Genomic DNA, 72089 nt, shown 5'->3' with positions numbered 1-72089 from the left:
AATCTACCTCCAAAAGATTACATTACATTTTTTAAAAGGATATCATTATCATTATGATTTTCTGAAGAGTTGGATATATCTGAGTGATAGATTAGTTTTTCAAGGCCGATAGACAAATAACATTAGGATGAGCTGACTTCACCCTCTCATTGTGAAGATCTATCTTCTTCAATTATCCTCTGTGTGAGAAACACATCAGTCAGCCGTGAAGTCCTCATGGATTAATTCTTTACATTCTAAATGGCCTTGCCTTTGTATAAACCACTAACTACTGATGCTTAACTGAATGTGCTAAACTCCAGTCTAACTAAAAACTATTAATCCAAGGCTCTTTATGAGCAGATTGTGAGATCCAAAAAATTTAAAGGAGGACTACAGAAATTAAGATTTCTTTTTCACTCATTTTTGAGTATTGATGAATGGTTCCCAGCATTTTAGTCATGCCTTAAGTACAAACATGCTGACTGGTCCAGGGATGGTGTTAGAGTGTCTCTACAAGTTGCTTGACTGTTTTTGTGCCTCTCATAGGATTTCACCCGTGAAAGGTCCTCTCACATCCTCTGTAAGGCCCCAGTACATGAGGGCTGGTGAGGGGCTGGGTGCAGTCTTGTGGCTTCCAATGTATATAGGCCCTTCACTGGAAGAGGCATGACAGCAAAGACCACAGCATGGACAGCTGAGGAATGAATGGGATGAAGAATTTTTTGCATTGGTTAGGAGCATGAACAAGATAATCTCCACAGTACTTTCCAGCTCTTAAGATTCTGTTATTCTAAAACTAAGTAAATGTTGGATTAACGAAGTGATGTCCCTACGCTCAAGAATGAGATCACTAAACAGGCTTTTCCAACACTGGCACAATGAATACAGCCTGGATAATGATTTCAGCTTCTTCATTTTCTGCAAAATAGCTCAGGACATTTGTGGATGGACTCACCTCTCAGTCCTTTAGTTTCCCTGACACCAAGCCCTCCACTTCTGGCCAGGAGGAAGGTGTTGTAAAACTGCCACATGCCACAGTGGACTTTCCTGTTAGATCCCTGAAGTCCATTTTGCCTCTGAGCTGCTTTTCAACAACTAGAATCTGGTCTTTTCTTATGTCAGTCCTTGGGAATATTGCAACTTGAACTAACATCTCGATGTTCATTTGTTGAGTTATTTTAGAACTCCAGGCTTTGTGCTCAGTCAATGCAGTATACAAAGGTGAGTACATCAGGGTCTACCCTGAAATCATTGTGATTGTGGAAAAAGTATGAGATGTTGTAATCATGGCAAAACTAGGTGTCATAGGAAAATAAATTATTATGAGATTTATGTTGACTAAAGTGAGTTGGGACAGTTTTATAAAGTAGATGGTCTTTGAAAAATGGTTAGAATTTCAACAATTGGTAAAAGGAGAGAGATAATAGAAATAACTAGAAAGAAATTTATAGGCTGAAAGAATGAAGTCAGCAATGGAGAAGAGGTGAGGAAGTGCACGCCATGCTCTGAGCACCGCAAAGAGTAGGCTGGAACCCAGGTATACTGGGGGACAAGGAGCACAGTTAGCTGTAGTTTGTAAAACCAGAGTGAAGGCCGATTGTGGACACCTTGACTTCCAAGCTAATGATTTTGGACTTTGTTCTGCCAGCAGTGGCTAGTCACTGAAGAAGTCTGAGCGAGGGAGTGAGATGCTTAAGTTAATTCTAGAACCTGTATGGAAGCTATATTTGGCAGAGGGGGTGGGTGGACAGGAGTCACTGGGATCTGCAATATTTTGCCACTGGGCTTTTCCACCTCAACTTTCAACTCACTTGTTCCCATACCCTTGCATTCACTTCAGCCTTCCCCACTCTAACCCACACAACCCTCCCTGAACTATGGTATTAATCCTTTTTAAAGATGCTCACTTTAAATTAAACACTCTTAAAACTAACAAAATCCTCAACTCCCAAGAGAACGCTGCTGCAGTGGGAGGAAAGATGAGTGGGGCATCTAAGACAGTGTTCGCTGTGGCTGAGAATGCTGCAGAAAGAAACTGCACAGGAGGTCTGCCTCCCTCCTGGTGTGGATTCATCGACTTGGAGGAGAAAGCAAAGAATAGGAACAGGAAAATTCTTCCTTTTCAGCACTGACTCCTCCCAGGAAAACCCCAAAGCACTTGAATTAGCCTAAAAAAAAAAAAAAAAAAAAACAAGGTACAGGCACCAGCTTTTAAATCCAATAGTTAGTCATATCTTTTTCTCAGGCTTGAGGTTCCAGTTTTGCTGCTCCCAGCAAGCCTCCCACTTCTGGAAGGCTTGCTGCAAGAGTGGAACCATAGAGGTCCCTTTCCCCAAGCCAGGATCAGCAGTGGGGATGACTAAGGACCCTCTTCCCTCACCTTCTCACACCACCCTCAAGTCTTCTTCCTTCTGAGAGACAGAAATACAGGAAAGGTCTATGTGTTTCCAGTCCGTTGCTCACATTCTTGTCTATAATTGCATTGTATAAATAGTAATTTTATTTTTGACCAGTATCCATAGGTTAAAATCTGAAAGAAGAGAGAGAATGAATAGGGAAACTGGAAACAACAAAAACTCAAAGCCAAATTCTTGGTAAGCACATACTGTGTTTTCCCCGAAAATAAGACCTAGCCGGACAATCAACTCTAAAGCGTCTTTTGGAGCAAACATTAATATAAGACCCGGTCTTATATTATGTTAGATAATGCCTGGTCTTATATTATAGTAAAATAAGACTGGGTCTTATATTAATGTTTGCTCCAAAAGATGCTTTAGAGCTGATTGATCGGCTAGGTCTTATTTTCAGGGAAACAGGGTACTTTCTAAAACTATGAGAAAACAGAAAAGCTTTTCAGAAATTTCTGTGGTCAAATCCAGTGACTAGTGATTTTAAGTACATCTTTTGATGATTACAGAGCCCAAAGCCAAGGACCCAAGGCTCACAGTGACACTAAAATCTCTCCTTTCATGAAAGCTTCTGATTTTTTAACTCAAGAGAAAAACCCAAATGGAAAAAGTATGCACCCATTAGCAAATGGACTTGTTGGGCCTTTCATTTCCCATGCACTGCTTCTAGGCCCCAGGACCAGGACACATCTCAGCTGACAACCCCTGTACCTACATGGAGTCGCATTACATAGAGACAGGTTATTCTGCCTACCTTTGCCCACTGAGGCAGAGATTGCGTACTGAGGAGGTTTCTTGCTGAAATACTCTCTCCAGAGAGAAAATTAACCTCCTCCACTTGGGCCACAGAGCCTGCAAGTATAAAAGGCTGAAAAAGGAAGACAGAGTATGATTCATTCTGAGCTAAAAAGTGACCCCCCCAAAAATTGTCTGGTGTGTTGGGATGACACAGTTCATTGCAACCTGCTGTGACCAGGCCTGTCTGTCATGCAGCTGCCTACCTTTGCCTTGGAAATCAATCAGGTGAACACATGAGACACACTTCAGGCTTAATCCACCACACAGTGACTAAGAGACTTTTCCTGGCTGAGCGTCTTACTTCTGACCACTTCCAGCCTCCATGCCATGGCAATCATTGAGACTCAAGAAAATAAGTTAGAAATAGAATAGAAGCAGGGGGGCTCTAGAAGAAGGTAAACGGGGTCTAATATGAGGTGATGGAAAGAGAACTGACTCTGGGTGGTGAACACACAATGTGAGATATAGACAATGTATTATAGAATTGTACACCTGAAATCTATGTAACTTTACTAGCAATTGTCACCCCAACAAACTTTAATTAAAAAAAAAGAAGAAGCATTTTTGATATAAAGATAGGACCTGCTAGAGGGCCAGGAAGAAAAGCAAGAACAAGGTAAGGAGATCCCCATGCTCTCGGAATTCTTAGAGTCTGTATTTTAACATAGACATCATTAGACAATAATGTTTCCTATCTTATGCTTATAACTCTTTCCTGATCATAGGCAAAAAAAAAAAAAAAAGGAAAAAATATCTCCCTTTTTGGTTTTCCAATTTTCCTTCCTTCCTTCCTTCCTTCCTTCCTTCCTTCCTTCCTTCCTTCCTTCCTTCCTTCCTTCCTTCCTTCTGTCCTTTCTTCCTTCCTTTCTAAGGTAAAGGAACTTATACTACTTAAATCTTACAACAGAGTAGGTACTCCCTGAGCTGTTTTAACCCTGAAAAATAAAAATTAGGGTGAACTATATGAAATTACTATGTATTTTGGTTAGTCAAAAATGGGCAAATATCCTCATTTTATGTGGTTCAATCTAATGAATTACATGAAAGAGTCATCAAAGCTTCAAAAACTGCTATTATTATTATTTTTTTTTTCGAAAGGCTTCACTGGCATCTCATAAGATGTTAAGCTTAGCTTGATACCAAATGCCTGCTAACGTCTTCTCACTTATTCAGTCCTCACCAACTTTTGCACCCTTTTGCAACTGCTCCCTATGCTGCCTAGAAGGTGGCTGGTGGTCAGCACTGATTTTCTCTCCATGCATGGGATGCTATGCTGATTCCAAAGCTACACACACTGTTGTCATTTACTTCTGGGCAAATTTCACACCATATCAGGCTTATAGGCTTACCATAGAATCTGTCTCCAGAGGAGCTCTGGAATTGTATTATACCTCGTAAGAATGGCCAAAGCCCTGTCAGACCTACTGGTGTGCTTCAGGTGAAAAAGACTACCCTCTTGCCAAGCCCCAGCTCAGTCAATTCCCAAGTTCCCTGAACTAGGCAGAGTGAACTAGCCTCACAGAGAGGACACCACGCCTTTCTCCCAAGTAAAAGTGATGTGCGTTGCTGAATCCCTGTCCTCTCAAAAGTATAAAATGCTATCTCTAAAGGGTGCAAAAGAGGGACAACTGCTCCCTGCAAAACACACTTTTTATATAAAGTGAGATACCAGAACGTTTCTAAAAGTCACTGTTATTGGCTTCTAGTAAGTACAGTTTTCCTTCTTTTCTTTTTTCTTTGCTTCAGTGAAAATTTGTTGAGTGTTTACACTATGCCAGGCATTGTACTTTTCCAACAAAAAATAATCAAGTCTCAGACTACTCTTAGAAAGCTTAGATTCTACAAAGGGGGATGCATACATATGGGTAATCAAGTAATGACTGTGCTATGTGAGGGAGGAACAATTAACTCTGTCTGGGAAGTTAGGTCCATGTGGGTATAGATGGTATGTTTTGATATGTCTCAACCTAGAGTATGCAATAAAGACTTTTTAGTGAATGAATAAATGAGTGAGTGAATGCATGAATAAATGTTTCATTTGTCAATAGTTTGCTTCTTTTTATTTCTAAGTAACAGTTCATTATATGACTATACAAATTGTTTATCCAATTCTAATTACTGAATATCCTTGCCAACATTTGCTGTGGCCAGTCTTTCCAATTTGAAGTATGCTAACAGGTATAAAAGTATATCTCATTGTGGTTTTAATTTGTATTTCTCTATGATCCTAAACATTTTTTTCATGTCCTTCTTGGTCATTCCTATCTACTTTAGTGAAGAATCTGTTCAAGATTTTTGCCAATTTTTAATTAATTATTTGTCATTTTGACATATAACCACACACAGACCAGACACACATATACAAACACATGCATACATGAGTGCGTGTGTATATATATAAATATATAATATATAATATATAAGAATATAATATATAATTTGTAATACATAATATAATATAAATATAAATATATAATATATAATATATAATACGTCAAATCATTATGCTATACACCTTAAACCTATACAGTGTTATATATCAATGAAACTGGAAAATTAAAATTAAGAAAAACAAGACTACACTAAAAAAATTGTGAAGAGAAAAGAAAAGGTGGGAGGGAGTATTCTTGATAAGATATCCATTTACTCAATTTTTTAAATACATGTGTGAGGAAAATTTTTAAAATAAATTTAATATTTGCAAAGCAAAAAATAAATTGGCAATATATGAGTGAGTCTATTTCTGAACTCTATTCTTTTCCATTAATCTGTTTATCTATTCTTAAATCGATATCATAGTATTATAACTAATGTAGATCTATAGAAAAAATATCAAACTCAAAATATAAAATAAATATCCATGAGTGCATATTGACATACATAAATAAATGAGCAAATAAATAAAATAAATGATACAGGTGCAGGGAGGAGGAGTATAAACAAGTCTACCATGCATAAGATTTCCTAATAATTTTTGTAGATCATCAGCTCTCAATTAAGGGGGGCATGCCTCCCACTCCTTAAGTGTAGGCTGTGTGTAGTGATTTCTTCTCAAAAAGTACAGTTTGGAAAGGGGGGAAGAGTAACTTTGTAGTGAAAAAAACTAACAAATGCTACCTTAACTAGGGAATTAAGGTTAACATTAACAGTGATAAGTCATGTTGATAACATGGACCCTTGATATAATGTGATGAAAATAGAACTTTACCTCTGTGGTCTTTCTTCTGTCCCCAATATCCATAATCCCAATCTAATCATGAGGAAAGCAACAGACACATCCCAATTGAGAGACATCCCAGAAAATATTTGACCACTATTACCCAAAACTGTCAAAAAATAAATCACATCAAATAGTTGAAGTCTTCCAACGATTTTTCAGCATTGTATTGGTTTTCTTTGGTGCTTTGCTTTCTCAAACATTTATTTTAGAATCAGCTAGTATATTTCTTTTAAAAAGTACACACTGGGATTTTCATTGGGATTGTGTTAAATCAATAGATCAATCATAAAAGTCAACATATTAGCAATAGTGTTTCCTCCAATCCTTGAACATGGTTATTATTCCCCATTTATTTAGGGTTTCTGAAATTTCTCTCATCTGTGTTTTGTAGCTTTCAGTGCTGTGGTCTTGCATATCTTTTCCTAAAGTTATTCTGTTTTTAAAAAAATAAAGTTTATTGGGGTGACAATGGTTAGTAAAGTTACATATGTTTCAAGTGTACAATTCTGTAATACATAATCTATATATCACATTGTGTATTCACCTAGAACACACAACCCCACCCAGAGTCAGTTCTCCTTCCTTCCATCACCATATATTTGATCCCTTTTACTCTCATCTACCACTTCTCTTTCCCCTTACCTTCTGGTAACCGCTAAACAATTGTTTATGTCTATCAGGTTTTGTTTCTTTGTTTGTTTGTCTTGTTCCTTTGTTGCTTTCAGTTTTATATCCCACATATCAGTGAAATCATATGGTTCTTGACTTTTTCTGTCTAGCTTATTTCACTTAGCATAATAATCTCAAGATCCATCCATGTCGTCTCAAATGGCACTATTTCATCTTTTCTTACGGCAGAACTTCAGTTTGTACTACAGAGTAACAATAATCAAAACAGTATGGTATTGGCAGAAAAACAGACACGCAGACCAATGGAATAGAATTGAAAACCCAGAAATAAACCCACATAAATATGGACAGATAATCTTAGACAAAGGAGCCCAAATTTATTCTTAAGTATTTTATTTTGTGTGAGTGATTGCATATTTTTGTTTTGTTTTCAAATTCTTTGCTAACAATATATAGAAATATAACAATTTTTTAAAATATCAACCATGTATCTTATGACCTTGCTGAACTTACTATGGAGTCTAACAATTGCTTTGGAGATGTCTTAGCATATCTATGTAAACCCTCACATCATCTGCAAAGGAAATATTTTTTCTTTATTTCCAGTCAGTATGCCTTTTATGTATATCTGTTATTGCATTGGCTAGAACCTACAGTTATATATTGGGAAGGTGTTTATTATTTCACCATTAAGTATGGTGTTAGCTGTAGTTTTCTTTTTTAATCCATATTCTTTACAGATTAAGAAAGTTCTTTTTTATTTCTAGTATATCACATGTTTTTATAATGAATGGTTTTACATTTTAACAAATATATTTTTCTATATGTACAGGCATGAAAATATTTTCCTCATTTATTCTATTAATATGGTAAATTACATGATTAACATTTAAATATTAATCCAACTTTGCATTTCTTGGATAAACCGTGCTTGGCCATAATGTACTAAATTCTTGTATATTTTTATTTTTGGTTAAAATTATTGCATCTATGTCCCAGAGGGACATGGATTTGTAATTTTCTTTTCTCTACCACTAGCAGAAATAGAATACTCAATTGTAGACTATTCGTGATATTTCTTAAAATTACCACTTATGAAATTTTAGTAAAAATTACTCCAATTGAATAATTTTGAAATTCCAAGTGCTGGCATTGTTCACTTTTCTCATGAAAGATAAATGTTACACTCCTAAATCCTCAGATTCTCAAAAAGTGAGAGCATCAGATTAACTTTCATGAAATCAACAAATTTCCCTGTGAATCATAGGAACAGTTTCCAAAAGATAAGCTATGAGCATTCATTTGCACACAGTTTTTAAAAGCGAAGTAAGTTCAGATCTCCATAAACTACTGATAAATGCCTATTTGCCCTCTAGAATAAACCAATCTTTTAAATAACTCTATGTGTCCTCTTCTATCCAAGCACCATGTCATGCTGTCTTCTCATCTCAGCAGCCCCTATGCTATGGAATGGTGGAAATTGGCCAACATGGAAAAAACGCTTTAGAAAAAAACGCTTTTTCCAAAATTTCTGGGTTTTCTCCTCAGGTCTGCCCTGATGTGAACTGGTTTATGGGATATGATGGAACAGCTAATTGCCATCCTCGGATAACCCACTTACACTGACTTTGAGAAGTCCTGAATTCTAAAAACAAACTGAATTTTGAACATCTTATATATTATTCACCTGATATTGTGCATACCTATTGCATGTATATTCAACAGCATGGCATATGGAGGTACACAACTCAGAACTCCCAGAAAGTAGATTTTTCTCTCATTCAACAAATAATGTTTCCTAATTTGACTTAGGAATTGAAGAATGATATTTAAGGTGGTAATATGAATAAAATAGAAAAGGAAGATGGCTGATCACTGATCATCATGGATCACTGAGGTCCTACTATGTGCCATGTGTTTTACCTGTGCAACCAAATTGAATCCTCACAATAACTAAGCATGATGGTTAACTTCACCATTTAGGAGGGCAATGCGCTCTAAGTAGCATTTCCAAGGTGTCAATAGTAGAAGGTAATGGAATCAAGATTGCAGTAGAAGCAAGTTCAACCTTAATGTTTTTTTCTCTACTGCATTGTTTTTACAAGGAATTCTCAGGAGCAAGCTGGAAATACGTCACAATTCATAGACAGTGGAATTAAATTAATACTGTTCACCATATAATAAATAGGGAACTATGCAGAGTTTCTTCAGCCAAGGCTTGGCTTCAATGGCATCATTCAGTACTTGTTGGAGAAAGAGGAAGTAGGGTTAACATTGAAAACTATGGGAGGATTTTTCATATGTTACTTACTGTGTGCTGCAGCTGAGCCTATACAGAGATTCAGCAGGAGACTGTCATTTATAGGATTGTTTAAAGAACTGGAGTGAATGAAAAACAGGCTCTCTGGGATCTGCTTATATGCACTGAAATAAAGGTGGGATTTTTTTGTCGTAGTAGAAGGAGAACATTTTTGCTATTATAATTTTGTTCTAATAATAGAAAAATAAAGGGGGATGAGAATGACTGTGGGATTGGGTTGACATCTAACCAGTGAAGAAATTGTTTGCAAGGAGACTTGTTTCTGAGCACAAGGAGGTACAGTCTGTGAACAGAGTGGAGAGAGGGAGTCCTTCCTAAGTACCTGAACATTCAGGAACATCAGGAAGCACTGTCCTTGGCACCAGGCTTGTCTTTTCACCATGGGTCCTGCAAACACAGAAAGGCTGAAGTGTTCTCCTACAGCCATGATGAGAAGACAAGAATGGTGTGGTTTCTATAAGAGGCTTGAGGAGGCAGGAGCCAAGAGTCACTATAATTTGACTATTAATGTTACAGTGATCTTAATTCATTCACTCATTTTAAAATATGTATTTGAAATATGTATTTTAAAATATGTATTTAGTACAATATACATGCTAGTCCTATCCTAAGTGCTAGAGATGCAATAGTGAGCAAGTCACCCTTGCCTTTGTTAACCTAAAAACAAAAGTGAAAGGCAACCAGCATTTATTGAGATCAATAAGAATAGCTTTTCAGGAATCATTAATTCAGGCATAAGCCCAAATAATGTTCCAACTAGGAGACAAAGGCAATGGGTATTTATGAGAAAAGAAAGGGTAACAATTACATCAATAGAAGGAAGGCATTTCTATTAGCTCAGATAACATAATTTTAAATAATGTTTTTAATCTTCAGTCTGGTTGGTAGTCATCAGTCCAGTAGTCATAATAATTGCTATCTTGTTATCCTTGCAATCAGTTCTTTGGGGGCACAATGTTGCGTTAAGTCCAGCACAAAGGTTATTTTGGGCTGGACCTAATATTTCAAAGATTTGAGGCATAAGATGAGCAAGGTAGTTCTGGTATGAAAACTCCAGTTCCATTTTAAAGTGGCTCTATTTCTTCTTCTTCTTTCTCTTTTTCTTCCTCTTCTTCCTCTTCTTCTCCTTCTTCTTCCTCTTCTTCTTCTCCTTCTCCTTCTTCTTCTTCTTCTTCTTCTTCTTCTTCTTCTTCTTCTTCTTCTTCTTCTTCTTCTTCTTCTTCTTCTTCTTCTTCTTCTTCCTCCTCCTCTTCTTCCTCCTCTTCTTCCTCCTCTTCTTCTCCTTCTTCTTCTCCTTCTCCTTCTCCTTCTCCTTCTCCTTCTCCTTCTCCTTCTCCTTCTTCTTCTTCCCCTCTTTCTCCTCCTCCTCTTCTTCCTCCTCCTCCTCTTTTTCCTCCTTCTCCTCCTTCTACTCCTTCTCCTCTTTCTCCTCCTCTTCCTTCTTTTTCTTCTTCTTATTTTTAACATCTTCATGGAACTTGTACTGTACTAAAATGCCATTATCCAAATAACATGAAAATCAGTATATCGTTACACAATGTGATTTGTGCTACAAAGGAAAAGCAAAGTGTTCCATGAAAGCAAAATAGAAGCTCCTGACTATGTGATCTGAGGAGAGGAAGATGCTGGAAGATTTTACAAAGCATCATGTTAGGTAGAGAGTATGAAGATGCAGAAGGTGTCAAAAATGACTGCTAAGTTTTGGAAGTGTACTGTGGGTAGATGGCATACCACATACTAAGATGCAATGGCCTGGCAACAGCCAGTCATGGAGTTTACGAATGAAATAAAAGCAGAGCAATGTGGCCAGTCCTTCATTCAATGGGGAAATATTAAATTCATGCTTGAAGGCACTAAGCACTTTGTTAGACTTGCCTGCAAAATCAAACCTTTTATTTCACATTTCAGATTCTTTTTTATGCAAAATCTTTAGATTCCAATAAAAATAGCACATTTGTAAAAATTACACCAGAAAGGCAGTTAAATTGCTTCTTTCTAATTTTTGTTATATGCAGTCAAATTTTTGTGGAAGTACTCTAAAATGAATGAATGCACAGAAATAGTTTTTTATAATAGACTAATTTTTTTTGTTCTCTGCTTGATTTACAGCTTTCTTTTGTTAGAAGTGTTTTTTGTTTGTTTTGTTTTAACATCAAAAAGAAGTTGTTCAGCAAATGTATAGCTTAGAGAGTGTTGGGCATATCTGTTGAGTAATCAATTGTCTCTGTTTTTCTTTTCTTTTTTTTTTTTTTTTTTTTTTGTCTTATGAGGTACTGTGAAATTCCAGATCCTTGAAAATCATTTTAATGAGTAGGATGTTTTCTTCTTTCTGCAAATATACCTCTTAAATGTTTATTCTAGTATAAAAGCTTTCCTATGTTATCAAATAAACACCATAAAACCATTTCAATTGAGAACAGAAATGCTTATATTTCCACCAATGATTATATTCATTCATTCAATAAATACTTCTTAAGTGGTCTCTATTTTGTAAGCCAGATGCTCTTTAATAACTTAGCTAAGTGACTTTCTTTTATTGCCTTCAATTTAGAAATGTGCTTAGAAAGTTTTTCTTTTTTGAAATTATATATATATTCATATGTTAACTTCATATGCATATATACACATATATAAAACTATATAGATACATTGGTTGAAAATTCTTAAAAATTAATTATTATACTGCATAGGGTTTTCAATGAAAGGCTAGATGAAATATGCAAGCACTTTAAACAAAACAAAAAAAGAATGTGTGCTTTATTGGCCTATTATATAATAAATTACCTCATAAAATTTTTACATATACTTCCCCTGAATTAAATACACAATGCTAAAAGAAAAGGAATAAAGGAAAATAAATGTTGACTGCACTTTTCTCTTAGCCTGTATTCAGTTTTTCTGTGGATAGAAACAGTGGCCAGCCTAACAGTCAACTCAGAGTTCTATTTCTGCTGTGGATGCTGATAGATGCCAGGGGTGGGTCTCAGTTTCCATTTATCATCACTAGCTTCAATATGTTTGTGTCCTTTGTGACTTCAGCCAAGAGTCCTGTCCTACAGGGACCAAGAAGTGCTATTTGGTGTAACTGGGTGTGAGCAGCCAGCTTGTTGGGATCATCTGCACCTGCTTTACCACAATGGTTCTTAAGTCCTCCTCAGTACTTGCTGGAACCAAGTGGAGTAATGAAAAATAGTATTATCGAACAAACAAAATAGTACAAACATATAGATGAATGATAGATAGATAGTCAAAGTGACCACACAGGTTAAATAAGTATTTCCTGCTGTATTCCACCATACAACCAGAACCCTAGATCTATGCCAAATCAGACCCTTTACTGATGCTCTCCAAATCAGAGTCCTTTGTGTGAGCTTCCCTCCATAGCTATTAAAGTGATTGTCTTGTCCAGAAAAGTTATGAGGAGCTTTGAACAAAATTGGCCTTAGTGACTTAAAGAAATGATTCTTTCAATAAGGTATAAAGGGCCAGCCAGATGGCTCAGTTGCTTAGAGCGCAAGCTCTGAACAACAGGGTTGCCAGTTCGATTACCACATGGGCCAGTGAGCTGCGCCCTCCACAACTAGATTGAAGACAACAAGCTGCTGCTGAGCTGCCAGAGGGTCGGCCAGATGACTCAGTTGTTTAGAGCGTGAGCTCTTATCAACAGGGTTGCCGGGTTCAATTCCCCCATGGGACGGTGGGCTGCGCCCCCTGCAACTAAAGATTGAAAATGGCGACTGGACTTGGAGCTGAGCTAGGCCCTCCACAACTAGATTGAAGGACGACTTGTAATTGATGGGCCCTGGAGAAACACATTGTTCCTCAATAAAAAATAAGGCATAAAGAGCTTTGAGAGGCTCTTTAAAAAATTTTTACTGCAGACTCTTACTTAAATGTTTAGCCCTAGGTTTCCTAACATATTTGATTCACACCTATAAGTTTTTAGGTTTTCTCTCCAAAGAAAGAAAACATGTTCCAATGGATAAGAACCCCATTTGGAGTAGAAACATAACACCATGTTTTAAATGAGATAAATTTACATGCATGCTTTTTTAAAAAGAATGTTCATTTGAGAAATGCTAGAAATATCAGAGAAACAACAGAGTAAGACTGCAAAAATTCCATAAGATTTGAATTAAGGGGATATTACAATGTATTGCATTTGAAAGTAAGTTATAATGCACCACGGGGCTACAGAGATGAAAGAAAGACTGCATGTGATGTAGGAAAATGCAAAATCTTTGCATGGGTCACTCTGAAGTCACCTTTGAAAGGAAAAAAACTCCTGGAAATGAGATAACTAAGGAAATAATATGATGCATTATTTGTTTTCTTACAATACCATAAACCCTATAATTTATTAAGCTGTGAAATTAGTGGATTATGGTTAATAATTTTAAGAAGAAAAGTATTTGTTTAATTACTCAGGTGTTATAAAGGCTAGAAAACCTTTCAGTTCCATTCATTTTTACCTCTGGTCATTATAGACCCCAAAAGTCACATTGGCAGTATTTTTCTGTGATAAGGAGAGAAACTTTGACTCTTTTATTTTTAAATCTCCATCAAGAATAAAACTCATTTCTTAGTTTCTGCAAATGGGAAGAATGCATACACGTGGAATTGTTGGCCCATTAGACAAGAGTATAAATTCAGATTTTATACATATACGTATGCATATATATATATATATTTTTCCCCAAATTTATTTTTATATTCAGCAATATCACTAAATTCTCTGAGTAATTCCAATTCTTTATTTTTAGGTTCATTAGGGTTTTCTAAGAAAAGACAAACAAACCCTAGTTGTGCGTATCTGCTGTTAAATATAGCTTTATTTCTTCCTGTGTAATACTTGTATATGTTTAGTTTATTTTTCTTGTCTTGTTGGTTGGGAACTCCTTTACAATACTGAATATGAGTGGTGATAGAGGGCACCCTTGTCTTGTTCACTGTCTTTAAGATAATGTTTACATATATTCTCCATCAAGTCTGATGTTTGCTGAAGGTAATTTATAGATGACTTTTATCAGGATAAAGAAGTTTTCCTGTAGTTCTGGTTGACTAAGACTGGGTGTGCAGACATCAAAGTTGGCTCAGGTGTTTAGCAGATTCAAAGTGCACCAACTTTGTCAATGTGTGATGGTTTGCAGAATTCCAGGACAATATCTCACTCCCTATATAGGGAGAGCAAGTTACAAGAGTCTCTTATTTATCCTTTGGTAGAGGGCCTCACATTCCAGATATATGAAGAAACAAAAACTCATAGATACAGACAATAGTTTAGTGGCTATCAGTGGGTAAGTAGGGAGGAGGGTGGTAGATGAGGGTAAACAGAATCAAATATATGGTGATGGAAAGAGAACTGACTCTGGCTGGTGAATACACAATGTGATATATAGATGATGTATAACAGAATTGTACATCTGAAACCTATGTAACTTTACTAACAATTGTCACCCCAATAAACTTTAATTATATAAAAAAAAGAATAATCATTAGAAATAACTTTCCAATATAAAACGTGGAAAGACCATGAAAAAAGATAGGAGGAAAAGAAACATATATGCTAATGTTGCTTTGGGGCCTAAGAGGCAAAAATGAATTGTAATAATATATCAGATTATATTTTTACTATTAAATTCAGAATATGCAGTTTATATTTTTAATATAGGGCTCACAGTCTTTGTACATCTCATGATTACATGTATATTCTCATCAACGAAGTATGCTGTTTTACTTAGGACAATTCAAATCAACTGCTTTCTCCTGCACATTTCCTTTGACTTTTAACTTTTCAAGTGCATATTTTTAAAGAAGATGTTGTTTTAAAATTAGCAGAGCAATTATGAAGCAGGATAGATGGTCAATAGTAACATTGACAGTGAAAGAGCTGTGGCATAAAAATCAGTGCAGGATTTATGCAGGCTGAAGATACAAACATAGCAGTCAAAACTTTAAATTGTTGAATACTGCTAAGTCCTAAATATGTTGTCTGTATGTAGTAAATAAGACTTTATTAATGCGTTTCATCTTCCTAAAGACCAATTGCCTCTGATTAAGGCAGAAAACATGGTATTTCAGAAATTATCTGGCTCTTTTGGCAACAGTATAGTCTTTTTTATAAGTGGATATTTGTCAAATGAGAAATCTGGAGTTAACTGAATAAATCAATGTATAATACTATGTGCAGTTTCACTCCAGGCACCGATATGGTAGGAAAACATTACTAAGATTACATAGTATCACAGTGTCCGGAATGGATGGACAGTAAAATGAGAAATGAGTGTGAAATAAATGTGCTTCTAACAGAACTCAATAGGCAAATCTTTAATTGTACTTTTAGTTAAAATATTCCCCATCCCCCAGGTTGGCAAATCCTTTCGATTCCACAGTCTCTGTGAAGCAGTGCTGCATGCTATTCATGCCACAGGTTCTTTGCTGTTCAGTTTTTAAAGGACAAAAATGATTTAGGAAAGGCTTAAATTCAATTTCGTCCACAAATGCAAACATTTATGGAATTCTTACTATAGCTCATGAATTTTACCCGGCAGCAGGGGAGGTGGATCAACGTCGAGATAAAGCACAAAGACCTGAGAACTGTCACCATGAGACCTAGAGAAATATCACAGTTATCCCATTTATCATTTTTTTTTTTTTTTAGTTTCAGGTGTACAAGACAAGGTAATACTTAGACGCCCACCATCTACATCCCTCACACTGTGAACCCCCCTCCCCCCACCCACCATCCCTCCGACCTCACACCCAGCATCACATCACACACATAAAATAGTAGTTGGCATTCATTAATGTTTAGCCTCTGGTGCACAACGCCACGATCAGGCATCCACACCATCCCTGAGGTGGTCTCCCAAATAGGACGCATGCCCATTTATCTTTAGAACAGTCTCCTTCGACCTTCTGCCCTTTTTTCCATTCTTCAGAGAAAAGGCAGCTTTCTTCTACTGTCAGGAAGTTAGAGACCAACCCTTAGGGCTTCCAGCACGTGGAACAGTCCTCTCCCAAACTGCTCAGACTCTACAACTCCTTTCTCTCCTCATCAACCCACCCTTGAAAATCAAAACTCTATACTAAGAGCCGTCCATCACCTTACTGCATCTAATCCCAGCAAGAAAGCAAGCTATCTGAATATTCCAAATGTGTCTTTTCATTGTAAGAAAAGAGATGAATAGATCAAATATCCAGTTCTCTGGCTTATCAGATGGCCAGGGCAATGCTCCCTGCATTCTTCAGGTGAGCACCTTTCCATGGGATACCACTTTCACAAAGATTTCTGCTTCACAACGCACATGCTCAGGATGATGAGCCCGCCCAGCACACTGCCAATTAGAGTGTGTCCAGGGGAGGCTGCCCAATTCACAGTTCAGCTAGGGGCCTGCAGGATAGCAGAGACTAGGCGGGGCATAAGAGCTTCCCAAGAGGAATGTAAGGTGGTAGTACCAAATTTAGGGTGTGGAGAGCATTACTGATTTGGAGTGGGCAAGCAACTGTGAGGATAGCACGTTTACAAAGCCCCTGGATTCTTTATAGGATTAAGGAAAGAAAACTCCTTTCTGATGCAGGAGAAACTGTTCTGGAGGTGGTGGTGGAGATTGAAAAGAATATGACATTCCCACTACTGCAGGGACGGAGTCTGGAGACCCTCCTTGCCTTCTGGCAACAGATATATACTGATTAGGTACAGGAAGGGTGCACAAATACTTGAACAAATTAGTAAAGGTCTGAGTGACTTAGGAGAACTTTCCAAAGAAATATGTGACTACTCACCAAAGTCTTTAAGTATATCAAACAAAGAAGCAGAGCCCCTAAAGTTAAGACTTGGAGTAGAAGTAACTAATGGCCACATTTCACAAAATGTCTCAAAATTCTTGTTGAACTGATTATATTACACAAAAATAAACCCGTCAACTCTATGGTTATGCATGATGGCTTTTGTTTCCCTTACCAGAGACTGGATTGTGGACTAAACAAATAGACCGTTATGAAATAGTGATCCACACCCTTTGTGGTTGAATAACAGGGATAGTTATATGTAATTTCCATTCTGTAGCTTCCCCCACAAACTAAATGTGAATTTTCCTGTATTTCTTCTGCTGCAGAGTAGAAAACATATATTGGAGTACACAGGCATTTAAACACCGCCAAAGGATTTTATGCTTGGTGGCAATTACTTAGCTGTTACTAAAAGAACACTACATAGTATTTTAAGGATAAACTGTGACTATTTTCTTGTGCAATCTCCCATAACCACATATGCCATCAAGAGAGACTGAAACTTTTCAAATAACAAACATAAATTAATTAAAATTATATAAATTAAATTATATTAACTGCATCATAAACAAACTTTCAAAGTAACAATAGAAAAGACTGTCTTGAGAGTTTTTTTTAAATAAAAGATGGCAAAATAATTTATCTGTGCTCTTTCTGCTATTTTCTATACTCTTGTTACTGAGTCCAAGAGACAAAGTCTAATAGAGAAAGAAGTGCAGAAAGTAATGTGGACCCTGATAAATAAGATACTTAATAAAAAGGTGCCTGGTAGGCTTAAATTTAAAAAAAAAACAAACAAACATACAAACACAAAAACACAGAGCCTAGCAGCCATTTCCACACTGAAGATGAAACACCAGAGCAGAGCAGAGCAAACTGGAGCAGACAGCACAGGGCTGAATGGAGTGGACTAGACAGGAGCAGGTGGAGTAGAGCAGACCTGTCTAGCTGGAGAGGGGCCTGGCCCCAGGACCGCCTCACAGCAACACTGCTTCTTAATTGAGCTGTAACACTGTTGAGCTGTTTCACAGCCATGCTATTCGCACAGCCATGCTGTATCACAATTGAGCTATGATTATTTGCACTGAATAAAGTTTCCTTCCTCACTGCATTGCAAATTGGGGATTCTTGTTAGACACCAACAACCATCAGTTGACAGTAACAAATAGTAACAAATTTGAAGAAGAAAGAACATAGGATTAAAAGTAACATAAAACTTGACACCAGAAGCTAAACATTAATGAATGCCAACTATAATTTTATATATATAAAATGTGATGGCTCGGTGCGAGGTCGGAGGGATAGTGGATAGGGGGAGGAGGGTTCACAGTGTGAGGGATATAAATGATGAACGTCTAAGTATTACCTTATCTTTTACACCTGAAACTAATAAATTAAAATAAAAAAATAAAAAATAAAAGTAACATAAAACTTGAAAATAGAGAGAGAATGGAAGAAGTGGCAAAGGAACAGAAGTTCTCTGTCAATGTTAGGACTGAGTGATGGTCTAGGAAAGGCCTTCTCTGGCCAGGGTTCCCAATGCTGGTCTGTTTCCTAGTGCTTGTTATTTTGGCTCTGTCCACAGAAGACAAACTTTCTTTTGAAGTTTATCAAAAGAAAGAGAAAATATAATTTTTAGAATAATTAAGAGATGCCTCATACTTTGGCTGATGTTTATAAGCCATCTGTAAAGTGGTGATTTCATTTAGAATACAGATTCTTTGAAGGATTTTCAATATTGCTCATATCTCTTTTCATGTTTAAATGACTTTTAAAAAAATTCAGCTTTATTGAGGCATAATTGACAAATAAAATTGTAAGATATTTAAAGTGTACATCGTGGTGATTTAATATACATTGTGAAAGGATTCCCCCACTTTAACACACCTATCACTTCACATTTTTATCTTTTTGTGTGTGTGTATGAGAATACTTAAGTTCTACTGTCTTAGCAAATTTCAATTATACAATGCAGTGTTATCAACTGTAGTCCCCATATTACACATTAGATCCCCAGGCCTTATTCATCTTATAGCTGAAAGTTTATATCCTTTTAGCAACCAACCTCTCCCCAATTTCCCTACTTTCCCACTTCCTGCAACCACTTTTTTTACTGTTTCTATGATAGACTCAAGTCTTAAAATGGAAAGAAAACAATCCATGAAATGTAAACAACTTAAATGCTTGTTTTAAGACAAAGTATCTACAGGCAACAATTATGTTTAGAGACTATATTATTAATAAAATAGAAAGTTCTGTTTACCAATAATAAACCATTCCAACTTTATATATATACAACTGTGTGGGGAATCTCCCTACACAATTCCCTGATATGGATGCTCCTGCTATAAATATATATATTTAATAGTCAGCCTTAATTTGATAGCCCAAGCCCTATACATTTGGTAAATGCAATTCACCAACTAAAATTGCATTATAATAATGTAAACATTACATTGTATTTAAAAGTGATAAAGCCAGGATTTGAATCTGGATCTGATTCCCCAGCCCTTGCTTATTCCAATAGAATCAGTTGTCTTTCTCAGTTGACATGATACAACAAATTGATCTACTCAAGTCAAGTTACAGTTTTCAAACTCAATATTTTCTCTGGTAGATTATCCTAGAGACCCTGGTTGACTCTCAATATTCTGCCCACCTCAGTTCCCTGACACCACTTGCCCATCAAAAAGAACATCCAGGCATTAAGAGCTTGTGTCCCCACACTGCTGCACTTGGGTGTGAAATATTTATTTTCTGTCAACATTTACTTGTAACATTTATTCTATTTGGATTTTTTCTCCCCTTTGTATAAAATGTGTCTAAAGTTGACATTTTTAATGCTTAATGTAAGCTTTGCATTTTGCCTATATTGTATTTATGAAATTTGTTGTAAATTTGGGGTTCAAGATAATTCCTTTTAAAACTAGTAAAAAATGTTGGTTAATAAAAAGAATTTAATAGAAATTGTAAAAATGGATCTCATACTATTAATAGGCTTACTATGAAGTTAACTGTATTGCATGAACTGATTCATTAACTACTGTGGAGCACAGTGACAATATATAAAATGACACAGTATATGGTGACCTTCCAGTGAAGTCAATGGCAAGAAAGAATGGTAAAACATATCCAAAAACAGGAAAAAAATTCCTCAAAGCAAGTTATACAATGAAATTTTCCAAAATAGTTTTTGAGTCCTTGCCGAGAGTATTTTGAAGAAAAACACTGGGCACACCTTTATAAAACTATTTTTTATGTTTTTTATTGCAGAGAATTTATGTCTTAATATTATTGAAAATGTATGCAAAATTCAAGCCTTGTTAAAATAAATGAGTTGTAGGATTGTTCGAAGTAATTTTCCGCATAGTCCTCAAGGAAAAAGTCAGTTTGTAAAGAGTTTATTAAAGCTTCTACTATGGATAGTGTCATAAGTATGATACTAGATCAGACTACTATGTAAATGCTGTCAGTGTATTGAATAATTCAAAAAATTATAATACCTGTTGTGTTACTTTGAAGTTTAAGCTTATGTGACATCTTTACAGTTCAAAAGAACACAACCATACAAATGTCTCCTTTCTGCCATTTTTATACAAATTCACAAACAAACATGAAAACATATTATTTTACTAAACTTTGGGCATGTGTACAACAGAAGAAATGATTTTAAGAATTTATGCTAATTTAAAAATCACCAAAAAGTTGATAAAAATGTTACATACTGATGGCACCAAAAGCTATAGCAGGAAGAAACACAGTAGTTATGGGTCCTATAAAAACCTGTAGGAAAAAATGGACTTCTCTATATACAGATATTTAAAATCACCAACTGTGAAAATGATAGTATCTTTCAAAACACCATTGAATAATGACATACACTGTTTTTGTTTGTTTGTTTGTTTTTTGTTTTCCATGTTACCTCCTGTTTATTAACATCGTGAGCAGGCCTGAAAACAGAGCATGAAGACTAGAAGTGTGGATCTGCCCTTATCCACAGGACAATCCAGGTGTGGAGGCACGTGGCTAAGGAGCTATGCAGCTGGGTGATGAACAAATGAATGAACCTTGGAGAGCTGATCTTATCTTTGGTCTTGGAGGCAGGCTAATTCCTCAGCCACAGAGGCCTCCTACCCATATGTACAGTATTATTACACACATGCACTGTTGTTTTTATTAGCTAAGGTCTTTAAATTTATACTGTGCTTTTTGTAATGATTTTGTTTGGCAATAGAAGGGATCCTGCTAAAAACAAGCTTGAAAACATTTAGAACTTGAAGATGTATGATCTCTCAGGAATAAAGTATCACTTACTGAAGGCATTTCTTTGGGAAAGTAAGTAAATAACATCTAGGTAACAATGGGGCTAATGTGTTTCAATTATTTATTCTGTTTCAAGAACTGTGTTAAATGTTGTATGCTGGTTATTTCATTGAAAAGTCTGATGAGGTAGGGATGATTAGCTTCCCGCTTTACAAAAATGAGGAAACTGAGGCTTAGAAGGCTTCAGCCACCTTCCCAAGTTAGCCCTTCCAGGAGTGAGCATGCAGAGGTTTCTGTATCGCAAGCACTCATTTGACCTCCGACCACCCCCCCCTCCATGCACTGTGCCTTCCTTCAGGGGCTCCGATTCCAGGTAGCCACAGTCAGAGCAGAGTGACTGTCACCTCATTGGTGAGGAGTGCCAAATGTTATTTGTTAAATAGTAGTAAATTACCAAGATTTGTAAATTGGAAAGTATCCAACTCCCAATAGTAAAATAACACTTGTGTTTGACAGTGTTTTCTTGAGCAGAAAAAAAAAGAAAGAAAAGAAAGGTAGAAGTACAGCTGGCTAGATAACACGGGTTAGTCTTCATGGGTGATTCAGACACAAATCACACATCTGTTTGTGTCACAACAGAAAAACAGGAAAAACAGATATAGGGGGAAAAGCTACCAACCAGATTCAGCCTAAGGACAGACACTTTGGTGCTGCAGAAAATGGACCGGTTAGCTACTCAGAGGTGCCATTGTCAGAGGCCTCTCACCTGGGTTTTACAGGATCTGCAGCACAGGTTACTCCGGCATTTAAATCTCCATTATGGGTTCAATACGGACCTTTTCATTAATTGCTCCCACAGTAGAAATGACAATTCTTAGGACAAAAATAAAGGAATTACTATTTTATAAAGCACATGGCAAACATAAGAGAGTAATTATTCTAAGAGATAGAATCTATGAAGAAGTTCAATAATGGTAGGTATATTTATAGATGGTAGTCCTTTATGGACTAAAGCATTAGTTTCATGTTTGACCTTTACAGGTTACATAATATCACAGTGATCATATTCTCTATTTGTAAAATGGAACTACTTCCATTTTTCTAGACTAATGAAAAAATAGTGTTCAAATCTTTAAAAACATTCAAATGCCTGAAAAAAGTATATATATATACTTTTCTGTTATTTAAATAGAAAATATCCCTTTGTATAAAAATGGATTTGGCCACCGTTCTGAAGTGTTTATTGTGTCTTTTCTTTGGTATGCCTTAACAAGTCCCTTCTTGGTAACACTGCTAATTCTCATTTCAATAATTAGGGTGTTGATAAGAACTAATAGAGCAAAGGATAAAAGGCAATCATTTGTTACTAAGAAGGAGAAGGAGAAGAGTAAAAAATACTACAGTATCAATAATAGTGCCTGACCTGTAGTTTTGAAATGAGAAACAAGTTCTGATGTAAAAATTATCCAAGCATGGTGAAAATACTATGCAATGTCCATAAACAACATACACATTTCACAGAATGAATAATTTTTTGAAGATATTCTCTCACTGTAAAATAAACTTCAGAGAAACACAGTGTGCCTTCGTATGAATTAGTCCTAATGCCTAAGGTCTGAGGAGCTATGCAATAAAATAATAATAATAATAATAATAATAAAAATACATAATGTTGCTGAACAACCTTGATTAACCTTTAAAAAACTTTTCCTTGCATGAAAACTTTCAGAAAGAAACAACTGTGAAATTTATGTAAGTATTCACTCTACAGATTCTATAATATTTTATTAAACAGTTATACAGGATGGTGACTAAACTGAATTATATAGAGAGTCTCAAGGACTATCTCCTTCCACCACTTCCTCACATGTAAATACACAAGCATGCACACACAAACACACACACATTTATGTAACTTAGCTAAGGTGGATCCTCAACAAACGTTATACTCATTTTTAAGAAACTTAAACATTGATGACAATTTAAAATGATCTGTCCTGCTTCTCTTAATTTTTAAACTTCGATGCATGTTTGAAATACACAATCAGCATTATTTAGTCTAGGCTGGCATAGATACCCATAGGGGTTGGAGGCACTGACTGTAAACCCAAGATGAGGAAGAATTTCAGGTAAAATATCACTCCCATAACAGATGCTAAAGCCAAACCAAAACTGCTTTGAAGATCATAATGAGAAAAAAAACTGGGTTAACTTTGAGTTTTCCTGCTTTTAAGTGATCATGAATCTATAATATCTGCACTTCTAAATCCCCATAATATCTAGGTGCTGTAAGAGAAATGCCAGACCCACCAAAAGCTGGCCAGCAAACACTTCATTGAGTGCTACTATATACCATATACAAACAAACCAACAAGCAACTCCTAGGGGAGTTCTAAAACAGGTAATGCTGGGGATACTGGTTGGAATAAAATGCAATATTCTACTTAAGTAAAAAAATACCAGTATAAGGAAATGGATATTTTCCATGTTTCCTATGCTTTCAAGTTTTCTTTATCTCATAGAAATATGTATTGTTTGGTATACATATTTAAGAAATCTGTGACCATAGTTATCAATAATTAGCTATCTGGCCACAAAGGACATTTTGTCTAGGAATCCATGGATGGTCAGTGCCCTACCCATAATCCTCAAAGACAATGAATGATCAATAGATGGAACTAAAAACTGCACCAGTCTGGTACCCATAAGAGAAATAAAAATTCAGCATAACATTTGACGAAATGAGTAACTTTGGCCAGTATGTAATGTTCATTTCCAAGCTCCCTCCACATTTGTGTCAATCCTGCCTAGACTATTCACAATCAAAAGGCTGAATCCAAGATTTGAAAGTGGCTGAGCCACTTGAAAGTATGCAAAGTTCTGAGTACCAGAACTCTGCCAGGCATTTGAATTCCATATTATGTCAATATCCAGAGCAAGTAGTCAGACTGGCTGAAAGCCTTACATTTTTTCAAAAACAATTAACAAACAAATCAATTAATATAATAAAACAGTCATTTAAACAGTACAAATCCTCAAAATAACCAGTTAGGAAGACAGCATCAAAATGACAGAGTGAGGTGAGCCTCTGGAAATCTCACCTGGATTTCACAACAAATTGAAAAACTTTAAGTCCACAAAGGACTCCCTGCACAGCAGACAGGCAAGACAAAGAATCTCACAATGAATTCACCTAAAGGTGGGCAAATTGCATGAGCAGGGGAGGAGGGAAGGGAAAAGTGCGGAGACTGAGCGACGCGGGTGCAGAACGCAGACCTCGCTCAGTCCTTCCAGCTTCCTGCATCCCGGAACTACCCAGCTGCGGGTGAGGGAAGAACTCAGAATGCTAGGGCTCTGCTTATGGCCCACAGGGCTGAGGAGACAGCATATAACATGACTCAACCCAACGCTCATGGCAGAGACCTCGAAGCAAAGACTGAGGGAAGAAGGCTAAAAACAGTGGTTTAAGCCCTCACTGCTAAAGATAACAGAAGCCTTAGGCACTTAGACAAGCCGCCCCCTCCCATCCTCCCAGAGCTCGCCCCACTCCCACATGCCCAGTGCTAGAAGCTGAACAGAGGCAGTGTCAGATCAACAGAACCGAATATTTGCAGTTCTGAGAGCTGTGGTCCACAAACACAGATTCTCAGCCCAACTAGTTCAGGCAAGGGGGACGGAGCTGTGGAAGCAGGACTGGCAGTGGTGGTCGCCACTTTTGCTCTGGGCCACCTCTCACGACATACCCCGCCTCTGTCCCCACCTATCTGGGTGAATCCCTGGAGGAGTAAAGAGAACTGCTGAAACACACTGGCTCTGAATCTAGTGCAGGAAGAGCTTTGGAACTTCAAAAGCTCCCCAGATACCCACAGGGATGTAGTACCCGATGACCCAGGTGAAATGTTAACAGAGGAGAAGTCCACCTTCCAGGGAATTCCCCCATTGTGTGAGAAGCTGCAATGCTACAGAGAAAACACTACAGTGTGCGAAAGAAAAAAAAGGCTGCAGTCGAACAGAAAATAAAACATGCTGCCAACACGTACTGGAAAACAAAGAAAGACCACTTCCTATCAATCTGTTGCAGAAGCCACTCCTGTAGATGTCTAGGAAGAGAAATAATAAATCAGTAATTGCCATGAATAACCAAGGCAACAAGACAGCTCAGAAAGAAAGTGAAAAGTCTACAGAAAAGGAGCTTAAAGATATGGAAATTAGTGACTTAAATGACAGAAAATTCAAGATTGCAGTTCTGAAAAACTCAACTAGATGCAAGAAAACACAGAAAGGCAGTTCAATGAACTCAGAAACACAATCAAAGAACAACATGAACATTGTACTAAAGAGATTGAAATTTTAAAAAAGAACCAAATAGAATTTCTGGAGATTAAGAATTCAACAGAAGAAATTAAGAATGAAACAGCCAGCTTAGGTACTAGAGTTGACCAGATGGAGGAAAGAATCAGTCACATCCAAGATAGAAACCTGGAAAGAGTTTTGAGACTTAAAAGAAATCAAAGAACTCTACAAGAACTTTCTGATTTCATCAAAAAGAGCAATATAGGAATAATGGGCATACCAGAAGGAGAAGAAAGAGAGAAGGGAACAGAGAGTATAATCAAACGAATAGTCGATGAGAACTTCCCAAACTTCTGGAAAAAACTGGATCCTCAAATCCAAGAAGCAAATAGAACACTTAATTACCTCAACCCCCACAGGCCTTCTCCAAGGCACATTGTATTGAAGGTGTCAAAAATCAATGACAAAGAAAGAATCCTCAAGGCAGCGAGGATAAAGAGGTAACCTACACAGGAGAGCCCATTAAATTACCATCAGATTTCTCAGCAGAAACTCTACAAGCCAGGAGGGAGGGGAACCAAATATTCAAATTTGAAAGAGAAATTAAGAGCCAAGAACAATATATCCAGCAAAGATATTCTTTAGATATGAAGGAGGAATAAAGAGTTTTCCAGACATACAGAAGCTGAGGGAATTTTCTAATGCAAGACCTGCACTACAAGACATACTAAAAGAGGCTATTTGACCACCATCAATAGGGACAATTTGTGGCAACCAAAACCTAAAAAGGGGGTGAGTAAGGTCTGAACTGGAATATGGGAGTGGAGAATGTGAGCATGCTGAAGAAAATGGAATACTATAAATATCAAACTTTCTTTTACATAAACTTTTATGTAAACCACTCAAAAAAAAAAAAAAACACCACAAAGAACTGAAATATATACTGTAATAAAAGAAGAAACAGAGGGAAAAATCATAGAATACCACCACACAGAAATAATAGACAACAACAAAAAGGCAAAAAAAAAAAAAAAAAAAACAATGGAGACACAGTCATACCTAAAAAAAGAGAGAGAGAGAGAGAGAGAGAAAGAGAGAGAGAGAGAGAGAGAGAGAGATAGATAGAATGATAGGAAACCTTCAAATATCAATAAGCACCCTAAATGTAAATGGACTTAACTCACTAATAAAAAGGCAGAGAGTAGCAGATTGAATGAAAAAACTAAACACAACCATCAGCTGTCTCCAAGAGACACATCTCAGCTTCAAGGAGAAGCATAGACTCAAAATGAAAGGGTGGAAATTGCCACTCCAAGGAAAAGGCATCCAGAGAAAATCAGGAGTAGCTATACTGATATCAGATGAAACAGACTTCAGGGTGTGAAAAGTAACAAGAGACAAAGATGGACATTTCGTAATGGTAAAGGGGACTATACAACTTGAAGACATAAAAATCATCAATATTTATGCCCCCAATCAGGGAGCACCAAAATATACCTAGCAACTACTAACAGACCTAAAAAAAGAAATTGACCAAAACACAATTATACTAGGGGACCTAAATACATCATTGACAGCTATGGATAGATCATCCAAACAGAAAATAAATAACAAAATTGCAGCCCTAAATGACACATTAGATGAAATGGACATCATTGACATTTATAAAGCACTTCATCCTAAAACATCAGACTATATATTTTTTTCTAGCGAACATAGAAAATTCTCAAGGATATAACATATATTGGGACATAAAACTAACCTCAGGAAATTTAAGAAGATTGAAATCATACCAAGCATATTCTCTGATCACAAGGCTTTGAAATTAGATATCAACTGCAAAAAGAAAGCAGGAAAAAACACAAATACATGGAGATTAAACAACATACTCTTAAAGAATGACTGGGTCAAAGAAGAAATTACAGAAGAGATCAAAATATACACAGAAACAAATGAGAATGAAAATATATACTACCAAAATTTTGGGGATGCAGCGAAAGCAGTTTTAAGAGGAAAATTTATATCATTACAGGCCTATCTCAAGAAACAAGAAAAATCCCAAATAAATAACCTCAAGTTACACCTTAAAGAACTAGAAAAATAAGAACAACTGAAACCCAAGACCAGCAGAAGAAAGGAAATAATAAAAATCAGAGAAGAACTAAATGAAATAGAGAACAAAAAGACAATAGAGAAAATTAATGTGACAAAGAGCTGGTTCTTTCAAAAGAATAATAAAATTGAAAAACCCTTGGCTAGGCCCACTAAGATAAAAAGAGAGAAGACACTAATAAACAAAATCAGAAAGGAAAAATGGGAAGTTATCACAGATGCCACAGAAATACAAAGGATCATCCAAGAATACTATAAAGGAATACATGCCACCAAATTCATTAACCTAGAAGAAATGGACAAGTTGTTAGAAACCTGTAGCCTTCCTAGGCTGATCCACAAAAAACTGAAAAATCTAAACAGACAATTCACCAGTAACTAAATTGAATCAGTTATCCAAAACCTTCCCAAAGGCAAAAGTCCGGGACCAGATGGCTTCACTAGTGAATTCTACCAAACCTTCAAACAGGATCTAATACCAATCCTGCTCAAACTCTTCCAAAAAACTGAAGAAGAGACAGTACTCCCTAACTCATTTTATGCGTCCAACATAACCTATACCAAAATCTGGAAAGGAGAACACACACAAAAAGAACTACAGACCAATATCTCTGATGAATACAGATGTAAAAATCCTAAACAAAATTCTAGCAAATCGAATGCAACAATGCATTAAAAAGATTATTCATCATGACCAAGTGCTGCTCATCCCAGAGGCACAAGGATGGTTCAACACATGCAAATTCATCAATGTGATACATCATCACATAAACAAAATAAAGGACGAAAATCATATGATTATATCAATTGATGCAGAAAAGCATTTCACAAGATACAAAATCCATTTATGATCAAAATATTTAATAAAATAGATATAGAAGGAAAATACCTTTTTAATTTTTTTAATTTTTATTTTATTTTTTTATTAAATTTATTTGGGTGACAATTGTTAATGAAATTACATAATTTCAGGTGTACAACTCTGTATTAAATCATCTATAAATCCCATTGTGTGTTCACCACCCAGAGTCAGTTCTTCCATCACCATATATTTGATCCCCCTTACCCTCATCTCCCACTCCCCACCCCCCTTACCTTAACATAATAAAGGCAATATATGACAAGCTCTCGGGTAATCTCATAATTAATTGTGAAAAACTGAAGCCCTTTGTTCTATTTTCAGGAACACAACAGGGCTGTCCCCTATGACATCTGCTTTTCAACATAGTCTTGGAAGTCCTTGCCAGAGCAGTCAGGCAAGTGAAAGAAATAGAAGGCATTCAAATTGGGAATGAAGAAGTTAAATTGTCACTCTTTGCAGATTACATGATGCTATATATAGAAAACCCTAAACCCTCCACCAAAAAGCTATTAGAAACAATCAACGAATACAGTAAAGTTGCTGGCTAAAAAATCAATGTACAAAAGTGCATTGCATTCCTATATACCAACAATGAAATGTCAGAAAAATAAACAAAATATCAATTCCTTTTACAATTGCAGCAAAAAATAAAATACCTAGGAATAAACTTAACCAAGGATGTGAAAGATGTGCTGAAAACTGTAAGACATTTTTAAAAGAAATTGAAGAAGACACAAAGTAATTGAAAGGCATTCCGTTCTCATGGACTGAAAGAAACAACATACTTGAAATGGCCATATTACCCAAAGCAATATACAGATTTAATTCAATCACCATCAAAATCCCAATGGCATTTTTTAAAGAAATAGAACAAAAAATCATCAGATTTGTTTGGAACCACAAAAGACCCCAAATAGCCAAAGCAATCTTAAGAAAAATGAACAATGCTGGAGGTATCACACTCCCTGACTTTAGCTTGTACTATAGGACAATAGTCAAAACAGCATGGTATTGGCAGAAAAACATACACGTAGACCAACGGAATAGAATTGAGAACCCAGAAATAAAACCACATAAATATGAAAAGATAATTTTTGACAAAGAAGCTAAAAGCATACAATGCAGGAAAGACAGCCTCTTCAATAAATGGAGAATTGGATAGCCACGTGCAAAAGAATGAAACTGGACTGCTATCTATCACCATGTACCAAAATTAATTCAAAATGGATCAAAGACTTAAGCATAAGACCTCACACAATAAACTGCATAGAAGAAAACATAGCTACTAATCTTGTGGACCTTGGGTTCAGAGAGCATTTTATGAATTTGACTCCAAAGGCAATGGAAGTAAAAGCTAAAATAAACAAATGGGACTATATGAAACTTAAAAGCTTCTGCACAACAAAAGAAACCATCGGCAAAATAAAGAGGCAACCAACTGAATGGGAGAAGATTTTTGCAAACAGTGCCTCTGATAAGGGTCTAATATCCAAAATACATAAGAAACTCATGCAACTCAACAAAAAAAACAACAGCAAACAACCCAATTGAAAAATGGGCAGAGGACCAGAAGAGACATTTCTCCAAAGAGGACATACAAATGGCAAATAGACATGAAAAAATGCTCAACACCACTAATCATCAGAGAAATGCAAATGAAAACCACAATGAGATATCACCTCACCCCAGTCAGAATGGCTACCTTCAACAAGACAAATAGTAACAAGCGTTGGAGAGGCTGTGGAGAAAAAGAACCCTCATACATGGTGGGAATGCAGCCTGCTGCAGTCGCTATGGAAGGCAGTGTGGAGATTCCTCAAAAAATTACAAATAGAATTACTGTATGACCTAGCAATCCCTCTCCTGTGTATCTACTTAAAAAATCTGAAAACATTTACATATAAAGACACATGTGCTCCAATGTTCACTGCAGCTTTGTTTACGGTGGCCAAGACATGGAAACTACCAAAATGTCCTTCAATAGATGAATGGATAAAGAAGTTGTGGTATATATACATAATGGAATACTATTCGGCAGTAAGAAAAGATGAAATAGGTCATTTGTGACAACATGGATGGATCTTGAGATTATAATGCTAAGCGAAATGAGTCAGAAAGAAATAGTAGAGAACCATATGATTTCACTGATATGTGATATATAAACCAAAAAGGACAAAAGAACAAGACAAACAAATGAGAAAAAAAACTCATAGACACAGACAATAGTTTAGTGGTTACCAGAGGGTAGGGGGGAGGGGTTGGTAGATGAGGGTAAAGGGGATCAAATATATGGTGATGGAAGGAGTACTGACTGTGGGTGGTGAACACACAGTGACTTATAGATGTTGTAATACAGAATTGTATACCTGAAATCTATGTAACTTTACTAACAATTGTCACCCCAATAAACTTTAATTAAAATAAATAAATAAATAAATAAATAAATAAATAAATAAATAAATAAAATAGAAAGTAACCCATTTCATTCTTAGCTGAGATTTTTGCAAGGTAGGTATTTTTGCCTCATATAATGAGGACTCTCTTAATCACCACCTCAAGGCAGCTGAAATGCATCTGCCTTGTCTCCTTCCAGGCATACCCACTTAACATGCGGGTCTCTAGAGTAATTCCAGTCCTGCTCAGCCAGTCTGAATGCTATAATGGATAACCAAGGGAGCATGAAATTGTAACTCTTCTTTAGAATGTGACACTGAATAAGAAAACAAGTTCAAAGTCTGGAAATCGAGCCAAAGCACACAAACCTTTACATGATAAAACAGCTGCTTGCATTAATTATAAGAGCTAACATATTCTGAGCATCTATTATGTACCACGGATCATTCTAAGTGCTTTCAATGTATTCATATAAGTCTTCACAACTCTATATGGCAGGTATTCTCATAACCCCAACACTGCAGTTGTATAAAGTGAGGCATAGAGTGGTCAAGTTACCTCTCTGGGGACACATGGGCAGTTAGTGAGAGTAGAGCACCAGTCCTGCCTGGCTGCAAAGCCCACCTTTAACCATAGACATGCTGCCTCTTCAGTGCAAAGGCTGAGGAGGGTGCTGTGTGTCCATATCGGTTCTGAAGGAGGGGACCCCGTTTCTTGGCATGGTGCTGAGGAGTTCTTCCTCAGTGGCCTTACTAGAATGTGCATTTGCTTTACCATGGAAATGCATCTGTGAGGGCTGGGGTTGGGCAAAGCAAAAGTCTCAGGTCCCCTCTGGCTCACAAAGGCAGCAAACAGTCTTGCTAGCAGTGGTGGAAATGGTGGAAGTGGTGAGTGGTTTGCTACCCCTAACACACCTGGAGCTGGGAGACAAAACAGTTCTACCTCCTCTGGTTTCATGTGCTCAGGAGCAAAAAGACCCACCACCCCATTCTCTCTGGGTTTTGGGGTCCATTCTTAGTTGTTCTATATTCTGATTTTGTGCTATAACAATTCACATCCCCACACCCAACACCCCACAAAGCAGGGCTCTCTCCTTTCAGCATTTAAAGGGATTTGATATTCTTGCATTCTTCCCCATGAAGCAACAGGTCCTGACAGGGCTTGTGTTTGGAGCAGCCACCTGCATGCCTCAGGTGGACTGAAGCAGGCCAAGAATGAAAGGGGGAGGCGCAGGAGAGCCAGAATCCAGTTACAGAAGAAAGGAAGATACCAAACTTGAATAATCCCTTGCCCTCTTCACGTGGGTGCATCTCTCCTCACCTCACCCAGATGCTGTCTGCCTTCCAGGAGCTCCAAAGGCTTGGATGTCAGAGAAAAGACCCAAGCAAATGTGCAGACCCTCCCCTAGCATGTGGTTTCACAGGACATCTGTACCTGGTGATAAGCTTGGACAGCCCCACCTCCTCTTGTCCTGATGGCTTCCTCTGCCCACCCCTTCTCTGCCAACCCCTCCAGCTGTCCCCAACACATCCTCATTCTCATCTGTCTCCAGATGTAGTCCTCTGGGCTATGCCATGACCTGTACTGTTCTTTCAGGTACGGCTTTCAAGGGACCAGATTGTTCCTTGCTGTCTTCTCTAATTTTTGTTTTGGAGACTTCTTCATGCCCCAGTACTTCCTTTTCTGACTTCCTATATCTTTTCCGTGGTTAAACATCCAGTCATAGAGCAATCCCTCACCCAATGTTCACTCCTCTTTATTCCTTTGATCACAGTTTTTGCTATAGCAAACACTATAACCTTGAATTAAATTTCTAAAAAATATAAAATACCCTCATGGTTCCCATATCACAACCCTCTCATTATCTAACAACCTTTTCTGAATGGAGTGGAAGGTGCCCTTGACCAAGTATTGGGAGCTTGCATAAAATATATGGCTCCATTTCTTTCTCCTGTTTCTGCTGAACACGATAGTTGCTTATTTGCAAAACTTCCTCCGATTGTATGTTGTGAGGGACTAAGAGGTCCTTTAGCAAAGAAACACTGAGAACCGACACTATGTGTCAAACTGTGTTGGTTCCCTGATTGAGCCAAGAGAATTGGAGCAGCATTTGGTAGTTATGGGGCTTTCAAACACTGAGTTGGGATGCTTAGGTAGTCACTGTCCAAGGATGGCTGAGGTGGAAAGAGAAAGCTGTCCAGAATGGAGGGCAGGAGGGCAGTGCTGAGTTGGAGCCAACAAAATCCCGGTGTCCACCATGGTCTCTGGAGAGAAGAGAGCCCTCCCAGGGATCGAGGGGCTGCATGGGGCTGACAGGGTGAGTCCACACCCTCACCACTGCCCTTGCACAGTCTCACCTCCTCCAACTGTGCCTCACTTCTGGAGTAGTCTGCGTGTGCCATCAAAGCCCTGGAACTGGAGACTCCACCAAACCACTCCCTCTCATCCCCTCCCAGTGCAAACCATAATCTTGTAGGCAGACAATAAAGATAGGACAACTATACAGAAAAACGCATGGCTTTGGAGTCTCAGGACATGTCCCAACTGCACCTGCAGGTTTTCTTTTCCTGGGGCTGACGAGCACTGGCTGCGCTGCACCTGCCGCAGGCCAGCTCCTTGCCTTTCAGTCACATACCTTGTGCTGGGTGTGCAGGCCCCGGCCTGCTCTACATCCTGCTTTGCCCGTGATGATATCTCCTCCACTCCACTAACTTCTCAACAGGCTCTACAAAGTGAGGCCATGGCTCTTATATCTGCCATTTGAGTTTCTGCAACAATACGTAGAGAGATAAAACACCACCCCCCTTAACTCTCCTGCTTACCTGTTGTTTGTTTGTTTTTGCCATGGAAACTTTGCCACTACTCAGTTGATCGTTTCCTTTTTACATGTCTTCACGCCCTCCTTTTATTTTCTGGTTCTCCTTTCCCTCCTCTTCTCCCCCGCCTCTTCTTTTTCCCTTCCTCCTCCTCCTCCTCCTTTCTAAGACAACAGCAACTCTGATTTCCTACACAGTGTGCTCCTTGCAGGTGGGGGACTACAAACACTTTTGCATACTGTATTTGTTGTCTAGTAGATAGTCTTCTGATGTTGGATGCAGTGGCATGCACACAACATGCATAAATTCAAACAGAATGATTTTCAGGGTTCTTGGAAACAAAGAGGGTACACCTACTTCCTAGTTAATGACCGACTGTAATTCCTAGGGCTTCTGTCTTCTTTCCTGCATTTACATGAATCAAAACAGAGTACCAAGTAATATTTAGAAATTCAAAGAGGCAAGTAGCCTGTTTTGCACTTATAATTTACACTATCCAATTTAAGAACACAGCAAGTAGACCAAGGTATGAATTTGGTTAGTCAGAGCTCACATAACTTGAATGCAAGTTCATGTTTACTTAATGGGATTTTAGACTTCTATGCTTTCATACAAACACCACACATCCCACTAAATTGTCTTTATTTCGGCACCTTAGAGCCAGCATAACAAACACATTAAATCTTGAATATGGTTAATCGGGACCATAGTCATTAGTCCTATGGTGCCAATTGCTTTAGAATTAGTGATATCTTGATGAAAAGAGAGAGGAATTCAAGTAACTCTGATGTCTCTGATAAAAGGGGTAAACTACCATGTATATGTCTGTGAGTTAGAGACAAGAAAGATATGTATGTGTGTGCATTCATATGAATTAATAGGGTCACTTCTCTTAATATTAATTCCCAAATTGTAATATTCATGAAAATTCTTGTGATGTTTATATTAGAGTTTTATTCTAGTTTCATGAGATTCATTTCTCTATGTAAATTAGATTATTAAAGATATTTTCAGAGATATCCTTCAGCTTTCTTTGTCTAGGTAGCTTAAGCAATATCATACATTTAGTTACAAGGAACAACCCAGAAGTCAGGGTTTTTCATTTCCAGGTTTTGGTGTTCTTATTTAATCATTACGTATGAGCTCCTATTGACAACATAAGCATACTATAAGATAGGCCAAACTTTTCACTGTGTAATGCATACCTATATTAATCTACGTATTTATGAGGTCTCACAATCCAGTTCGTGTACTTGTTGCAACGATGTTGCTAAACTTTTTTGATATCAGAGGGATTATTCATTATGAATTTGTACCAACTGGACAAATAGTTAACCAAGTCTACTATTTAGAAGTGCTGAAAAGCCTGCATGAAAAAGACAAAAACGACCTGAACTTTTCATTAACATCATGGCTCTTGCATCACAATAATGCACCAGCTCACATGGCACTGTTTGTGAGGGAGTTTTTAGGCAGTAAACAAATACCTGTATTGGAACACCCTCCCGACTCACCTAATCTGGCCCCCAGTGACTTCTTTCTTTAGTTGAACATAAAGGAAATATTGAAAGGAAGACATTTTGATGACATTCAGGACATAAAGGGTAATATGATGACAGCTCTGATGGCCATTCCAGAAAAAGAGTTCCAAAATTGCTTTGAGAAGTGGACTAGGCACTGGCATCAGTGCATAGCTTCCCAAGGGGAGTACTTCAAAGGTGACCACAGTGATATTCAGCAATAAGGTATGCAGCACTTTTTCTAGAACGAGTTCGCGAACTTAATTGTCAGAACTTCGTATATCATACAGTTTACAAAATGGTATCATAGACACTATCTCATTCAATTCTTACAAAAACCCTGTGAAATGAAGACAGAGAGAATAGGTATTTCTCATTTTACATGGAATATAATTTGTGGAGTATTTATAGCCTACAAATAGGGTGACCACGCATCCTGCTTTGTCTGGGACTATCCCAGATCATAGTTTTGATGTAATTATTAGCATCTTTCATTTTCAACATCATCTCAATCTGTAAATCACTTTTTACTTACATCAGACTTTCCAAATTCATGTGCTCTTTACAAGCAATGTGATAGCTCATGACAATAAGAGATAGTCAGAGCTACAACTTGGTTAGGGGCCTGAGCTATAGGTACAGCTTTACTAGTTGTACATCCTTGGACTATTTACTGGGACCTAGTAAGTGCCATATAATCATTCCTTGTATTTGATGCTTAATCGCATGGCCTCTTATCTTCTCCAGATAGAAGTCTTTTTCTGACACTGCCTAAGATGGCCCAAAGAAACATTCCTGTCATTCTCCATTTGGAGAGTCCAGCCCTTTTCCATCCTTCCTGAAGGACTTCTGCTATTTTACTCACAAACCAGCAATCATCTCAGCTTCTCCTCCCTCTTTCTATGGCCAGTTGACACACATCTCACTTCTCCCGCCCCCGTGCTGACCTTGGAGCCACCGAGTCTGACAGCCTCGCTACTATTCATGAACATCTGGACTCTTGGCAAGGCAAGGTCTAAGCCCATTGTCCTGATTGCTATTGCTAAAAAAAATGGACACCTTTACTTCCAAATTGGAAACTTCCACTAAAGAAAGAAAATTCCAAATTCCAAGATGTTTCAGATGAGAAGAGTGCCCTGGAGAGAGTTGTCAATGGTCTCACTCACATACATATATTACATCAAAACAACCAATCCTCCTTGAGGGAGAAATTTGAAGATTCTTTAGGAAGCTGGAGCTCTCAATTACTCCAGCCTCATGGAGGATGTCAAGAAGAATAGATATTGCTATAGAGAAAGGTCTCTTATATTAGAACTTGATTAAGTCTGAATCTTGGCTTTGTCCCTCTTTGGGATATTGAGGAAGTTTCATGATTTTCCTAAACTCCAATTTCCTGAATCTGTTAAGATGAAAATGGTAAGTAATATTTATGTTTACCTCTTAGGATAGCTGTGAGAAATTAGATAATAAATGTAGTATTTACCATAGTACCTGAAACAGAAGTGTTCATTGGATTTTTTTATAATGTATTACAGATATTACAGGGATTGTTTTATTCTACTTTATGACTTTACCATATTTCTGAAGGATTCATTAGGAAGCATCGACCAACTAGTCTTAATTAATGCTCTGAACTGCCCTGTGCTGTAGGGCTAATTGGTCCTCTCAGGAGTAAATGACTCAAGTTCTAGATGCCACTTGCAGAGAGAACTTGTAAATGACGTGCATGCCATTCTGCATCTTCAGGCTCACTGTTGCCTGTCTCTGAGATGTGGTGTCCCCTCAGTCCACACAAAAACTTTGGAGATGGAGACAGGAAACAGGAAGATGCAACTCACGTTAAGGGGAGGATGGACTGTGTTCACCCAATTTATTCAAATGCCTTGTAAGTTGACAAGCCTGTGACCCAGGGAACTCTCTGTGAGTCTAGCTGGGCTACATAATAGGGGCAGTGTGGGCTGACCAGTCAGGAGGAGGTGAAAATAAACAAAGGATGTGTGTCTTGCGGGGGGGGATATACATATTTTTATAAAGATTTTTATTGGGAAGGGAAACAGGACTTTATTGGGTAACAGTGTGTACTCCCAGGACTTTTTTTCCAAGTCAAGTTGTGCTTTCAATCTTAGTTGTGGAGGGTGTCGTTCAGCTTCAAGTTGTTGTCCTTTCAGTCTTAGTTGTGGAGGGTGCAGCTCAGCTCCAGGTCCAGTTGTCGTTGCTAGTTGTAGGGGGCAAAGCCCACCATCCCTTGTGGGAGTCGAATCAGCAACCTTGTGGTTGAGAGGATGCACTCCAACCAACTGAGCCATCCAGGAGCTCTGCGGCAGCTCAGCTCAAGGTGCCGTGTTCAATCTTAGTTGCAGGGGGTGCTTGCGGGACTATGGGACTCGAGGAATTGAACTGGCGACCTTGTGGTTGAGAGCCCACTGGCCCATGTGGGAATCGAACCCGCAGCCTTTGGAGTTAGGAGCATGAAGCTCTAACCGCCTGAGCCACCGGGCCGGCCCTGGGGAATATTTTTTTGATAGTTTAGGTAGGAGGTATGAGGTATACAGAAAACCACAAATTACCAGTGATGAAACTGTGAGTAGTTAATTGCTGCTCAATGTAATGACACTCTGATAAAGATATTCCAAATGTAGAAGCATGCTTTGTTTCACTCAGGATATTTCACTGTTAGACTTTCTTCCTTTTTTGCTTCCCCTGTGAGACTGAGCATGTTTCCATGAGATACATCTCATGAGAAGGGGACTTGGATTTACTTGGCATGTATTCAGGTGTCTCCTCATCAATGGTAACTGAAACTGGAAACACTTTAAGAGAGTATCTGTTTCACTCTTAACAGAAAGGGCAGCCACTAAACCAGAAAAGACAAATATAATACTTCTGCCTCTTTTTGAAATGTTACCAACAAATCCTCACGATTTGTGAAATTGTAATGAACATATATATATACATTAAAATTCTATTTAATTATGTACCTTACATAGTTTCCCCATGTCAAATGCAATTCTCACTCTTTCTTGGCCATACTTGATGAGAATTAACAATTAGTCTGGATGACTCTGGGGGAGTTAGGGGATGATTTTATGAGGAAAAGCACACAGTTGGTTAAAATGCAGTCAGGAAAAATGGACAATCTAAGGAGCAGCTCAGAGAAACCTTTTTCAGACATGTCTGTCTTTACAGTTTCACAGTATTATTAACATAGAATTATTTTAATTTCTTTTTATTATCTCCTTTAATTAAAAATATTATAACTTTTTTGAGGGGAAGAGGAAAAGAATGGCAGGAAAGGGACTGTCACAGTGAATCCAAAGAGTGTTAGGTGATGATAGAATTGTGGCATGGAGGTAGAGTCTTCATTTTATATCACGAAAGAGGTGAAGGCAGGGCAACTGACCTAGAATTTGTTAACCCTCATGGCTTAACACAAAGTAGGAACTTAGTGAATGTTTTGGATGATTTTATGATGAAAGCAATTGCAGGCCTGGCTTCTTACAAGTGCAATCTTGTACCCAAAGATATTTGCAGGTTAAGAATGCAGGACTACCAGTTTTCAGTGGTAGTCTTTAAATCCTGCAGTGAAAAAAAAAAAAAAAAAGTACTTGATTGTTTCCCAAACAGAATCTCCACATACTGCTTGCAAGGCGATGCTAACATCTCCCAAAGGGACCTGGCCTGCTTTCTGCTGTTCCTCCCAGAGTGATGGGAGGAGAAGTGGAAGGTAATGCTTTGAGAAGTTGGTGAGAAGGCTATACTCAATTTTCCAAATTATATTTGTTTATCCATAGTCCTAACCCTGCTGCCCAAAAGGCAGGCAAAGACAAGGCTGAGAAAAATTGGCAGTACTTAGAAGGAGGAGGAGTCAGGGCAAGTTTGGCAGCAGGAAGTGAGGGGCTACAGAGCTCAGAGTAAGAGGGAAGAAAGCTTTTCCTTAAAGGTACTCAGTGTACTCAGATGACCCTGCTATTAAAGTTGAGTTAATTTTCACTGTTAAAATCATTTATGAGTTGCTACAGTAGTGAAATTAAGAGAATCCAGAAATCTAGATATACTAGCAGAAGGAAATGAATTGGACAGATTATGATAAAGAATAGCCAAGGGGTGTGTTCTATAATATACAGGGAAGCTCTTAAACAGAGCTCATGGATTCTTATAGTCAAGTACCAACATCATCTTAAGTTTCCTAAAATTATTTACAATATTTAAAAAAAATAGTTTTAAATAACATCAAATAATAAAACAGGGTTATTCACATGGAAGTCAATTTTTGATCAACCTATAATAAAAAGTTTAGGTACAGATGTATAAGATTAGTTCTTTAAATGATAAATTAAATCATGGTCAGTTATGGTCCATGACGCTGGCCAAAAAAGTTAAAAGAGTGTGCACCATATGGAAAGGAATTGACATTCTCATGCATTGGGCATAGCGGGCCTTCTTGTAGAGTAACCTGGTAACATGTGCTAAATATCTCAAAATTATGCTGGCCTCTAACCCAACATTCCATATTTACAAACTTTTCCCAAGTAAGTAACCAATGATGCATGTGAAAAGATTAAACTACAAGGATAGTTCATTTTGGAAATTATTTATAATAGGAAAAATGTGGGAACAACCAAAATGTCAATGGCAGGAAGTGGTTTAATGAAGTCTGTCATGATGGACTTGAAGCAGTCATTACAAGTGAGGATATAGACAAAAATTTAATTACGTGAGAAAAATGTCGATGAGATAGTTGTACATAAAAAAAGCAGCTTACAAAGGAGCATTGTCAATGTGTATTATCTAATATATGTATATATATATATATGTATGTATATGTATATATATATATATATATATATATATATACACTATGTGCATAAATGTAGATACACTTACAAAATGCCTTAAGAGAACCAGCAAGAATCTATACTAGAATATTAATATTTTCATTTTATTTGTTTAATTTCCTAAACTTCTTTTTTTTAATTAATTAGATTTATTGGGGTGACAATTGTTAGTAAATTTACATAGATTTCAGGTGTACAATTCTGTATTATATCATCTATAAATCCCATTGTGTGTTCACCACCCAGAGTCAGTTCTCCTTCCATCACCATATATTTGATCCCACTTACCCTTATCTCCCACCCCCAACCCCCCTTACCCTCTGTTAACCACTAAACTATTGTCTGTGTCTATGAGTTTTTGTTTCTCATTTGTTTGTCTTGTCCTTTTGTTGTTTTTGGTTTATATACCACATATCAGTGAAATCATAGGGTTCTCTGCTTTTTCTGTCCGACTTATTTCACTTAGCATTATACTCTCAAGATCCATCCATGTTGTCACAAATGCTCCTATATCATCTTTCCTTAACGCCGAATAGTATTCCATTGTGTATATATACCACAACTTCTTTATCCATTCATCTATCGAAGGACATTTTGGTTGTTTCCATGTCTTGGCCACCGTAAACAAAGCTGCAATGAACATTGGAGTACACGTGTCTCTATAGAGAAATGCTTTCAGATTTTTTGGATAGATACCCAGGAGAGCAATTGCTGGGTCGTATGGTAATTCTATTCGTAATTTCTTGAGGAACCTCCACACTGCCTTCCATAGCGGCTGCACCAGTCTGCATTCCCACCAACAGTGTATGAGAGTTCCTTTTTCTCCACAGCCTCTCCTACACTTGTTACTATTTGTCTTGTTGATGAAAGCCATTCTGACTGGGGTGAGGTGATATCTCATTGTGGTTTTCATTTGCATTTCTCTGATGATTAGCGATGTTGAGCATTTTTTCATATGTCTATTTGCCATTTGTATATCCTCTTTGGAGAAATGCCTAAACTTCTGAATATACTTCAGTGAACGTCTATTACCTTATAATCAAAAAATGCAATTAAAAATTAAAAATATTGTATATTGCATTATTAATACCTACTCAAAATAGAAAAATTGCGTCAACGTCCATCTATATAATCATCTAAAATTTTAAGAAAATAATTGGATAGTAAGTATCTTTATTTCATGGTAATTGCTAATTCCATTTATTTAAGACAGTCCATTTTTTTTCACAATGTACTCTATTGCTTAATCCTAATAATGCATATGTTGTAACAAAAGGTATTTAATACCCAAATAGCCTATAACTATTTATATATTGACAAAAGAGATATAAGCTGCTTGCATGCATTTACGAAAGAGCTAGACAGCAGTTCATAGAACATACATAGGCCCCATCTTTTTTATACTTCTATCCAATGCCCATAAACACCTGTGGGACAGTGGAGGTACAAAGGAAAAGGCAGGTCTGTCTTTAGGAGTTCATGTCTGGTAGACCACAGTATGACACAATTCCTGATAAGGGGATGCACAAGGGGAACCCAGGTAGTGGAGGCATGCCACTGAGGTACACCCAGATATGGGGATAAAGATTGAGTTGAAGTAGAGAAACAGAGGGAGCCTGAAGACAGGGCACTTCGCAACTGACTGCAATGACAGGAGGGGTTTGAGCAGGATTCATACTAGATCCTCTTTGAAAAGAATACTGGAGGTATTGCACTCCCTGACTTTAGCTTGTACTACAGGGCTATAATAAGCAAAACAGCATAGTATCGGCAGAAAAACAGACACATAGACCAATGGAATAGAATTGAGAACCCAGAAATAATACCACATAAATATGGACAGATAATTTTTGACAAAGAAGCTAAAAACATACAATGGAGGAAAGACAGCCTCTTCAATAAATGGTGCTAGAAGAATTGTATAGTCACGTGCAAAAGAATGAAACTGGACCAATTATTTCAAAATGAATCAAAGACTTAAGCATAAGACCTGACACAATAAACTGCACAGAAGAAAACATAGGTACTAAACTTATGGACCTAGGGTTCAAAGAACATTTCATGAATTTGACTCCAAAGTCAATGAAAGTAAAAGCTAAAATAAACGAATGGGATTATATGAAACTTACATGCTTCTGCACAGCAAAAGAAACCATCGACAAAATAAAAGGCAACCAACTGAATGGGAGAAGATTTTTGCAAACCGTGCCTCCGATAAGGGTCTAATATCCAAAATATATAAGAAACTCATGCAACTCAACAAAGAACACAGAAAAACAAACAACACAATTGAAAAATGTGCAGAGGACCTGAAGAGACATTTCTCCAAAGAGGACATACAAATGGAAAATAGACATATGAAAAAATGCTCAACATCACTAATCATCAGAGAAATGCAAATAAAAACCACAATGAGATATCACCTCACCCCAGTCAGAATGGCTACCTTCAACAAGACAAATAGTAACAAGCGTTGGAGAGGCTGTGGAGAAAAAGGAACCCTCGTATAATGTTGGTGGGTATGCAGACTGGTGCAGCCGTTATGGAAGGCAGTGTGGAGGTTCTTCAAAAAATTACGCATAGAATTACCATATGACCCAGCAATTGCTCTCCTGAGTATCTACCAAAAAAATCTGAAAACATTTATCCACAAAGACACGTGTGCTCCAATATTCATTGCAGCTTTGTTTACGGTGGCCAAGACATGGAAACAACCAAAATGTCCTTCGATAGATGAATGGATAAAGAATTGTGGTATATATACACCATGAAATATTATTCGGGGTAAGAAAATATGATATAGGAACATTTGTGACAACATGGATGGATCTTGAGAGTATAATGCTAAGTGAAATAAGTCAGACAGAAAAAGCAGAGAACCCTATGATTTCACTGACATGTGGTATATAAACCAAAAACAACAAAAGAACAAGACAAACAAATGAGAAACAAAAACTCATAGACACAGACAATAGTTTAGTGGTTACCAGAGGGTAAAGAGGATGGGAATGGGAGATGAGGATAAGGGGAATCAAATATATGGCGATGGAAGGAGAACTGACTCTGGGTGGTGAACACACAATGGGATGTATATATGTTGTAATACAGAATTGTACACCTGAAATCTATGTAATTTTACTAACAATTTTCACCCCAATAAATTTAAAAAAAATGACAAGAGGGGTGAGGGTAGGGGCATCTGGGATGACTCCAGAGATAAACTGAAAGCTTAAACTCAAGAAAAAACTCATAGGGGTGCATAAAATTTTTTGAATTAGTTTTGGATTTCTCCAGATAGATATCTAGGAGTGGAATTGCTGGGTCCTAAGGTAGTTCCATTTTCAGTTTTTTGAGATACCCCCATACTGTTTTCCGTAGTGGCTGCACCAATCTGCAATCCCTCTAACAGTGCACAAGGGTTCCTGTTTCTCCACATCCTCGCCAGCACTTGTTGTTTGTTGATTTATGAATGATAGCCATTTTGACTGGTGTGAGGTGGTATCTCATTGTGGTTTTAGTTTGCATTTCTCTGATTAGTGAGGTTGAGCATTTTTTCATATGTATGTTGGCCACCTGTATGTCTTCTTTAGAAAAATGTCTCTTCATGTACTCTGTCTATTTTTTAATTGGGTTGTTTGTTCTGGAATTGAGTTGAGTGGGTTTTTTTATAAATTTTGGATATTAACCCCTTATCGGATATCATTGGCAAATATCTTTTCCCATTCAGTAAGATCCCTTTTTGCACTATACACAATAGCCAAAACATGGAAACAACCTAAATGCGTATCAGTAGATGACTGGATTAAGAAACTGTGGTACATTTATACAACGGAGTATTACACAGCCATAAAGAGTAATGAAATCTTACCATTTGCAACAATATGGATGGACCTAGAGAACATTATGCTAAGTGAAACAAGTCGGACAGAGAAAGACAAACACCATATGATCTCACTTATATGTGGAATCTAAAGAAAAGAACACATGAATGAACTAATCAGAAACAGTCTCAGAGGCATGGAGGAAAAGCTGAGGGTTGCTTGATGGGAAAGGGGAGTGGGGATAAAGGGGAAGGTGAGGAGATTTGATAGCACAATTGGTAATCACAAGATTGACATGAGGATACGAAAGTCAATTTGGGGAATGTAGTCAACAATGTTGTAAAGATTTTGTAGGATATCCAATGGACACCTGTCTCATTAGGGAGACCACTTCAGGGATGATGTAGATGCCTGATCACTGCCCTGTACACCTGAAGCTGAAGCTGAACAATAATGAATATCAACTAGATATCATCACTTTGTTTGGGAAATAAATGATAAATATCTAACTATTACATTGTTTTACACACCTGAAACTAATAAAAATTTTAAAAAACGCTGAAGAAAAAGTAAAAATTAAAAAAAGCAAGAAAAAAAAACTCTTAAACACAGACAATGGTTTAGTGGTTACCAGACGGTAAGGGGGTAGGAGGGTGGTAGATGAGGGTAAAGGGGATCACATATATAGTGATGGAAGGAGAACTGACTCTTGGTTCCTGTTTCTAGTGAACATACAATATGGTGAACACACAATATGATATATAGATGATGTATTACAGTATTGTACACTTGAAATCTGTGCAATTTTACCAACCACTGCCATTCCAATAAATTTAAATTAAAGAAAGAAACAAACAAACAAACAAAAACAAACAACAACACTTTCCTCATCCTCCACTTTGAGTTTGGATTTATATTGTGATACTTTGTACTTTTAAATCCATTGTATTTGTTGAATGTTCATTCTGTGTAGAGTACTATACTTATTGCTCTGAGAGATATAAACATATATGTGATGAGACCCCTTAAAATTTAGTTGGGTTGTTATGACAAAGCCTCAAACAATAATATAGATCATATTAAAATAGGTTACATGTGTCTTTCATCTCTCTAAATCTCCTTCAGTGCCTAGCAGAAAGATATTTAAATGTTAAATGCCAGTATCATTTTATGCCATCTTAATTACTTATTGCTCCAAAGGAAATTCAGCAGTTTCAATGATTTTTAAATTTACGCCCAACATTTTTCTGATATGAAGAGTATTTGACTTAATAATTCATGATTATATAACCTCTCTATTAATTTCATTATTATAAACATTTTATGACAGTAATGTGCTTCAACAGATTGTCCAAATATAAAATATCTCTAGCAATATTAACTTATCTTGCCAAAACCAACAACATCTAATAAAGAACTTCTTGTCTTCTATCTATTTTACTTGGTTCTTACACCAAAGTTGAATGATACATATAAACGTATCATCCCTCATGCCAAACACACAATTCAACATGATCTTTTCTTTTTTTTTTTCCAACATCATCTTTTCGAGTTAAGTAGAAAAAATACACAATACATATATACTTCCTTTTTTACTCACTTGAGAAAACACAGACATTTAGGTATTCACATATCGTTGAATTCATTTGGATCTTTGAATACTTGGGATTCAAATTCCATCTGGCTCTGTAAAATGAAACTACTCAAATTAGTACAGGCTTCTAAAAAAGGTAGGACAAAATAAAATATTCTGTATGCTTCCATTATGTTTGAAGAGACACAAGATAACTGAAGAATAGTGGGAATCAAGAACTTGTGGTGTTTATGCATTATTTTATTTTCACTCACAGATGATGACAGTACTGACTATATTCCAATCACAATGCTTAGTATGGGGCTGCAAGCAAGAGCAAGACTACATGACCTGCTCTCCAGGAACCTCCAGCCTAGTGGCAGAGACTGCCCATAAACTAGTGAGCTTAATTTACTGCAGTGAGGCCTGCAACAGAGTAAGCAGACAGTGGATTCTTGGAGGCCAGGAGGACTAATTATAGCACAGCCAGGCTGTGACAGGTAGTGTAGATGCTTCCTGGAGCAGAAGAAGCCAGACTGAGACTGGGGTTGGGAAGGAATGTAGTCCAGTAACACAAGAACCCAAAAGCTGAACACTTGGGATTTATTATTTAAGTGGATGTGGTGACTTTGGCAAGAACAGTTACGGGAGTGGACAGGAATAAGCGATGATAGTGTAGGTCACAAATATGGACAATTCTTTCAAGATAGTTGGCTGTGAAAAAGAAAGCCATAGGACAGGAAATAGAAGGAGGTGTGGAATTAAGGTAAGTTCTCTCCTTTTCTTTCTTTCTTTCCTTCCTCTCTCCCTCCTTTTTTTCTTTCTCCTTTTATCCCTCTCTTTTTTCTTTTTAAGATGAGTCTGATTTATGTGTTTAAATCCTGATGAGAAGGTTTTAATAGTGAGGGAAGAGGTTAAAGACGTAGGGTCAAGAGAAAAATAAATGATGAAATAGTTCTTGAGGAGATGGAATGAGACAGATCCAGAACTCTCCATCAAACACTTCTGAGATCTATCCATCCATTTATCCATCCACTCAACATTTACTAGTTAACTACCACGTATACTAGTTAACTCCACATAGCATATGGGAGAATGTAGTGGACAAAAATACCAATTTCCCACCCAGGGAGCTTACACCTACATGTTGAGATAGACAATAAGTAAATGAGTAAATATATTCTATATAATAAGAACTATGAAGAAAAATGAAGCAAGGTTACGGGATGGAGAGGGAAGGGTACTTAAGATGGTCAGTGTCACTTGAGCAGAATGAGGAAATGGCATTTGAGCAGAGACTGAATGAAATGAGAGCCTGAGGCATGTGAAGCTTTGAGGAAAGGATGTTCTAGACAAGAGGCTAGAGTAAGTGTAAAGGCAACTGAGGAGAAAAATGAGGTAGCTGGAGTAGCTCCAGATGCAAGAGAGATTGGCAGATAATAGAAGAGAACCCACTTGGGAATTTCCAGCAAGAAAAGGGCATGATAGCATGTATATTTTTAAATATACTAGATATTGCAAAGACTAGTCACTAGGGTGACAACAGTAGAAGCAAGAAAGCTAATAATCTAGGCTAGGTGACAGATGATGGCACCATGATTTAGGTTGGTGGTAAACAGATGTGTAAAAAAGAAGCTATATTCAAGAACATATTTTGAAGAAGCAGTTAAGGGTGCTAAAAGTGCAAAATTAAAAATCAAGCCTTGGTTTTTGATTAAACAATTGAGTATTTATGGATGTCATTAATTGAGATAGGGAAGACTGGGGCAGGAGTAAATTTTGGGAAAAACCAATTTATTGAGATTATCTATTAGACATGTTGACTAGGCAGCTGGAGATAAAGACTAGAGATTAGGTGGTGGTATATAGCAATAGATATATATCACATCATTCCACCTCCTTAAAAATCTTCCATGAGAGGTCATAGAAATGGAAAGCATGAGGTTAGCCTCTTGAAATCTCCCCTGGAATTTACAACAAATTGAACAACTATAATTCCTCAAAGGACTCCTTGTGCAGCAGACAGGCAAGACTAAGACGTGAAACTGAAATCATCTAAAGGTGGGAAAATTGGACAAGCAGGGATGGAGGGAAGCAGGAACTGCAGAGACATGGAACACACGGGCGCAGGATGCAGAACCTAGCTGGGACCTCCAAGCTCCATTATGGAGCTACCACAGCTGTGGGAGAGGGAAGAATTCACATTGCTAGCACTCCCATTATGGCTCACAGTACTGCCTGAGGGATCACCATATAACACAGCAGAACCCAATGCTCACAGCAGAGGCCTCGGAGCAAAGACTGACAAAAGAAGGGTGAAAAAGCCCTCACTGCCAAGCAGAGGATGGAAGGCTTAGCATGGAGCCTAGCCGACCCCTCCCACCCTCCCAGAGCTTGCCCCATCCTTACCCTCCCAGTACTAGAAGAGGAACGGTATCAGTCAGATCTAAAGAACAGAATATTTGCAGTTCTGAGAACTGGAGCCCACAGCCATGGACTCACAGCCCAACTAGTTCCGGCAAAGGAGAGGGAGCCCTGGATGCAGGATGGGCTATGCTGGTCGCCACCATTGCTCACAGCACCTCTCACAACCCATCCTGCCCTCACCCCCACCTATCTAGGCAGATCCCTACAGGGGTAAACAGAGCTGCTGAAACACACAGGCCCTGAATCTCATGCAGAAAAGGTTCGGAACTTCAGAAGCTTTCCACACCCCCAAAGGAGACAGTGCCCTGAGACGCAGGGAACCTGCCCACAGAGGAGAAGACCACCATCCAAGGAATCCCCCTATTATGTGAGAAGCCAGAATGGTGCAAAAAAAATAAATAAAACACTACAGCATGAGAGAGAATTAAACGCGGCAGTTGGAAAGAAAATAAAGCATTCTACCAATTCCTACCAGAAAGCAAAGGAAAGACACCTTCCTACCAACTTATTTCACCAATTGCCATGAATAACCAAGGTAACAAGACAGTTCAGAAAGAAAATGAAAAGTCTCCAGAAAACGAACTTAAAGACATGGAAATATGTGACTTAAATGATGGAGAACTCAAAATTACAGTTAGGAAAAACCTCCACGTTTCTGCACAGCAAAAGAAACCATCAGAAAATAAAGAGGCAACCAACCAAATGGGAGATGATTTTTGCAAACAATCCCTCGTATAAGGGGCTAATATCCAAAATATATAAGGAAACCATACAACTCAACAATAACAACACAAAATAATCCAATTAAAAAATGGGCGGAGGACCTGAATAGACATTTCTCCAAGGAGGACATACATATGGCCAATAGACAAATGCACAAATGCTCAATATCACTAATCATCAGAGAAATGTAAATAAAAACCACCATGAGCTATCACCTCAGCCCAGTTAGAATGGCTATCATCAACAAGACAAACAGTAACAAGTGTTGGAGAGGCTGTGGAGAAAAAAGAACCCTCATACACTGTTGGTGGGAATGCAGCCACTATGGAAGGCAGTATGGAGGTTCCTCAAAAAAATTACAAATAGAATTACATGACCCAGCAATCCATCTTCTGGGTATTTACCCTAAAAATCTAAAAATATTTATCCATAAAGATATATGTGCTCCAATGTTCATTGCAGCTTTATTTATGGTGGCCAAGACATTGAAACAACCAAAATGTCCTTCGATAGATGAATGGATAAATAAGTAGTGGTATATATACACAATGGAATGCTATTCTGCCATAAGAAAAGATGAAATAGTACCATTTGTGACAATATGGATGGATCTTGAGATTACAATGCTAAGTGAAACAAATCAGACAGAAAAAGGAGAGAACCAGATGATTTCACTGATATGTGGTATGTAAAACTGAAAACAACAAAAGAACAAGGTAAACAAATGAAGAAATATAAACTTATAGACACAGACAATAGTTTAGTGGTTACCAGAGCATAAGTGGGGAGGTGGCTGGTAGATGAGGGTAAAGGGGATCAAACATATGGTGATAGAAAGAGAACTGACTCTGGGTGGTGAACACATAATGTGATATATAGATGATGGATTACAGAATTGTACACCTGAAATCTTTGTAACTTTACTAACAATTGTCACCCCAATAAACTTTAATTTAAAAAAAAAAAATCTTCCAATGAATCCTTGTGACCTTCAAGACAAAAATGCAAGTTGCAAGCTCAATTGGACTTGGCCCTTCTATGTATCTCCAGCTTTATCATCATACTCATACCACACAAATGCTCTTCTAATACAGATTCATTCCCCTCACCTCGTCTCTCTCATTCCCTTTGCTTAAATCATTCTTCCCATATTGACCTAGCTGACTATCGTGTGCTTAAAAACACGGATAAGCCTTCCATGTCTCACCAGCAATTCAGCAGTCATTCCACAGAGCTGGTTTAGATGCCCTTTTTGTGCTACCACAATACTCTATGCATATCTCTATGGGGTTTAGCACCAGGATACCCAAGGTACTCCATATGATGCATGAACTTGGTCAATTTCCCTAAGCTTTCCGAGCCTCATTTCATCATCTGTAAAATAAGGATAATAATACTACCTACTTCATAGGGTTGTTAGTGGGATTAAATAAGGTGATGTGGGGGCATAGTGCTTATGACATTGCCTGGCATAGATGAAGCACTGTACAAGTCATTAACTATTATTATAATAATACTTATCACACTGTTCACTAATTATTTTCATGTTGGTTTTTCCCAGGAAAATATAAGCCTTCAGTGCTTCCATTGAACCTTTCATCTGTGCTCTGGCACACATTAAGTTTCTGTAATTGTTTCTTACATAAATGAATGAGTTAATGAAGGAAAAATAGGTTGGTCTACAACAATACTATAAAACGAATCATCAAGTTCTTCTATAGAGGGCTTTATTTAGAAGCTATTCTCTTTGGATGAATGTGATTCATCTGATCCATCACTCACCAAACCAAGAAGTCCTGTATTGTTGATCCTACATTATATTTTGGTTAGTGTTCAATGAAAGTAAAATATTTCATTACCTTTGGATCAGGTAGGCATGGTCCAAAAGCTTCCAGTAAAAGAGTCTCTTCTCTCACAGATCGTTCATAGTCTGAAAAGGAGAGCTTCCCGTCGTGATCATAATCCTAGGGATGACCAGCCATGTGTCAGTCAACATGCAAAATATTTATTGCAAACATAACTGTCTTTTCATGGTCAACTGTTAATAAAAGAAAAGTAATAGAAAAAAGACTAAATAGTGAAATTTTAAAAATAAAATGATAATATTATAATAAAAGAGCATAATTCAGGAGGGGAGAGGGCCCAAGATGGCAGATTAGGTAAATGCTATGCTTATTGCATCCCAGGATCCACAAAATTTACAAAGAAATTATAGAACAATCAACCTCAAGAATCATCTGAAGACTAGCTGAACAGAATCCCTATAACTAAGGATATAAAGAAGAGGCCACATTGAGCCTGGGTGAAGGGGCAGAGAGGCAAAATGGGCTGACCCCAAATCCACAGATAGTAGTTGAACACCGGGAGGAACAGTGGGAGGAACACCTTGGTGACTGAGGTCCCCCCTGAAGAGGGAGGGGTCCCAGCCCCACACAAGGCTCTCCAGCCCAGGAGTCCTGTGCTGGGAAGAGGAGTTCCCATAACATCTGGCAGTGAAAATCAGTCTGGAGTTTGTCTGCCTGTCCTGGTGAGACAGAAGGTGGCTGGAAACCCAGATGCCCTCTTAAAGAGCGTTCACACAGAATCACTTGCTTACAAACACTCACTTGGTCTCTGGTGGAGGGATGGTGACTGAAGAGACACCAGAGACATACAGGGAAAGAGAGTTGTGTGACCTTGAGGTTACAGCTGGAGAAACAGGAGTCATTATCCCTGTGTGGAGCTTCACTCATGTGTAGCCTACAGGAGGGTGACATCTTCTCTATGTTGAACCCTGCCTCAAAGGGCCTAATCTGAGACTGTACTGTCTGGTAAAATCCACGCCTGTGTACCACATTAGTGACGTCCTGGGTCCCCACCCCGCACAGCTAGTACTGCATCACTTGGGACACGCTTAACTACTGAGTGGCTCTGTCCCACCCTGCAAACTGCAGAAGCCTTTTATAGTAATGGATAGTTGTGGCAGCCCAGGGAACTTTTGGCATTGGGCAGTGGCCCAAAACCTGTGCTGCAGCCTCTCTTGGGCAGCTCTCAGGGATCTGTGAGCCTTAGGCAAGCGAAGGTTGACTGCAGTGCTCTCAGGGCACATTACAGAGTGGTCATAGGCCGGGCACTGGCACAAGAACCAAATTTGCATTAACTGTAAAAACCACGAATCACATCTCATGGCTCTCTGGGATCGTGCCCCACACAGCTACTGCTGCATTGCTGAGGGCACTCTAAACAACTGGTCAACAAGTCAAGCCAAAACAACTAAGGAAACTCTTTCAAATACTGAGTCTTACAAGCAGCTGGAAGGTGACAATAGGTCTAGGGGGTGCTGTACCTTTTATTAAGCTGCCTTGGGACCAACACTGGTAGCAGCCAGCCTTGGTTCACAGCGAGGCCACCTTCACATGCCTCTGTGTCCAGCACAGGCAGCAACCAACCACATGTAGCTTTGTGGCTCCTACCAGTTAGCCATGGCCAATCACAAGCCAGGTTGAAATTGGCCTGCACAGGAGCCCCTCCCAAGAGACCCCAGACAACTCACGGAGGCCAGCTTCAGTCCATACCAGAGCTCTACCTGAAAGGGTGGGCTGAAGAGGCACAGGAACCCACAAATCATCCTCTGAGGGGTCAGCCCTCAAACAGGAGTTCATACACTGTGGTCATAGTCAACCATCACAGTCAATCAGCCTGGGAGTCAATCTTACCCACTGATATGTGAAAAGCAATCAAGGCTCAACTACAACAGGAGAATACACACAACACACTTAAAAGACACTCCTGGAACACATGTGCAGGAGATGAGGGAGACTGTGCCACTGGACCACAGAGGTCACATACTACATAAGCCACCCAACAAAGACTGAGAGACATAGGAGTTCTATCTAATACATAGAAGCAAACACGAGAGGCTGCCAGAATGAGGGAAAAAAGGAACATGTCCCAAATAAAATAACAGGAGAAAACTCCAGAAATAGAATGAAATGAAATGGAGGCAATCAACTTACCAGAGACAGAGTTTAAAATACTGGTTATAAGAGTGCTTAAGAAACTTAGTAAGAATTCCAACAAAGAGAGAGTAAGCATAAAGAAGAATACAGACTATAAAAAAGAACCAGTCAGAAATAAAGAACACGATAACTGAAGTGAAGAATACACTAGAAGGAATCAACAGTAGATTACAGGAAACAGAGGATTGAATTAGTGATTTAGAAAACAAGGTAGGAGAAAACACCATATCAAAACAACAAAAATAAAAAAGAATAAAAAACAATAAAGTTAGTTTAAGGGACCTGTGGGACAACATGAAGCATAACAACATTTGCATCACTGGAGTACTGGAAGGAGAAAAGAGTGAGCAAGGGATCAAGAAACTATTTGAAGAAATAATGACTGAAAAATTCCATAACCTAGTGAAGGAAATAGACATAAAAGACCAGGAAGCACAGAGTCCCAAACAAGATGAACCCAAACAGGACCACACCAAGACACATCAGAATTAAAATAGCAAAGGTTAAAGACAAATTGAGAATCCTAAAATCAGCAAGGGAAAGGCAACTAGTTCCTTACAAGGGAGCTCCCATAAGAATATCAGGGGATTTTTCAACATAAACTTTGTAGACCAGAAGGGAGTAGCAGGAAGTATTCAAAGTCATGAAACAGGGCCTACAACCAAGACTACTCTATCCAACAAGCCTATCATTTAAAATTGAAAAAGAGATAAAGAGCTTTCCAGACAAGAAAAAGCTAGAGAAATTAATTATCATCAAGCCAGTATTACAAGAAAAGTTAAAAGGACTCCTTTAAGCAGAAAAAAGGAGAAAACAAATGAAGATCAAAAATATGAATAATAAAATGGCAATGGCTATGTGCCTATCAATAATCACTTTAAATGTAAATAGATTGAATGCTCAAAAAAAAAAAGATATAAGGTAACTGAATGGATACGAAAACAAGACCTATGCATGCGCTGTCTACAAGAGACCCACTTCAGATCAAAAGACACACACTGAAAGTATAGGGATGGAAAAAGATATTTCACACAAATGGAAATGAGAAAAAAGCTGAGGTAGCAATACATTTGTTGAAGAAAATAGACTTTAAAATGGAGACTATAATAAGAGACAAAAAAGAACATTACATAATAATAAAAAGATCACTCCAATAAGAGGACATCACCCTAGTAAACATTTATGCACCCAACATAGGAGCATCTAAATATATAAAGCAAATATTGACTGACATACAGGCAGGGATCAACAGTAACGCAATCAGGGATTTTAACACCCTACTGACACCAATGGAACGATCTTCCAGACAGAAAATCAACAAAGAAACAGTGGCCTTAAAGTACACATCTAGACCAGATAGATTTCATTGATATTCTTAGAGCATGTCACTCCAAAGCAGCAGACTATATATTCTTTTCAAGTATACATGGCATATTTTGCAAGATAGACTACATGTTAGTCCGCAAAACAATTCTCAATAAATTTAAGAAGATTGAAACCATATTAAGCATCTTCTGTTACCACAATATTATTAAGAGTAAGAAACTAGAAATCAATTAAAAGAACAATAATAAAAATATGAAAAACACACAATTACATGGTGGCTAAATAACATGCTATTAAATAATGAGTAGGTCAATAATGAGATCCAGAAATTAAAAGATACCTTGAGACAAATGAAAATGAAAGCACAACAACCCAAATCTCTGGGACACAGTGAAAGCACTCTTGAGAGGGAAATTCATAGCCATGTAGGCCCAAATATAGAAACAAGAAAAATCCCAAATAAATAATCCAACTTTACACCTAAGGGAACTGGAAAAAGAACAGCAAACAAAGTCGAAAGTGAGTACAAGGAAGGAAATAATAAAGATCAGAGTGGAAACAAACAAAATAGAGATTAAAAAAAAATACAAAAGATCAATGAAACCAAGATTATGTTTCTTGAAAAGATAAATAAAATTCATAAACCTTTACCAGACTCATCAAGACAAAAAGAGAGGGCACAAATAAATAAAATCAGAAATGAAAGAGAAGTGATAACAGACACCACAGAAATACAAAAAAAAAAAATTGATTATTTTTCAAACTATGGACAACTATATGCCAACAAATTGGACAATCTGGAAGAAATGAATAAATTCCTACAAGCATACAATCTCCCAAGGCTAAATCCAGAAGAAACAGAATATCTGAACAGACTGATTACTACCAACAAAATTAAATCAGTAGTCAACAAGCTCCCAATAAACAAAAGTCCTGGAACAGATGTCTTTACAGGTGAATTTTACCAAACATTCAAATAAGAATTAATACCTATTCTCTTTGAACTATTCCAAAAATTCCAAGAGGAGGGAAGGATCCCACGCTCATTTTACAAGGTCACCATTACCCTGATTCTAAAACCAGACAAAAATATTACAAAAAAAGAAAACTATAGACCAATATTCCAGATAAATATAGAAGCAAAAATCCTCAACAAAATATTAGGAAACCGAATTCAGCAATACATTAAAAAAATTATATACCACGATCAAGTGGGTTCATTCCTGTTATGCAAGGTTGGTTCACTATCTGTAAATCAATTAACATGATACACCACATAAACAAAATGAAAAATAAAAATCAAATGATCTTACCAATAGATGCAGAAAATGCATCTGACAAATTCCAGCATCAATTTATGATAAAAACTCTCAGCAAAGAGGGAATAGAGGGAACATATTTCAACATAATAAAGGCTATATATGATAAACCCACAACTAATATCATACTCAATGGGGAATAGCTAAAAAGCATTCCCCTTAACATTAGGAACAAGACAAAAATGCCCACTTTCACCACTTTTATTCAACATAGGGCTGGAAGTTCTAGCCATAGCAATCAGACAGGAAAAACTAAAATAAAATAAAAAATAAAAGGCATCCAAATGTGAAAGGAAGAAATAAACTGTCATTATTTGCAGATAACATGTTACTATATAGAGAGAATCCCAAAGATTTCACCATAAACAATTAGAACTAATAAATGAGTTTACTTAGTAAAGTAGCAGGATACAAAATTAATATTCAGAAATTGGTTGCATTTTTATACACCAATAACAAACTATCAGAAAAAGAAATTAAGAAAACAATCCCATTTACAACTGCATCAAAAAACATAAAATATTTAGGAATAAATTTAACTAAGGAAGTAAAAGACCCGTACTCAGAAAATTATGAGACATTGCAGAGAAAATTAAAGAAGATACATGAAAATGGAAACATATACCATGCTCATGAATAGGAAGAATTGATGTAGTTAAAATGTCCATACTACCCAAAACAATATATAGATTCAGTGCAATCCCTATAAATATACAAATGGCATTTTTCACAGAAATAGGACCAATAATCCTAAAATTTATATGAAACCTTAAAAAAACCCAAATGACCATGGTAACCTTGAGAAAGAAAAACAAAGCTGGCGGTATCATGCTACCTGATATCATTATACATCAGGTAGTAATCAAAAGTGCATGGTATTGGCATAAAGACAGACACATAGATTAATGGAACAGAACAGAGAGTCCAGAAATAAATCTATGCCTATATGGTCACTTAATCTATGACAAAGGAAGCAAGAATGTACACTGGGGTAAAGACAGTCTGTTCAATAATGGTGCTGGGAAAACCAGACAGTTACATGCAAGAAAAAAAAGGAAACTGGACCATGTTCTTAAGCCATATACAAGAATAAACTTATAATGGATTGCAGACTTAAATGTAAGACCTGAGGCTATAAAACTCCTAGAAGAAAATACAAGAAGTAAACTCTCATATATTACCCTTATTAATAATTTTACATATAATTTTACATATAATAATTTTACATATAATTTTACTCAGGCAAAGAAAGCAAAATAAAAAAATAAAGATGTAGGACTACATCGAACTAAAAAGTTTTTGCACAACAAAATGAAAAGACTTCCTACTGAATGAGAGAAGATATTTGCCAATGATACATCTGATAAGGGGTTGATATCCAAAATTTATTTTAAAAACTTCATACAACTCAACACCAAAGAAACAAACAATGTAATTTTTAAAATGGGCAGAGAACTAGAGCAGACATTTCTCTAAAGAGGACATACAGATGGCCAACAGACATATGAAAAGATGCTCAACGTCACTAATCATCAGAGAAATGCAAATAAAAACCACAACGAGACATCACTTCACTCCTGTGAGAATAGCTATCATCAATAAATCAACGAACAACACATGTTGGCGAAGATGTGGAGAAAAGCGATCCCTTATGCACTGTTGGTGGGACTGCAAATTGGTGCAGCCACTATGGAAAACGGTGGGGTGGTTCATCAAAAAATTAAAGATAGAGCTATTTTATGATCCAACAATTCCACTCCTGGGTATTTATCCAAAGAAATCCAAAACACTAATTCAAAAGAATATGTGCACCCCTATGTTTACTGCACCACTGTTCACAATAGCCAAGACATGGAAACAACCAAATGCCCATCAATAGACAACTGAATAAGGAAATTGTGGTACATACATGCAATGGAATATTACTCTGCCATGAAAAAGAATGAAACTTTAAAATTCTGCCATGAAAAAGAATGAAACTTTAAAATTTGCAATAACATAGATGAATCTAGAAGATATTATCATAAGTGAAATGAGTCAGACTGAGAAAGACAGGTACCATATGATCTCACTTATATGTGGAATCTAAAGAACAGAATAAATGAACAAACAAAACCAGAAATAGACTCAAAGATACAGAGAACAAATTGATTGTTGCTAGATGGGAGGGTTATTAGGGGGATAGGTGAGAAAGGTGAAGGGATTAGGAAGTACAAATTGTTAGTTACAAAACAGTCAAAGGGATGGATTACATATGGAGAACATAGTCTCCCTCTATATATATTGTATATATAATTTATAAATTACATATATAAATATAAATTTTATATATAAATATATATACAAATTATAACCACTGTTCTGTACAACTGAAAATAATATAAAATAATATGACGTGTTATATATATTATAATATGTAATAATACAAAATAATATTAAATGATATGTACATACACACACGAGGTCTGACAATTAAGTTTGTGAACATGTTGAAAAACCTTTTTGATATCAGAGGGATTATTCATTATGAATTTGTACCAACTGGACAAACAGTTAACCAAGTTTACTATTTGCAAGTGCTTTTTCATTGCAAGGCTGCGTGGAAAAGTTAGACGACGTGAACTTTTTGCCAACAATTCATGGCTCTTGCATCATGACAATGCACCAGCTCACATGACACTGTCTGTGAGGGAGTTTTTAGACAGTAAACAAATAACTGTATGGAACACTCTCCCTACTCATCTGATGACTTCTTTCTTTACCTGAAGATAAAGGAAATATTGAATGGAAGACATTTTGCTGACATTCAGGACATCAAGGGTAATATGATGACGGCTCTGATGGACATTCCAGAAAAAGAGTTCCAAAATTGCTTTGAAGCACGGACTAGGTGCTGGCATCAGTGCATAGCTTCCCAAGGGGAGTACTTTGAAGGTGACCATAGTGATATCCATCAACGAGGTATGTAGCACTTTTTCTAGGATGAGTTCGTGAACGCAATTGTCAGACCATGTATATATACATATATATATATATATATATATATATATATATATATATATATATATATATATATATATATATAAATATATATATATATATATATATAATTTTTCCCCCACGGGATGTAAAGTACAACATAGAGAATATAGTCAATGGTATTGTAATAGCTATGTGCATTGTCAGATTGGTAGCAGTCTTGTTGCACTTATCACTTTGTGAGGGGCATAAATGTCTAATCATTATGTTGTTTTGTACACCGGAAACTAATAATAAGAACAAGCACAATTCAAGTGTTTTATTTCACCAAGCAGGAAACTGATAGTTACTATAGTTTAAATTCTTATTTCTATCCCACATCTGGACCGTAAATTTTAATATAAAACTCTAAATTACTCATATTTACCATTTTCTTAAGTGTTATCTCAACCAAATCTTTAATTCCTTCATCAGGGTCTTCTTCAGATGGCTGTTTGAGAAGGCTGTTCTTCAACATGTGGAACATTTCCTCCTTTGAAATGAATCCATCACCATTCAAATCAAAAACTTCAAAGCAATCTTTTAAAAAAATAGCCAATTATGAATTTGATACTATTGTTAAGTTAACATTTGTTCTGATAGTTTTCAAGGCCAAGGTCTACATTGTTGATGTTCTTATGAATCCTACAGGCCTTTGCACAATCTAATTTCCATAATAAATGCTTAATATACACTTGATGAATATATTCAACGACCCTTAGAAAAAGTTTCATTACACTCAGCAATGGAAAAGCATGCCAAAAAATAATAACTTAAAACATTTCATCTTGAAACTCGGAAAACTGATTGAAATATGACTCTTAAACAGAATTCATGAGAATTAAGAATTAACTAAGAATCAAAACACTTGAATCAATGTTCTCTATTTTTATGGTTATAATTCAAGTAATAAAATATGTAAATTATTTAATACCTTAATACGTAAATGCATATGTACATAATTAGCATGTTTAGTACATGACTATGCAGTCTTGTTTGGCATTAACTACTCTAAAATCTCTTGATTTTCAATGTACAAAATTCCATTGCATTCTTATATACTAACAATGAAATCTCAGAAAAACAAATACAAAAAACAATTCCCTTTGCAATTGCAGCAAAAAGAATAAAATACCTAGGAATCAACTTAACCAAGGATGTGAAGGATTTATATGCTGAAAACTATAAGACATTTTTTAAAGAAATTGAAGAAGACACAAAGAAATGGAAAGACATTCCATGCTCATGGATTGGAAGAATCAACATAGTTAAAATGGCCATATTACCCAAAGCAATATACAGATTTAATGCAATCCCCATCAAAATCCCAATGGCATTTTTTAAAAAAATAGAACAAAAAATCATCAGATTTGTTTGGAACCACAAAAGACCCCGAATAGCCTAAGCAATCTTAAGAAAAAAGAACAATGCTGGAGGTATCACACTGCCTGACTTTAGCTTGTACTACAGGGCTACAATAATCAGAACAGCATGGTATTGGCAGAAAAACAGACACATAGACCAATGGAATAGAATTGAGAACCCAGAAATAAAACCACATAAATATGGACAGATAATTTTTGACAACGAAGCTAAAAACATACAATGGAGGAAAGACAGCCTCTTCAATAAATGGTGCTGGGAGAATTGGATAGGCACGTGCAGAAAAATAAAATTGGACTGCTATCTGTCACCATGTACCAAAACTAATTCAAAATGGATCAAAGATTTAAGCATAAGACCTGACACAATAAACTGCATAGAAGAAAACATAGGTACTAAACTTATGGACCTTGGGTTCAAAGAGCATTTTATGAATTTGACTCCAAAGGCAATGGAAGTAAAAGCTAAAATAAACAAATGGGACTATATGAAACTTAAAAGTTTATGCACAGCAAAGGAAACTATCGACAAAATAAAGAGGCAACCGACTGAATGGGAGAAGATTTTTGCAAACAGTTCCTCCGATAAGGGTCTAATATCCAAAATATACAAGGAACTCATGAAACTCAACAACAAAAAAACAAACAACCCAATTGAAAAATGGGCAGAGGACCTGAAGAGACATTTCTCCAAAGAGGACTTACAAATGGCAAATAGACATATGAAAAAATGCTCAACATCACTAATCATCAGAGAAATGCAAATAAAAACCACAATGAGATATCACCTCACCCCAGTCAGAATGGCTTTCATCAACAAGACAAATAGCAACAAGTGTTGGAGAGGCTGTGGAGAAAAAGGAACCCTCATACACTGTTGGTGGGAATGCAGACTGGTGCAGCCGCTATGGAAAGCAGTGTGGAGGTTCCTCAAGAAATTACGAATAGAATTACCATACGACCCAGCAATCGCTCTCCTGGGTATCTACCCAAAAAATTTGAAAGCATTTCTCTATAGAGACACGTGTACTCCAATGTTCATTGCAGCTTTGTTTATGGTGGCCAAGACATGGAAACAACCAAAATGTCCTTCGATAGACGAATGGATAAAGAAGTTGTGGTACACAATGGAATACTATTCGGCGTTAAGGAAAGATGATATAGGAGCATTTGTGACAACATGGATGGATCTTGAGAGTATAATGCTAAGCGAAATAAGTCAGACAGAAAAAGCAGAGAATCCTATGATTTCACTGATATGTGGTATATAAACCAAAAACAAGACAAACAAATGAGAAACAAAAACTCATAGACACAGACAATAGTTTAGTGGTTACCAGAGGGTAAGGGGTTGGGGGGAGGGAGATGAGAGTAACAGGGATCAAATATATGGTGATGGAAGGAGAACTGACTCTGGGTGGTGAACACACAATGGGATTTATAGTTGATGTAATATAGAATTGTACACCATATATTATGTAATTTCATTAACAATTGTGACCCCAATAAATAAATTTAAATTAAAAAAATCTCTTGATTTTCTTTTTCATTAATTATTTCAACTCTTATCATTGACTTGAATTTTCTCCATAAAAGAGGGTAATGGGGATTCAAACCAACCAACCAACAGAGAACCTACTTGATTAGCTGGGTTGGAGGACATTGATTTAGATTCCTTAAATATGTTTATCACAATGTACAAACTGATAGGATAAGCTGAAATCTTACATTTCATTTTTTCTTCCAAAGTTCCTCGAAGAAACAGTGATAATCCATAAATCCATTCTGATACATTTACACAGCCATCATTGTCTTTATCAAAACCTCGGAATACTAAAAAGAGAGAGAAGTAAATTATAACACATGTTGCATTTTTATTTTCAGTAATGTATCTGCATTGCTACTACTCGCTTTTAAAATTTCAACAAAACTTCAAGATCATATGGTCCAACATTCTCATTTGGCAAAGGAGGAAATTAAGACATCATAAAATTGTAAAAGCCTTTTCTTTAAACTTTTATATTTTCCTTTCATATTTTGTGGGAACAAAGAAAATTCTGAATATCTAAACATATTATTCAATACTTACTAACATGTAAATATATTGGTATATTAAATATGTTGATATATTAACATAAAATGTATAATCTTATATATTTGTAGTTCATTGGGGTGACAATAGTTGGTAAACTTACGTAGGTTTCACTGGTACAATTCTGTAATACATCGTCTATATATCACATTGTGTGTTCACCACCCAGTTAGTTCCCCTTCCATCACCATATATGTATTTGATCCTGTTAACCCTCATCTACCGTCTCCCTCCCCCTTACCCTCTGGTAACCACTAAACTATTTTCTGTGTCTATGAGTTTTTGTTTCTTCATTTGTTTGTCTGTTCCTTTGTTTTCAATTTTATATCTCATATATCAGTGAAATCACATGGTTCTCGACTTTTTCTGTCTGACTTATTTCACTTAGCATAATAATCTCAAGATCTATCCATGTTGTCACAAATGGCACTATTTCATCTTTTCTTATGGCAGAATAGTATTCCATTGTGTATATATACACCACATCTTTATCCAATCATCTATCTAAAAACACCTTGGTTGTTGCTATGTCTTAGCAACTGTCAATAAAGCTGCAATTAACATCAGATATACGTGCTCCGATGTTAATTTTATATTTTTGTTACTCAAGAAAAGTAATGCTATTACATGATAGAACTATATCTTAATTTTTATTGATATGCTTCTGATGATGTAAGGAAACTTAAATGTCCTTTTAAAACTATTATTTGTATTACTACATTTACTAAGTAAAAATAGAAATATTTTTGGTTTTCTGATATAATTGAGGGAAACCTAATTATTTAAGCTGACTTTATCTTTTAAAATACACAAAATAGAGTGAATACTATCTCCTTCCCTATGATCCTTCCCTTAAATATAAAAATTAAAATTTTATATTCACATAAAATTGGGAATATAGAACATTAAGATTCTTACCAGGTGTCTAAATTCTAAACTTTTTTTTTAAGTTATGGCTAGATTTGACCCATTTGAATATTGTACGTCTTCTTACCTCTGTCCATAATCATGTCATCTGTCATTCCGAATGTCACATGCAAGATATTTCGAAATGCATTACGATCCAGTCCAATGACCACACCTTGCCACTCTGTTACATCTCCCACCAAGTTATAAAAAAGTTGTATAAGACATTTCACTTCAAATTTATTAACTGTGAAAAAATAAAATTAAGATTAAAAAATGTTTTTTAATCTTTAATTTCTAAGATACTATGTTAATGAGTTTATAGACAAACAGTATCAAAGTCATCAAATATGTAGTTGCCAACAGAAGACTATCCTGTTTTGAAATTGATGAACCTTAAGTTAATAGAAGATGTCTACAATAGAGGATTCTCCACTAAAATGAGAGGACAAAGTACTCCCTTAAATATTAAACAAATGCAAGTTCAGTCGTAGGAAAAAAGAAGATAATATTACCTGGATATTGGAGTCAAATAATAGTGGAGTCAAATCCTAAACTTTAAAAGGCAGTAGAGTATGATTCAAAGTAAGCATGGTACTGTTTAAGAATGGTAACTTTCCCCCAACATTTTGATTATAGGCATTCATGAGATTTATAACTTAACTTTTCCCTGGGAATAGCTACCAGGCTCTTGAAAGCCAGGCAACAATTTTCATTTCACATTAGCCTTAGTGAATCCATAAACCAGATTTTGGAAATCAGAATCACATACTTTCCAATAACAAGCATTTAAGGATATTCTAGCACCCATTGTGGTTCCTGTTGTGGATGATGTGAATATTTATATGCAATTTTCAGTTGTACTTTGGAGGAAAAAAGTTTTTATTGAAAGAATATAGGCACATGTGCACATTTGCTCACACATGTAATTGCATGAAGGTTGGTATTTACAAACACTGAGCTAATTATTTGTTTTCCAATCCCCAATTGAGGTATGTAAGTAGAAGGGTTATTGCTTAGCATTAAGAGGATTAAAGTAAGTTTAAATATAATTATAGGTAGAAAATTGGGATGATTTTATTTCACAAAAAGACAGAATTGCGGTTGAATATTTTTAAAAACAAGGATGAAACCTGTGTGGATGTAAATGAAGACAGAACATGAGAAAGGAGAAATCACATCTAATCCTACAGGCCAGAACAGGCTTGAGTATGATTTCTTGTTTGGGATAACACAATGTAAGAGGAACATTGAAAACTTTGAAAGTAAATAAATTGATTAAATAGTAGACAAGAGTATAATGATTATAATTTTTAAAAGAGCTGTTAGTTGCTGTGGCAAATGGTATATCAGTTCCTCAAAAAATTAAACACAGAATGCTGTGTAATCCAGGGATTCCACTTCAGGTTATATGCCCAAAAGTATTGAAAGTGGGGGCTCAGATACTTGTACACCAGTGTTCGTAGCAGCATTATTCACAATAGCCAAAACGTGGAAGCAACCCAGATGAATGAATTGACAGATGAATGCATAAACAAAATTTGGTATATACATACAATGAATATTATTCAGCCTTAAAAATGAAGTTAATATTGATACATGCTACAACATGAATGAACCTTCAAGACATTATGATGAGTAAAATAAGCCAGACAAAAAAGGACAAATATTGCATGATTTCATTTACATGATGTACCTACAGTGGTGAAATTTATAGTGACAGGAAGTAGAATGGTGGTTGCCAGGGGTTGGTGGAAGGGGAAAATGGGAGTTATAGTTTAATGGGTACAGAGTTTCAGTTGGGAGAGATGAAGAATTCTGGAAATGGATGGTGGTAACAGCTGTGCAACAATGTAAATGTGCTTAATGCCATACAGCTGTACACTTAAAATAGTTAAAATAGTATATTTTCTGTTATGTGTATTTAACCACAATTTTAAAAAGTTCTAAAAGTAAAAAGAGCTGTTAATGGTTGGGGAAGAAAAGCCTGCATGAAGAGTGATGCACTCTATTCATATGTATGAAATGCTAGCAAAGGGGATATTGAACAGTCTTTTTCCATCTCGGCTGAAATAAAAATTAAAGAATATTAGCTTAATTATCCAAAGGATCCAAGGTTAACCATAAGAAAATTTTCTTGCTGAAATGTTTCTTAAATTCTAGAATACAATACTAAATAAAATTGAGGGAAATTCATGAATGGCTTTTCATCTTTTTGGATTAGTTTCAGTTCGTTCTTTAGATCATATCTGTAAAATGGTGGATTAACTATATAATCACGTAAGATATTTTCTTTTTCTCTGATTCTATAAAATTTATCCATTTCATCCTAGTGGGATATTCATTTGGCAACTAAGATATGACTTTAGGGGAAAGGTCCTCTGTTTAAAGAAATTCAAATTTATTTTAATGTCCATGACTTTCTATTCTATGTCTATAGAATTTAACTGGTAATCATCAAAGTTTTGAAGGCTCACTTTAAAACTTTTATGTAAGTATGAAAAGCATAAGTATGAAAAACTTTTATGTACGTATGAAAAGCAGTATGACTATGAAAAGCAGTATGACTGCTTTTCCTGCCATATTTTCACTATCTTTTAATACACTCACTTTGATTGTTCACAGAATGTCTGTTTGCAATATATTCCAAAGTTACTGAACAGAGACTAAATTAAATTCAGCATTGTGTATAGCAGTTATTGCACTGTTTATTCAAAATGTTTACTAGATATTTTAGGAATGTCTGGTATTTTCCCAGAAATGGAAATATTTTAAGAAAAACAACAATGGAACAAAACTTTCATCAGATTATAATAACAATAATGCCTTCAATTATAGGATGCCTTTTTCCCCCTCAAAGTTTAAGATGTTTATACACACTATAACTTTCATTTACAGCACCACTCCACTAGAAGATTTTTTAACACTCATTGCATTAGATACTAAATATGATTAGAAGGCACTAGATACTGTAATCTCTACATTAAAACATGTCTGTTCCTCCTTTGCACAATGTTGGGGTGGTCTTGGGATTATGTTTCTCCTGTTTCCTCAAGCGGCCAGTAGTTTTGCAATCAGCACACAATTTATAAACTTGCTCATCTGACAATATTTTCCTCATCTAAACCACATCCTTAGCTTCCCTGCCCAGGTACAGTTTTCGTTTTCAGTATGAATACCATTCTATGAAAATCCAGGACCACATTTTAGAATACACAATTGGAGCAGATATCTTTAAACATCAGTGCTCATTTTGTCACTTGCAAAGTCTTCTTTACCTTGCAACCCCACCAGCAACTGGAAAGTGGAAGTCTACAGTTAGGAACAGATTCATTACCACGTGTTTAACTTTGGTGAGTTCTTTGGTTTCCAAACAAATCACCTTGCACTGATACAGGTTTCTTTCCTAAAGATGTTCAGATGTTGCTAACCATTTTCCCTATGGATTTCTTGGTAGGTGTCCAGAACTTGTATCCTGCCAGTTTATTTGCTCTAGAGAGCTAGAAAGCAGCTGTATGTTGGTTGTGGTACTTTTCTTGAGTCCGTGGTTTTCAGTACTTATTCTGAGGCTAAAACCATATGTGTCTCCTGGGTAATAAACCACGTTTCTATAATGTAAAGGTAAATTAAGAAAAGAGCTTGAAAAGTAAATGTACTTGTGGGAATGTACTACTACATATCTGGACACCTGGATATGGGTTCTCAAGATCATTGGCAGGCATGGGTGTCCACCCCAAGGAGCTAAAACCTGGGTATTTCTTTCCAGACTTCTTTTTAGGGGTGGTTATGGAGGGGGTTCCACTGGCAGTAAGGCTTGGAGGCGGAAAGCAGATTGAGCAGTGGACACTGTCACCGGGTAGAACACCAGAGCCTCGGCTCATCCCACACGTGAGTCTTACTTACAATGCTTGCAATTTTTAGTTAATGTGTCCGTCAACTTCTGCAGCTTCTTGCGATTCATGCCGGGAGCTCAGTGAATCGGGCCGCGGCGGTGTCTACGGGAGCGCAGCTGCCGGGACCCTCCCGAGTACTGGGCCTGGGGCAACCAACCGGGTCTCCACAGCTGGGTGCTTGCGCGGCCCAAACACACAGAGCAGCTATGGCAACTCCTCAGCCCGCCGTTGATTGGCTCCTGGGCGTGCGCGGGGTGTTTGCGTATCCCCAACATATTGCGTGGCCATGGCAACGGCTGGGCCTGCCGCCTATTGGCTCCTGAGGCGGGGGTAAGCATTTCCATTTAGAGGGTCCTGGCCAGGCACATTGCAGAAGTATGTTCTGATTGACGCTGGAGTTCTAACTTTCAGTTGTTGCTGTCTTTTGGTTTCTCGGCCTCTTTCATGGACTGCACTGTGAATCATCAAGGCCTAAAAATACGTCGTGCGTGCTGTGTGAAGTATGTTTTTCGTGGTGAATGTTAACAACCAAGGGAAACCTAAGATTGATCTTCAGAGAGATCTGGGGGAACTTGAAGGAGCTTCAAGAATTAGCAGGTGTGTTATCCAAACAATTGTTTTATCAGGTACATGAGAGTGAGGAGCTTGCTATTAGGGCTGAGCTACTCTTTTGGTTGTCAGTCTTTTTGCTATAACACCAGAAGGGAGTCTGAAACAAGATATATTTAAATTTTGGGTGATGTTACTGTAAGCAAGAATAACTTGGAAGCTGTTGTGGTTTGTTTGTTTTTGTTTTTGTTTTTGTTTTGTTTTGTTTTGTTTTTTCCCTCCATTCATTCTTAGGAGTAGGGGTAGAGGCTGTCAGTGGAATCTGTGAAAAGCCACTGGCAATTTTTAAGCTAGTTAAAGAAAGATCCTCCTAAACAGACAGGCCACTTGGCTAGGGGTGCAGCTCAATCTTGCTTTTCTGGAAAATATCCCAATAAAATTGATCCTTTACTTATTTGAAAGACATTTCCTGTGACTGCAAACAAAGGATAGTTCTTACAACTTAAATGTGGAAGGAATTTCTGCTTTTTTAAACCACAGATGTAACATCCTCTTTGAATTAGGACAGCAATACAAGGGGTTAGCTCAGCCAGGAGTACAAAACCTACAGTATTCTCTACTGTATTTACTTGTTTAACTTCAGAGGGGAAAATACCTTTGAATACAAATTACTTTATAGCTTACATATCGTCATCATTAAACTGACAACAGAAAAAAAAAATTGCCAATCATGAAGAAATACAGAATGAAATATTTCCAGTGTTGAGGTCTCTGATTTTCTTTCCTGTTTCAATTGTGTGTCGTATGAAAGATTGAGATGGTGTTTGAAACTATAGTCAAAGATACTTGGTGAAGGCAGGGACAATGTTATCCTAAAGCAAATTCCCTGAGAATAGTTAAGCAACGTGAAATGATAGTGATTATGTTTCCAATAGTTTTCTAGTTAAATAGTATTCCTTTATGCCCTCTTGTCTACCAGCTGTGACATTTCTAATGAGATTGTAGAGAACAAATGGGAAGGACTGGACATGTTCTAATTATACTCACCTGTGAAACTCTAGTAACTTTTTTTAGATTACAGAATTGTAGCAAATATTTAATTTATAGAGATTGTTACTAGTGCTCATTTCAAAAGACACGGAACCGAAAGAGTGGTTGTCAGTAGTTAACAAGAGAAGCTGTGGGCTCCATATGTCTCTGCTGGTAGATCTTTTAAAAACCTCCCTCCTACTAGGTTTTCTGAAGGGACTTTCTGCTGGCATGTCTTGGGGAGCAGTACTCCACTGGTGGGGAGCACATTGATGGGCCTGCCCAGGCATCCCTGCAGACACCATACACTGGGAGCTTGTTGAGCACCTAAGGGTGAACTAATCAGTTCTTAATTCACAGGCTTCAGGCCTGTCACCCATCAGCCATGTTCCCTTAAAGGGGAAAAAATGAAGTAAGGACAATACCACCGAAAGTTGAAATTAAAAGAGTCAAATCTGTTCCAACAGGCAAAAATTCCTTAACCTGCGAATAGAACATTGTGAGGTGCCCTCCTCCCATTCTTCCCTCTCTCCAAGTTCTTTTTTTTTTTCCATGCTATTCTTTTAGCAGAAAATTTTCAAATACATTGTTATATGAAACTCACTTCTCTAAGAGAGTGGGCTACAGAGTTAACCTCCCTAAGGTCCTGCAAATCCTTCTCAGGGAAAGCAAGATATTTATTAAGGACATGTTTTGTCAATATATTGGTAAATTTTACAGCATTCCTTACATTCTTATGATGTTTTCGAATTTAGTATTTTCAGACTTTAGCAACAAGCTATAGGCCTGATAGAGTTGGCCAATCACATTTCAAGGCAAATTGAAATTTCTATTTGTAGTTTCTAATTGCTTGCGTTGAGTAGACACAGGATATCTTCTCCCTAAGGGTTCTTTCAGAGTAAGCAATTAAGCCAGAACAGTTACCTCATATCAAATCAATCAACAGTGGAATAATAAAATAAAAAACTGTTTAATTTCTACTGTACACAAATTTTGCTGTGCATGAAATGATCATAGAACTTTCCAAAATTCAGACAACTTTGAGCTGGATACTTTTGTAAGTAAAAATAGTACCAAAAAAGTACATAAAAGGGACTATTAATGCTATAAATGTTTCTTTTAATTTTGTGTGCAAAACAATATTCCCTTTGATTTACAATTAATTGGAATTTTGCCATAAATAACTTGGACCTTGAATTGATGAAAGTGTTTTATTTAATGTAGACCTTTTATGATAAAGGTATTTGGAAGCTGTTTAGGACATAACATCATAGAATCGATTTCCAAGTATATTACAAATCTATTGTGAAATTACTTTAATAAAAGGAAAAATATAAAACTTATACACATAATTTAAATTTAATGTTACCAATTTTATTTTGTAGAAATAGTGATGAGAAATCTTAGGTGATTTTAGCCAACTATTTGGTAATTGAATCTCCACTGCTCTCTTGTCACTTTCCCCTTTGGCTGTTATGCTGAAGTGACAAGCTGCTTTCAGTACCTCTAACCACCCAGTTGTCTCACTCCCAGACTTTTACATATTCTCCACCCATCCTCAAAGGCAACTATTCAAAGCATTTTTGACTTCCCTATATAAAGTGAATCCCTCCATACCCCATCATCTTTCTCTGCCTTTCTCACTCTCACTCACTCTCTTGGTACATTTAAGTCTATTTGTATCTCTGTATCCATCACCTATCTTTCTCTACTTCTAAAGTTTGACACCACAATCCACTTTCTATTGTCTGTGTCAGGGAGTGTAGTGGAAAAAATCACCTGAGCAGAGATGATACCCAAGTTTCCCGCCCCTCCACAGCATCCCATTGTGGAGAACCCCTATGAACATAACAGTGCCTTTAGATGGGGCTGGGTACTAAAGAAGAGCTTTTCCAAAAATATATCCTCAATAATCACTGGTGTTAACACATTTCTATATAATTTTTAAAACCATAATCTAGTGACTGGTGAGTACAGTAATGCCTACGGTTTACTAGAGATAGGATTTTATATCATACATGTAATTTACAAAGTTGTAAATTAAGATGTGGCAGGTGATAAGTAATATTGTGATGGCAATAATGTCAGTGGGTTGAGTAGGTAAACTGCTCCTCCAGGTCTCGAGGAGCTCACCAAGAAATCCTGCAGAACCCACTGAGCTCCTTCCCATTCAGTACTGGGTCTTGGGTGCCCAGAATTAGGTCATGGAAACTACCCTATCTGCATAACTACCACAGTGGCAGTAGATACCTGTCCCTTTCCAAGGAAGCCCAGAGCACCTGCTAGCATTCTGACACTAATCCTGGCCCTCTGCAGCTGTCACGCACCTTCTACACAGAACTGAACCAAGCTTATCCTCTCAGACTATGTCTGGAATCGCCCCCTGAGCCAACACTGAGCAGAAGAGGGCCTGTACCAGTCCAAATATTGAGACCACACTCTTATAACCACATTCCCCATTTCCATTGTTTTTGATTTCTCAGAGGAACAGAAAGCTCCCAGAATTGCCTTTCTCCAATAATCTTACCACCTTGTGAGACTATTTCTTAGTCTAGATCTCTAACCCCTTTTAACCATACCCAACCAACTCCTTTTCAGTTTTGAACACTTACCTTACATGGTCCATTTTTGCACAAAAATCCACCTTTCTTCTCTGAAATCTATTTCTCCCCTGAAAATATTGCTTCTTCTGTAACTGTTCAAAAGAAAAGGCTACCTATTTTCTCATACCTACTCACTCACAGCCTGAAGGAAGTCAAAATTTTCTTGATCTTGTGTCACCTTTTCAGTATATTAGCTTTATCTTTTCTTCTCATCTACCTTCTCAGAAAGTGTGGTCATGTTCATTACCTCCACTGCTGCACCTCCTGTTTTATCCATTCTCTTTGCCCTTACCTAGCTCCTGCATCAGCCTTCGTCCTCTGTCTCATGTTTCTTTAAGCCATCTAAACTATTGCCAGTGATTTAGCTAAAACACAAACCCAACCCTGTCTTCCTTCTGCTTAATATTTAAATGTCTTCTTGATGCCTGCAAGATAATATTTAAGCCTCACAGCATGGTTTCCACCATTCTCTAGGACCTGGCCTATGCCTGGCCTCTTCTCTCACCAGCTCCTGTCCATTTAATAGCTGGAGCTCCAGCAGCCATCTTATACTATAAGGTTCATTGGGGACTTGGAGCCCTTCAGAGTGGAAATGTAGACTAGAAGGTGCTATTTCTCATACAAATCCATGCCCTCTGGGATAGGAATGTGAACTAAGCTTCTGTCTCAATTATCCCATTGATATTTGGAGATTTTCAATTACTTTCTTTTTTTTAATTAAAGTTTATTGGGGTGACAATGGTTAGTAAATTTACATGGGTTTCAGGTGTACAATTCTGTAATACATCATCTATATATCACATTGTATGCTCACCACCCAGAGTCAGTTCTCCTTCCATTACCATATATTTGACCCCATTTACCCTCATGACAACATTGATGGATCTGATATTATTTTGCTAAGTGAAATAAGTCAGACAGAAAAAGTCGAGAACCATATGATTTTCAATTACTTTCAATTACATCTAATCCTACTAGCTTTAAAATGAGAAAGTTGGACTTCATATTCTTTAAGAGTCATTCCAGCTTTCAGATTCTTAAAATCAAAACTAAAGTTGATATCCATCTACTCTCACAGTCTCTTCACTAGGTTGAACCTTATGAAAATGTCATCAGTTGACCATTTTTGCCCTGCAAAACCTACAACCTCATATCAACCTAATGTGTCATGATATCTTTTCATATT

The 72089-nt window shown here is 37.0% G+C and overlaps 1 protein-coding gene across 1 annotated transcript; it reads right to left on the bottom strand.

Moving 5' to 3' along the window:
- Positions 1–37453: 37453 nt before the first annotated feature.
- On the bottom strand, positions 37454–66930 carry CLXN (calaxin). The gene is made up of 7 exons (XM_081070781.1): positions 66733–66930; positions 62918–63076; positions 61560–61664; positions 58838–58989; positions 50648–50752; positions 45666–45751; positions 37454–38985 (listed from the first exon to the last, which is right to left on the bottom strand). Exons 1-6 carry the CDS (start codon positions 66788–66790, stop codon positions 45692–45694), a joined length of 639 nt encoding a protein of 212 aa, XP_080926907.1. The 5' UTR covers positions 66791–66930; the 3' UTR covers positions 37454–38985; positions 45666–45691.
- Positions 66931–72089: the final 5159 nt, after the last annotated feature.

Source organism: Rhinolophus hipposideros (assembly GCF_964194185.1).
Source record: "Rhinolophus hipposideros genome assembly, chromosome: 13".
NCBI classification, from domain to species: Eukaryota; Metazoa; Chordata; class Mammalia; order Chiroptera; family Rhinolophidae; genus Rhinolophus; species Rhinolophus hipposideros.
Note: the sequence above shows the minus strand (reverse complement) of the source record. Positions and strands in the feature narration are given on the sequence as shown.

Excerpts from the sequence above, each read along its gene's own strand:
- CLXN (XM_081070781.1), bottom strand. The coding sequence starts at position 66,790 with ATGAATCGCAAGAAGCTGCAGAAGTTGACGGACACATTAACTAAAAAT. Across the intron at positions 50,753-58,837 it reads AGATAACACTTAAGAAAATG|GATTATGATCACGACGGGAA; the intron begins GTAAATATGAGT and ends GGTCATCCCTAG. Across the intron at positions 45,752-50,647 it reads CATGCCTACCTGATCCAAAG|AGCCAGATGGAATTTGAATC; the intron begins GTAATGAAATAT and ends TTCATTTTACAG.